The sequence below is a fragment of the Neophocaena asiaeorientalis genome, unplaced genomic scaffold (assembly GCF_003031525.2).
Source record: "Neophocaena asiaeorientalis asiaeorientalis breed wild unplaced genomic scaffold, Neophocaena_asiaeorientalis_V1.1 scaffold70, whole genome shotgun sequence".
In the NCBI taxonomy this organism is placed as follows: Eukaryota; Metazoa; Chordata; class Mammalia; order Artiodactyla; family Phocoenidae; genus Neophocaena; species Neophocaena asiaeorientalis.
Genome location: NW_020175410.1, coordinates 13,160,528 through 13,232,616, shown reverse-complemented (window position 1 = coordinate 13,232,616; position 72,089 = coordinate 13,160,528). Strand labels below are relative to the sequence as shown.

The following is a 72,089-nucleotide window of genomic DNA, read 5'->3' as shown; positions in this document are numbered from 1 at the left end:
GAAAACTACTAGGGCTAATCAATGAATTTGGTCAGGTTGGAGGATACAAAATTAATGCACAGATATCTCTGGCATTCCTATGCACCAACAATGAAAAATCAGAAAGAGGAATTAAGGAAACACTCCCATTTAACATTGCAACAAAAAGAATAAAATACCTAGGAATAAACCTGCCTAAGGAGGCAAAAGACTTGTACTCAGAACACTGATGAAAGAAATCAAAGATGACATAAACAGCAGAGAAATATACCACGTTCTTGGATTGGAAGAATCAATATTGTGAAAATGACTATACTTCCCAAAGCAATCAACAGATTCAATGCAATCCCTATCAAACTACCAGTGGCATTCTTCACAGAATTAGAACAAAAAAATCTTACAATTTGTATGGAAACACAAAAGATCCTAAATAGTCAAAGCAATCTTGAGAAAGGAAAACGGAGTTGGAGGAATCATGTTCCCTGTCTTCAAACTATACCACAAAGCTACAGTAGTCAAGACAGTATGGCACAAAAACAGAAATATAGATAAATGGTACAGGATAGAATGCCCAGAGATAAACCCATGCACATATGGGCACCTAATTTATGACAAAGGAGGCAGAACATACAACGGAGAAAAGACAGCCTCTTCAATAAGTGGTGCTGGGAAAACTGGACAGCTACATGTAAAAAAATGAAACTAGAACACTACCTAACACCATACACAAAAACAAACTCCAAATGGATTAAAGACTTAAATGTAAGACAAGACACTATAAAACTTTTAGAGGAAAACATAGGAAAAACACTCTTTGCCATAAACCATAGCAAGATTTTTTTTTGACCCACCTCCTAGAGTAACAGAAATAAAAACAAAAATAAACAAATGGGACTTAATTAAACTTAAAAGCTTTTGCACAGCAAAGGACACCTTAAAAAAGACAAAAAGACAACACTCAGAATGGGAGAAAATATTTGCAATTGAAACAACAGATAAAGGATTAATCTCCAAAATGTACAAACAGCTCATGGAGCTCAATATCAAAAAACAAACAATCCAGTTAAAAAATGGGCAGAAGACCTAAATAGACATTTCACCAAGGAAGACATATAGATGGCCAAGAGGCCCATGAAAAGATGCTCTACGTCACTAATTATTAGAGAAATGCACATCAAAACTACAATGAGTATCATCTCATGCCAGTCAGAATGGCCATTTTCAATAAAGCTAGAAACAATAAAGGCTGGAAAGGGTGTGGTGAAAAGGGAACCCTCCTACACTGTTGGTGGGAATGTAAATTGATACAACCACTATGGAGAACGGTATGGAGGTTCCTTAAAAAACTAAAAATAGAACTACCATACGAGCCAGCAATCCCACTACTGGGCACATACCCTGAGAAAACCATAATTCAAAAAGAGACATGAACCACAATGTTCACTGCAGCACTATTTACAATAGCCAGGACATGGAAGCAACCTAAATGTCCATTGACAGATGAATGGATAAAGAAGATGTGGCACATATATACAATGGAATATTACTCAGCCATAAAAAGAAACGAAATTGAGTTATTTGTAGTGAGGTGGATGGACCTAGAGTCTGTCATACAGAGTGAAGTAAGTCAGAAAGAGAAAAACAAATACCATATGGTAACACATATATATGGAATGTGTATTAAAAAAATGGTACTGATGAACCTAGTTGCAGGGCAGGAATAAAGAGGCAGGCATAGAGAATGGACTTGATGACATGGATGGGAGGGCAAAGTGAGAATAGCATTGACATATACACACTACCGGATGTAAAATAGTTGGCTGGTGGGAAGCAGCAGCATAGCACAGGGAGGTCAGCTCGACGCTTTGTGATGACCTAGAGGGATGGGATTAGGAGGATGGGAGGGAGGCTCAGGAGGGAGGGAATACGGGGACACATGTATGCATATGGCTGATTCACTTTGTTGTGCAACAGAAACTAACACGGTCTTGTGAAGCAATTATACTCCAATAAAGATCTATTAAAAAAACAAAAAACAAAAAAACAAAACAAACCCAAAAACCCATCTGGATTCTCATAAAACTAACATCAAAGAGATTTGCAAAAATGTAAAATAATACCATGCTTCTCCCTACTTTATTTTGGAAAATATAATTTTTTCATAAAAACGTGTTAATATGCAATGGGTTTACTTTATTAGTTTTAAATAAATAAATATTTTTAAATTAAAAAAAAGAAAGAAACTGCCAAACCATCTTCCAGATTGGCTATATCATTTTATAACCCATCTACAATACATGTGTTTCTCTGCTTCCTTCCAAAATATAGTGTTGGCACTACTTTTTTATGTTAGCCATTCTGATAAGCATTTAAGTGATAACACATTTTGATTTTTTAGAAATATCTTTACTGGAGAATAATTGCTTTACAATGTTGTGTTAATTTCTGCTGTACAACAAAGTGAATCAGCTATATGTATACATATATCCCCATATTCCCTCTCTCTTGAGCCTGCATTTCCCTAATGGCTAATGACGTTGAGCATCTTTTCATGTGCTTATTTGCCATCTATATATCCTCTTTAATTAAATGTCTCAATGTTTTTTCATGTCCCTTGTCCATTTCTGATTGGATTGGGTGTTTTTGTTTTTAACAGGTGATATTTTAGGGTTCTTTATATATTCAGGATAATAATCCTTTGTTAAATATGTGGTTTGAAAATATTTTCTTCCATTCTGTATCTGTCTTTTCATCCTCATAATAGGATCTTCACAGAACAAAATTTTTGATTTTGATTAAGTCCAATTTATTAACTTTTCTTTTATGGTGCTTTTGGTGTCAAGTCTAAGAATCCTTTGCCTAGCCTTAGATAGCAAATACTTTCTCCTGTGGCTTTCTTAAAAGTCTTATAATTTTATAAAATTTTAAAAACTTATAATTAAATCTAAACCTGTGATCCATTTGGAGTTAATTTTTGCATTAAGTGTGAGGTTTAGGTTTAAGTTCATTTTAAAACCTGTGGATGATCAATTTCTTCAGCACCATTTGTTGAAAAGACTATCCTTCCTCCATTGAACTACTTTTACAGCTTTGTCAAAAATCAGTTGAGCATTTATAAGCCTTCTATTCTGTCCCATTGACCTATGTGTCTCTTTCTCTGTCACACAGCCTTGACCATTTTATAAGACGTGAAATCAGGTAAGTCGACTCCTCTCAATTCTTTAAAAATTTCTTTTAGCTATTCTACTTTTTTTGCCTTTCCATATAAATTTTACAACAATTTTGTCTATACAAAGAACCTTGCTGGAATTTTAATAGAAATTTCACTAAAAATGTAAAATTTGGGGAGAATGGATACATTTATTATGTTGAGTCTTTTAATCCTTTAACATAGTATGTCTCTCCATTTAGTCAATCTTTGATTTCTTTCATCAGCATGTTGTAGTTTTCAATATAAGAGTGATAGGGAGGGTGGGAGGGAGATGCAAGAGGGAGGAGATATGGGGATATATGTATATGTATAGCTGATTCACTTTTTTATAAAGCAGAAACTAACACACCATTGTAAAGCAATTATACTCCAATAAGGATGTTAAAAAAAGAAAAAAAAAGTTTTGCACATGTTTTTTTAGACTTAAATTGAACTATTTCACTTTTTTGATTATCAAAGATATTGATATTTTATTTTAGTGTCCATGTGTTTATTGCTCATATACAGAAAGACTATTTATTTTTGTATGTTAATTTTGTATACTGTGACCTTGCTGAACTCGATTATAAGTTCTAGGTTAGTTGTTTTGGTAGATTCCATAGGATTTTGTATGTAGAAAATCACATAATTTTCAGTTTTTATTTCTTCCTTTCTGATCTGTTTTTATTTCCTTTCTTGCTTTATTGCATTAACTTGAACTTCCAGTACAATGTTGAATAAAAGTGGTAAGAGGACACATTTTAGCCTTGTTCTCATTCTTGGGGTATAAACAATTAGTCTTTTACCATTAAGTATGATGTTAACTGTATGGTTTTTTGTAGATGCTCTTTATTAAGTTGAGGAGGTCCTCCTCTATTCCTAGTTTTCAATGAGATTTTATCACAAATGGATGCTGAATACTGTCACATGATTTTTCTCTATAAGCTGGCATGTTATGTAACTTTCTACTTTAGCCTGTTAACATGGTAGTTGATTAATTTTTGAATATTGAATCACCCTTGTATTTTGGTATATACTCCACTTGCCATGGTATATAATTCTTTTATATATTGATGAATTCTGTTTGCTTATGTTTTGTTAAGGATCTTTTGTGTTTATGTTCATGAGGGATATTGTTCTTTTCTTTGGGTGAGGCACTCTCTTTGTCTGGTTTTGGCATCAAGGTAATTCTAGATTTATAAAATCAATTAGGAATGGTTCTTCTATTTTCTGGAAGAGATTGTATATCATTGGCATTAATTTTTCTTTACTTGTTTGGTAGAGTTCTCCAGTGAAAGTATCTGGGTCTGGGGACTTCATTTTTGGGAATTTAAAAATTATATATTCAATTTTCTTAGGGGTTATAAGGTTATTCAAATTATCTAATTTACACTGGATAAGATATAGTAGTTTGTACTTCTCTGAGAATTGGTCAACTTTATCTAAGTTGTAAAATTTATCTGTGTAGAGATGTTCATAGTATTCCCTTATTATCCTTTTAATGTTTTCAGAGTCTATAATGATATCCCTGTTTCATTCTTGATATTGGTAATTTTCTTTTTTTTCTTTGTTAGTCTTGCTAGAGGTTTGTCAATTTTATTGACCTTTTCTAATTACTAGCTTTTTAAAAGGTGATTGATTTCAATTTCACTGAATTCTGCTCTTATCTTTGACTCTAGTGTGTGTTGGTGTGGCTTTCTTTGGGTTTATTCAAGTGAGATTTCCTTTGCTCAGCTTTTTGAGTCTGTACATTTTGCCAACTTTGGGAAGTTTGTAGCCATTATTTCTTCCAGTAATTTTTCAGTCCCACCCTCTTTCTCCACTCTTACGATTACTGTTAAATGAATAACAGATTTTTTTTTATGGTCTCACAGTTCCTGAATCTCTCTGCATTTTTTCAGACTGGTGATTTCTTATTTTTTAAATTTATTTATTTATATTTATTTTTGGCTGTCTTGGGTCTTTGTTGCTGTGCAGGGGCTTTTCTCTAGTTGCAGCAAGCGAGGGCTACTCTTCGTTGTGGTGCGCAGGCTTCTCATTGGGTGGCTTCTCTTGTTGCAGAGCATGGGCTCTAGGCGCGTGGGCTTCAGTAGTTGTGGCACTCGGGCTCAGTAGTTGTGGCACACGGGCTTAGTTGCTCTGCGGCATGTGGGATCTTCCCGGGCCGGGGCTTGAACCTGTGTCCTCTGCATTGGCAGGCAGATTCTTAACCACTGTGCCACCAGGGAAGCCCCAGACTGGTGATTTCTATTATTCTATCTTCAAGTTCACTAATTCTTTCCTCTGTCCCCTGAATTCTGTTGAGTCAATCCTTTGTGTTGCCTATTTTAATTATTGTGCTTTTAGTTCTAAAATTTCCATATAGTTCTTCTTTACATCTTCTATTTGTTTGCTGAAACTATTTGTTTGCTGAAACTCTTTTTTCATTTGTTTCAAGTGCCTTCACAGTTCCTCACTGAAGCACTTTTACTATGTTCTAAAGTCTTTGTTAGAGAATTCGAATCTCTCTGGCATCTTGGTGTTGGCATCAATCAATTGTATTTTTTCATTCATTCTGAGGTTTTTAAAATTTTGGTTCTTGGTATGATGAGTGACTTTTTTTTTTTATTGAAACCTGTACGTTTTGGGTACTCTGTTATGAGGATCTAAATCTTATTTAAAGCTTCTGTTTTAATTGGCTTTTGTGACATCACTCTGTCAGGGAAAATGGCGGTGCCCTTTGCCTTGGTCCTCCCAGTTGGGGATAAAAATCCAGCTTTCCCACTTGATTTCCATTAACACCTGAGTGGGGCATTACTACTGAACAAGGATGAGAGTTCTGGTTTCCCATTTGGTGCTGATAACACCCTGCATCATGTTGTTTCTTTTGATCTCTAGGTCCCTAGCTACTTTACCTTCCATTCTCTATCTTTAAAAGCCATCTTTTGTACTTAGTGAAAAGAATAGGGGAAAATGTACCTACCCATCTTCATAAAAGCTGAAATCTGTATTTTTAGCTTTATCTGTAATTACGTTTCTTTTTCTTTAATTATTTTATGATCAATCATACCAGAAGTTTGTGTATTTTGTTAATTTGTTTCAAAAAGCCAGTTTTTGGTTTATTGAGCTCTTCTGTTTTCTTTTTTTTTTTTTTTTTTTTTGCGGTACGCGGGCCTCTCACTGTTGTGGCCTCTACCGTTGCGGAGCACAGGCTCCGGATGCGCAGGCTCAGTGGCCATGGCTCACGGGCCCAGCTGCTCCGCGGCATGTGGGATCTTCCCAGACTGGGGCACGAACCCATGTCCCCTGCATCGGCAGGCGGACTCTCAACCACTGCGCTACCAGGGAAGCCCTCTTCTTTTTTATATCATGAATTTCTGCTTTTATCTTTATTGTAATATATTTCAAATTTTTCTTTGAGATATTCTATTTTTTTAATTTCCTGAGTTTATACCTAATTGATTTTGTTTTATTGTCTGGAATAAGCAATTAAGGCCATACATTTCTCTCCATGCAACACTTTTGCCTCATCTCACAAGTTTTGAAATGTAATGTTTTAATTTTTATTCAGTTATAAGTGCTTTAAAATTTCCTCTTTTTTTAGCGTATAAGTTTTTTGGTTTGATTTTAAATTTCCAAATATATAAGGGTGTTTCTATTTAGTTTTTTTTATTATCCACTTCAGACTTCCTTGCATTATAGTCCAAGAATGTGCATCGCTTATGCTTATTGTTTGAAGTTGATAAGACCTCCTCTCTAGACAATAAATTACCAGAAACTCAACCAACTAGTAGCCGTAATTGCAATTTCATTGACAGCTGTGGTATCTTTCCTAGAGAAGATTAGAATGATCTCAGGCACATGGTATGAGGGCACTGTTTTAACCAATGCCTTATATTCTAACCCTATCAGAAAAAAGGATCAGAAATGGACAGGAGTATACAGTCAATAGTTTTGCCCAAGGACTACATAAATTCTTGGTCCCTCTGTCATGATACCAGTTGCACATATCTGGACATCCTGCTGAACATCACTGTGATCCCTTATGTTGACAACATCATGCTAATCAAGTCAGATGAGCACAAGCTGGCCAGCACATTGGAAGGTTTGGTAAGAAACAAGTGCCCCAGAGGATGGGAGATAAACACTCTGAAGACTCGGGGACTGGTCACATCAGTAAAACGTGTCTGAGTCCGCTTTCAGAAGAACGTGAACTGCAACAGATTTTCTCACTAACTCTAAAGATACCTGAACTATTGATGCCATATTTAATGTAGGCTAAAATAAATTAAAAGAACATTATTTCTACCTTTTTATCATTTTTCTTTTGCTGATCCTGTGTTTGGATTTGTTCAAAGAACCAATGAAATCCTAAAGCCCTACTTCAGATCGCAGAATATAATGCTGAATGAAACACACTAACAGAATGAAGTAAACAGCCCATTTCTGTGAATGGCTAATTTTCCTTTTTTTATATGATCACTCTTATCCTATATCTAGTCATTACCATGGGCCAGTGAATCTGAACTATGTGCAGATCAACTTCTTTCTTATCCAATAAACTAGCTATAATGCTTTTATTTTCTGTATCATGATTTTGAATTAATGCTAAATTATTTTTAAACACTTAGCTCACTTGGAGCTTTCTCTACAGATATTTATATTTGGAAACATCTCTTTTTGTAGACATTCAGAAATCAGATTGTCTTAGTTTAGTAAATGGGATCTGTTTTTATCTAGGACTTGGAACTGCTTTAATTTTGTTTTATTTGAGTTTGGTGTTTGTGATAGCCATGGGAATGCACTTTGCAGATCTCTAACCGTAGGGAGCTTAACTGACCAAGGGCCTTTGCTGCTGGGCTTTGAAATCCATTCCTACATTTGAACCAAGGCAAATTCCATGGGCTTCTTGCAGCCAATGATTTATCGAAGCAAGAATACTAAGGAAGGCTGGTTTCTGGGATATCTGAGACTCCTGATGGCTGATTTTTGGTTTAAGGACTGTGATAGTCAGTTCTCCAGAGAAACAGAACCAATAGGATGTATATATACATATATATATAGAGAGATGTATACACACACACTCCACACTCACATATTGTGTGTGTGTGTGTGTGTGTGTGTGTGTGTGTGTATGTTGCAGCTGGAGTCTGAAGGCAGCCTCTCTAGAAGTTCTTCTTCCTTGGAAGACTTCAGTCTTTTCTCTCTTAAGACCTTCAACTGATTGGATGAGGCTCACCCACATCATGGAGGGCAAGCTGCTTTACTCAAAAGTCTACTGATTTAAATGTTAACATTATCTTTAAAAAAAAAAACTTTGGACTTCCCTGATTGCGCAGTGGTTAAGAATCTGCCTGCCAATGCAGGGGACACGGGTTCAATCCCTGATCTGGGGGAGATCCCACATGCTGCAGAGCAACTAAGCCCGTGTGCCACAACTACTGAGCCCATGTGCCACAGCTACTGAGGCCTGCATGCCTAGAGCCCGTGCTCCGCAACGAGAAGCCACCGCAGTGAGAAGCCCACACACCGCAATGAAGAGTGGCCCCTGCTCGCCGCAACTAGAGAAAGCCTGCGTGCAGCAACAAAGACCCAACGCAGCCAAAAATAAATAAGTAAATAAATAAACTTATTTAAAAAAATTACCTTCACAGCAACATCTAGATGGCTGTTTGATATAATATGTGGGTGACCAAATATCTGGGTACCTTGCCCTAGCCAACTGACACACATCTTAAGTAAATCACTAAAATACAGGCTTAAACTATATTTTCGGCAACAAGGATGAGATGATGATATCATTTCCCTAAACGGTAAATTTCTAGATTTTAAACTGAACAATTGTCTCCTTCAACTAATCAAAGAAGATGCAAGTTTTTACTTACTTGGAATGTATTCAGTGGTGACATAGGACTCTCAGGCTGTAAAGCCTGCCTTGGAATTGGAAACTCGTATACAACGTTATGATGATGGTATACATACATATTTAAGTTTTAAAAATACAGAAAAGAACAGAGAATTATAGTACACATACTTTAATTAGAGCTGGGCTTCTTGACAGTAGAGAAGGTGAAAAATCTATAAATATTTCAGGGCATATGAACTCTTTTCTAGTATGTTTTAAGTTGTGCAGCAGGAAGACCTTTGAAGGAGCAAGAAATATAAAAATAAGTGAGGTGCTTCCCTGGTGATGCAGTGGTTGAGAGTCCGCCTGCAGATGCAGGGGACACGGGTTCGTGCCCCGGTCCAGGAAGATCCCACTCCGCGTACCAAAAAAAAAAAAAAAAAAAAGAGAGAAAATAAAAATTTTTAAGAGAAATAACTTAGTCTATACAATAAGTGAACTTCCCTTTGGGATTACTTTCTGAGAGTTTTCTTTGCTAATCCACATTCCAAATAGCCAGAAGCAGAATCCCATGCAGTTTCCAAAGCTCATTTGTTCTGGTCACCATTTGTTTTGAGAGTGTTAACATTTCCTTTTGAACACTGAGTTGTGAAACTTTTGTATTACAATGACCTGATCAATGATTCTCAAGTTAAAAAAATATCTGATGCCTTCTCACTCTAGGTAGGCTCTATCTGAATTGGGAGACAGAATAGGTAATTTGGAAAGACCTCTCGGGGAATTCTGTTCAGCTGAGAACTGCTGGCTTATGAATAGTAAATTATTAATATTTAAATCTTACATTCCAAATTTCTATTTTTCAAGACCACATTCCACGGACCTAAGGAAAATATAAAGCTAAATAAAGAGAATTATGATAAATCAATATGCTTGTCAAATTTATCCAGCATAGTTCAGCTATGCTTTATTTGCAAAAGAAAAACTGACACACTTATTACTCTGCTGTTCCTTGGTAAAGTGGGCTTGGATGATGATGATGATTATCATCATTATCATTTTGAGCAAGATAAAAAAGTGATCGTGATCTTCTTGAGTTATACAATCATCTAACTTCCAAAGCACTCACAAAACTGAGCAAATAAAGCCAGTATCTGCATATTAGGGGAAGGAAACATATTGCTAATGGAAGCCACAGGCCTAGTCAAAAATAAATGTTTTATATCAAGTGGTAAAATAAAAGAGGGATTCTACCCCAAGACCACCACCTCGATAAGGACCATGAGTTACTGCAGCTGCAAGGGAGGGTCCATCAAAGTCACCTCAGTAAACAGCAGCCTAAAAAGCAGATGTGTTGGCACATCATTACAAGCCCCCACCTCACCCCACCCCATCATAGCCATTTGCTCTCCAGAGATGATCTAGAGTTTCTTGCAAGGGAGAGATGCACTGGCAGGGCCACCTCCCAATTCCAAAACAGGGAGAGGCAGTAGCATGGGGCTGGCCTGGGGCTCTGACTTTCTGAGGGTGGACAAGTAAGGCATACAGACAGAGCCCCTGCCTGAAGAATAATCAGATTTATCTGTGAAAAACAGATTCAGTGAGACAAAATGTTGTTAAATTTTAACTTTGGCCCTAAAATGATAGAAATACCAAAGTTAGGTGATACACCAAAATGTGTACTTTCAAAGTAAATGTCCAAGAAACAATTGACCTACAATAAAGACATAAAAGCATTGATAGCATAAAGGAGGGGTTGGCAACCTTTTTCTGTAAAGAGCCAGATGGTAAATATTTTAGGTTTGTGGCTGTATGGTCTCTGTTGCAACTACTCAACTCTGTTGCAATGCAAAAGCAGCCAAAGCCAATACTTACAAAAATGAGTGTGGCTGTGTTCCAATAAAACTGTATTTAAAAGTAAAAGACAGGCTGCATTTGGTCTACGAGCTGTAGTTTGCCCACTGCTGGCACTGAGGAAGAGAGGTTTATGAAGAGGTTCTTTTGGTGAAAGTTCTCCCAACCACCACGAGAACCTCATCCTGAGCCTAGAGAGGGGTCTTCAAGAGGACCACGTGGAGTGCTTGATGCATCCTCTTGACTTTATGGGGCATGTTGTTCCCAAGACTCGACGTTAGCTGCACTCCCTACCAATGGTAGAACAAACATCCATGAGTGTTTCTCACGTACCCCAGGTAGATCATGGGGGAGAGAGCATCTGCCTAAGCTGGTTTAATTTGAGTTCAAAAGGATCACCTGGGAAGGTAAGAGGACTCCAACAGAAACCATTCTCTTTAGAGTAGAACGAAACCTGGAGCAGAGTGGGAAGTGGCCCCAGAGAAAAAAATGTGACTGGACATTCTCATCTCTAAATTGAGACTGTGTTTGAGCAGAGGATTTTTTTATGCCAGGAGTGAATTGGTAAGTTATGAAGCTGAAATTTCATGCAGGAGCAAAGGAAAAACCTCCTCCAGTGAAAAAATTTGAATGGGATTGTAAAGACAAAACAAATAGCATTTCTTGTTTGTTTTGTTTTATAAATATTTTATAACAGAAAACTTCAAAAGCACAGTCCAAAGAAGAGAGAAGAGTCTGATGAACTCCCATGTCCTCATAATGCAGCAATTATTAACTCCTGTCGAATCTTGTTGCAACTATACTGCCCATCTACTCTCCTTTCACCATCCCCATACCCCATACACAGAATTACTTTGAAGTATATCCAATGTCTGTATTTCCTTTAACTTGGAAGTAGGATCCAGAGGCTTGATCAGATTCAGTTTCAATTATTTGGTGAGACTGTCTCACAGGTGTTGTGTGCACTCCTACAGGACTTCCAGGCCCATGATGTCTGGTTCTCTCTCAGCAATGTTAATATTGATCAGGATTTAGGACAGTTTGATTCATCTGTTATAGTTCTTTATCAGCTTTTTATCAGTTTTAGCAACCACTGATGATTTCCCATATCCATAATTTTATTAGGAAAAATTACATTTTGATTACCTCTCACTGGTTGTGCATAGGCTATATGTATACATGCTAGAACACTGGGATCCCCTGGATTGGAGACTCATTAGTCTTTTCACAAGAGTCCTCTTTATTCATTAGCTTTGGAATTCTGGTGTATTTTTGTTTGTTTGGAGGTCTATGAGTTTGTCAGCTGTAGAAACAAAATTCATTTTTGCTCAACTGCCTGCTACTGCATGAAAAGGGAGCCTAATTCTCCAGCCTACTTACTTTGGTAAGATCTGCAGACCTCTATGGGTATGACCTTCAGAGAACTGGTTGGTCCTCTCCTTTGAAAGACCCTTCAGTGCCAAGTACATGGTACCTTTCTGGTCTGCCTAGTAGGAATAAATGTTTATGTTGAGAGTTTTCATCTGTTTTTGTGAAACGGTTTCCCAGATATTGTAACGTCTTGGTACCATAACTATTGTTTTTCAATTCTGAAAAATTTTCACATTTAAGAAGAAAGTAGACAGTTTTCCTCAATCCATGCCTTGGTTGGTTAATTGAGGGAAGTGGTGGGATTCTGTGTGGCTGAATGATTACATTCACCGCTCCTAATTCCATCCATAGCTCCTTATTTTGCCCTTGATGGTGTTGTCCAAGCCAAGGTAGATATTTCATAGTTTCCACATCTCTCATTCCTTCCTTTTCCAACACAGTCTATTTGAGACTCACAACATGCTTAAGAGGAAATATAAATATTGTATGTACAGGGCTGAAAAGTCAGAGGCTGCATCTATAAATTTGCGAATTTAAAGTATAAATCTTGGGTCTAAAAAAATTAAGTGCTTTTGCGTCCACATTCCTGGAGGGAGAAGATCAAACTCTTTTTTTTTTTTTTTAACATCTTTATTGGGGTATAATTGCTTACAATGGTGTGTTAGTTTCTGCTTTATAAGAGAGTGAATCAGTTATACATATACATATGTTCCCATATGTCTTCCCTCTTGTGTCTCCCTCCCTCCCACTCTCCCTATCCCACCCCTCCAGGCTGTCACAAAGCACCGAGCTAATATCCCTGTGCCATGCGGCTGCTTCCCACTAGCCATCTACCTTACTACGTTTGTTAGTGTGTATATGTCCATGACTCTCTCTCGCCCTGTCAAAGCTCACCCTTCCCCCTCCCCATATCCTCAAGTCCGTTCTCCAGTGGGTCTGCATCTTTATTCCTGTCTTACCCCTAGGTTCTTCATGACATTTTTTTTTTCTTAAATTCCATATATATGTGTTAGCATACGGTATTTGTCTTTTTCTTTCTGACTTACTTCACTCTGTATGACAGACTCTAGGTCTATCCATCTCATTACAAATAGCTCAATTTTGTTTCTTTTTAAGGCTGAGTAATATTCCATTGTATATATGTGCCACATCTTCTTTATCCATTCATCTGATGATGGGCACTTAGGGATCAAACTCTTAAATAACCTCAATGTCATAAGCAAGTGGGCCTCCAAGGGAAAACCCCAGGTAAAAAGATACTTTTTCTATGCTTCTACCACTTCTAAGTTGACCAAGAAAAGCAGGTGTGACGGGTATTGTCACTTTTTCATTTATTCCATATTCTATGTATAAACAATTATTTTCAGCTCTTCCCTTTAACCGAAGCAAAAGTTCTCGGACTTTTTCCTCCTTCCATACATCTCCACTCTGCCACAAGGAATTAATATCAGCTGTCTTTCTAAAACATTGATCGATTTTTCCTTTGTGAACAAGTCTGTTCATATTGTTACCTTTCCCAAGAAAGAAATATGCAATTGGTTGCTTTGTACGATACATATGCTTATATTGCCCCCTGAAAGAATTTTCCAGTGACCGAGCATACTTTTCCATTTGTTTAGAATCTTGATCTAGTTGTTGGTTTCCTGGCCAGAATAACAGGGAGGCTAGGAAATAAGGTTCTGGAAATCGATAATTCATTCCTACTTGTTGCAAGACTTCTCGAAGCTGATCTTTCAGTTTTTTAATTGGCTTCACTATTTTGGAGGTAGGTTTAATACAGTGGAGAATGATGTTGGCCAAGATGAAATTTTGCTTTTCCCTTGGCAGGATTCTGACAGTGCACTGCTCAAAGAGAAAAGTATATTTGTTAATTATATCTTCCATGGTGCGTATAGCATCTTCTTGAGTTTTGATAAGATATTCCAAGAGCCCAGAAAACTTGTCTGCTTTTAGAACTTCTAGGCTTCTCCGATACAGCTCTTCTTGAAGTAGCAAACTAAGCTTTGGTCCAAGATCATTGTTCTGTGATTCCTCTGAGGGACCGAATATATCTGCATACTTCTTAAAACATCCAGCCACCCTTTTCCGAGTTTTGGCCTCTTCATTTTGCTTAATATTGTTCCTGGGTTTTAGAAGGACAAAGTAATCATCAAAAAAATCAAAGGACTTTTTCAAAGAAAATTTCAAATTGGTTAGATAAGGAATAAAGTTCTTGAGGACTACTTTAAATTCATTGCTCGGATCTCCAGGAATATCATTATTTCCTGATATAAAATTGATCATATCTCTTTTAGATAGTTCACTTTTATTGTCAAAAAAAGGAATGAGCTGGAGAATCTGGATTGTGTAGAGCCCAACTTCTATCTCCCCTTGATACCCAGCTATATTGTAAGTATCATACCGCCTTTTCGACTTCTGATAAAATCTTTCCTTTGCTTCATACTCTCTATCCTCACTTTGCTGTTGAGATTCTTTGAATGCATTTGAGGCATGCACTGCTAAATCCAAAAGATCAGATAGCTCATCAACTGAAATGTTCCTGTTTCTTCCATTATCCTCTAACCACCATCTAATTTTACTTTTGTACACTTGACCCAGTGTGTCTGAGATATAAGAATTGTCAGGTTCTATCATTTTTGCTTTATTTGCCCAACGTAGAGCATTGTTAAAGTCCCTCTCTTTAATGTAGAAATGTCTTGTCAAGGCTTGGCAAATGAATGCATTTGAGTTGAACTGACGAATACCTTCAAGTAATACCTTTTTAACTGCCTCATTCCCTTCATCTTTATGTAATGCTTCAATGAATGGGGAAAACCAAGTTCCTGCTTCACCTTCATGTTCGTTGCGCTGTCTTGTGAGCAGCAGTGTTTGCATATCTTCTGAAAATTTGCTTTTTCCTATACCAGTATCATAGAACACATTTTCTGTTAGCATAGCCAGCATAATTTGACTTTTATCTAAGTCATAGCTTATCTTCAATTCTTCCAATGAGCGAATGGCAATCAAAGGGTGAATAATGCGTACTCCACAGTAGTTCCCACATTCTATCACCTCTGTTTTTATTAGAATTGTAGAGTAGGTGCCCATCTTGTCTTCAAGCTTTTCTATTCCCCAGAAAGCTTTCTTGTTTGTGATTCCTAAGAACTTTTCACACTGTGATAGTGAAATGGTGGTATCAGGCACATATGAATTAAGAAGAGCCAGAAAAGAAAAGAGCTTTGCTTCCTTGGTGGAAGTATTTTGTCCTTTCAGAATATTCCTGACCACATTTTCTACGTATGTTTTATTAAAGTTGGTTTTCATAATCATGAAGGAATAAAAATCTTTAAAGTTTTTATGTTGCTCTTCAATTTCTTTCAGTTTAAGCTCAAAAGCTCTCTGTTCTTTGGGAGATAGTTTTTGTATTAGGGCAATACTGTCTGAGATCTTTGCACTTTTTTCAGGATTCTGTGATCTCCTGCAATTTAGGATGATCACTAGAGGTCTCTCATATCGAATATACCTATTAGCTACAGCTGTCTGAATAGAGGCCCGCAGAAGATAGACATTATCTTGTTCTTCAAAATCATCAACAAGCAGTAGTACAGGTAAGTATTCCTGATTATTTGTTGTCCCATAGGTTACTAAATTAGTCACTTGTTCTCCAATTTCAGAAAAATCCACTGTCTTGTTTTTCAGCACAGCACATCTGAATTTCTTCCTTAGTTCCCAGAGAATATGCATGGCCAAGGTAGTCCCACCACAGCCTGGATGATGAAACAGATGAATAATTTTGACACATGTTGGCTTAGAAGAATCTGCCCAGTTTTGAATAATTTCTTCAAGTATTTCATATTTATCCCTTTTGACAAAAGGGGAAGAATAGTTTTCAGAAGAAAAGTAGAAGTTCCACCATGATACTTTGCCACCTCGATAGAAGTCTTCCTCTTTTGATGCTTTGAATTCAAGTAATTTTTTTTTGTCCTTCTCTAAGAGTGTACCTTCACATTCATTTTCACAGAGAATTTCCAGAGCAGTCATGATATCTTCTTCTTTTTTCAGAAGGACAGTAGATGAACCAATAGATGGTAAAAATCTCTTTGAAGACTGAGTCACAGATTTTAGCTTAAGAATAGTTCCATTTATCTCTTCAAGACTTAAAGCAGAAACACATTGTCTTGATAATTCATCTTGCTGTTTTGTTAATCTTGCTTCAAGTAGATCTTTCCATCCCTGACATATGCGTGAATGTGTGCAAATACACAATATATTTTCCATTCCTTTGAGATCTTGGTAGAAAGCACAGAAGGTCTCAATGAGGGGGTCTCTTGGGTCATCCACAGAGGAGAGTAATAGAAATACCACCAAAAACTTCCCTCTTGGCATTATGTCTTCATGTGTAAGAAATGAAATCAGTTTCCTGACTTCAGACGCTTTTTCTCTTTGCCAGAAACTTGGATCTAAGGGTTTATATTTTTCACTGTCAAGGTCTAACCTGCCATTGCAGAAAATCCAGCTGAGTTGTTGATAAAGATTCAGACTAGTAATCTTCTCATTTGTAGTTTTCCCTTCCACATATAAACTTGGGAAGTGAAGGTTTGCTACTCGGGTTTCTTTGTAAGCTTTGACCACACCCTTGCTCACAGATTCAGGATCAAACTCCAACACAGCAAACCATTTAATTTCCTTTAGGAAATCTAAGTGTTTTATTTGAGTTGGATGGCATTTATTTATTACAAGAATGTACCATTCATAGTAGGAATTATCTAACAAATCCTGATTTCCTGTCAAAAGTTTAACAAGCTTTGGTCCCTCACTCTCTTTTTTATTTGTTTTTACTCTGCATTTTTCTTCTGCTTCTTTCCTAGATTCTGCCAGTCTTTTTAAATCTAATTTAAATGATGTGAAATATGTATTATTTTTCATGATGTCCTTAGAACTGGTCCCATCGCGCACAAAGACTGAGAATTTTGGACTTTGTGTCCATGTCTTGTTGCTGCAATTTTGCATTTTAATCTGGAAATAATCATGTTCACATTCAGAATATTTTGGAACAACATCCACTTCAATAACAAATCTGTCAGATGGAATACTATTTGGCATTAAAACTTCTACAAATCTTGGCTCTCGAATGCAATTCTTTGCTTTTTGGACCTGATGGTCTTCAAAATATTTGTGGATCATCAGATTGAAGTGCTCAATGAGGGCTTCCTTGGTGACAGTGGTGACTTCCACGCCAACAATTTTTCCATGGGGTTTGTCCTTGACTCCAAAATGAATAGTGCCATTGGTACGTGAATTCATACAAGCTGAAGCAAACCGGAAAACCTCATTGCTAAATTTCATCTTAACATCCTCTTCTGTGGCTGTTCTTGTATTTGTGAAGCATTTGAATTCATGTATTGGATCAATGAGATTGAGTGGTCCTGTTTCAGGCTGTAGATTAAAATTTAATTTGTAACGATATGGATCACTGAATTCATCAAAAGGGTACGATACACATGTTGGTTCTATGGATGGCTGCTCTTCCTTTGTGTCATCTATTTCATCGTTCATGAACTCATGTTTTAGTGACTTAGAACCTTTAGTAACTGTACTCATTGTAGAGTCATTAACCATGTCTGATTTCTCTTTCTCCTTTTGTTTTTGCTTTGAAGTTTCTCCATTTTTCTCCTGGTTTTTAGGAACATTTTTACTGCCTTTCCCCCTCTTACTTGTCTGAAAAGGATCTCCAGAGGATGTTTCCAGCAACTCTTTGAAGAGATGTTCTATTTGGATAGCTGGTCCAAATGTTATGCCCATAGCAACAAGGTGATCTGTAGTTAAGTACTTCAAGTTTGTGCCATCCACATCTTGTGCAATCAAAATTTTCCTGTGTTTTTGGTCAATTTTTTGACTTTCTAACCACCGATTTACATCCTCTTTTGTCCATTCATCTGTATTATCTGGTAAGTTAAGTTGTGCTGCCATTCTGATACCTATGTATAGAAAAAGAAAAATTATTTAGTATTTTTATAAGTAAATTTTAAAAATAATCAGTTAATTTTTCAATAGACAATATGTACATGTCTTATAAAACTGAAAAAGCTCAAAAGGATATACATTCCATCTAATTACCCTCCTGAGAGGAAATTACCATTATCAGTTTCTTCTATATCCTTTCAGAGAAATACTACCAAATACAAAAGCATAAACACTTTTTTCCATTCAAATGGCAACATACTATACTCAATTCTCTTTGCTTGCTTTATTCACTAACTGTATCTTGGGGATGCTTCCAGTCAATATATATATATAGAGATGTTTCATCCTTCTTAATGGTTGTTTTCTATAATGTGTGTTAGCTCTATTGTTTATAAATATTCAATTCTGCTATAGAAAATAAGAAAACCAAAGGAGGCTATATGAAACTAAAGAGAGAAGGATTATGATATGAGGAGGATACATGAAACAAGGTATAGAAGCAAGTAGTTTGTGAAACATGTTATGATAGACATAGATCAAGTAAATAGAGCATATGAGCATTAAACATAGTTAGGAAGAGAAAGAAGGGCCAAATAGATATTAAATATTCATGCGGCGCACTTAAAGCACTTTATATTTTTGACATCTTAATTGGGCCACCTACTGTTGACACCCATTCTGATCCTTTGTATACTCTAATTAAAAGACATAAATAAAATCCAGAGTAGCTTATCAGGCTAACTGATGAGTTAGAGCTGTGGTCAGGCATATATGCCCCTCTGCATCTCTCTGATTGGAGCAAGTGTATGCCACTGACACAGGTGTCTTGTATCTGTTGATTCCTCTTGGACAGACCTTAACTCTGGTTCTCAAAATCACACAATCAGTGGAGAATGCTGATACTGCAGAGAGGGAGAGAGAGGATATATGAACTTGTATAACTCAGGTAATGAGATCCTTCCACCCCTCTTGTACCTTATCCAAAGTGTGTTACCCATCTCTTTCCCCCTGCTTTTTGTTGTGTATTTTAATTGATTTAATAAAGATGTGCCTCAAATACCTTAAATTGATCTGTGAGCCATTCTGTTCCATGACTTCTGGGATAGCTTGCTGGGTAGTGAACTTGGGGGCTACTATTATATCCATGTAACTTTTCACATAATATTTGGTAATAGCTAATTCCTGGGCAGTAACAAATGGCATTACTATTTGGTATTCAGATTGAAAGACTACTATTTGGAAAAATTATTGGCAATCTGGGTTGCAGAAATATAGCAACGGTTAGAGAAAAACACAATAGAATCCAGATAATAATAGTCAGCTTTAAGTACAATCCAAAAATGGCTCAAATAATGTGAGCCATTCCTATAAAATCACCATGGGAGAAATCAAATCAACAGAGAAGATAAGCCTGGAGAATAGTGGAAAATAGACTATATAGGCACACTTCCATGAAATAATACACAGGAATATTACCTACCAGTGGTACATAAAAGAGCAAGGTTAGGATTTACCTTCCCGTCCAGACATAAAGCTGCCAGAGCAATTGTCCAATGTTAAAACTATTATTTTTTGGTTAGTAACTCCTGCATTCATATTAAGTGAATAAAAGATATACCTTACAGCTACATTAAAACAAAAATAGGCAAAGATATGCACAACTGATGGAAATTTTACTCTATTACAATACTATGACAATCAGAAACCATGGAGATTTAATGCCTTCTAAAAAAAGTGAACTAGGTGAAATTTCTTTCAGTTATTTGGCCTGTAGAGATTAAGAAGCTCAAATTTAAAATAAGCTGGGAAGAGAGAAAAGAGTGGAGGTGGGAAATTGCTTTAAGTGTACTACTTTTTAAAGTAAGCCCCTTTTGTGGGACTATATCAAACTTAGAAACTATGCATTGAAGGACACAATGAACAGAATGAAAAGGCAACTTATAGAATGGGAGAAAATATTTGCAATATTTTCAAATCATAGATCTGATAAGGGGTTAATATCTAAAATATATTTTAGAAAACTCCTGCAACTCAATGACAAGACAGATAACCTGATTAAAAGTGAGCAAAGGATTTAGACATTTCTCCAAAGATGATATACAAATGACCAAAAAACATATAAAAAGATGTTCAATATCACTAATCATTAGAGAAATACAAACCTAAAACACAGTGATATATCATTTCACATCTACTGTGATGACTACTATTTTAAGAACCCCAGAAAATAACAAGTATTAGCGAAGATGATGTGGAGAAATTGGAGGAACCCTTGTGCACTACTGGTGGGAATGTAAAATGATGCAACCTACACAACCTACCTTAAGAGAATGGTTAAAGGAAGTTTTCTAAACAGAAAGAAAATAATAAAAGAAGGAATCCTGGTACATTAGGAAGAAAAAAGAACACAGTAAGCAAAAATATTGGTAAATATAATAGACTTCTCCTCTTTGGTTTTCAAAATTACGTTTGATTTTTGAAGAACTGGCTGATATGGTTCTAAATGTATGTAGTGAAAATATTTAAGACCATTATATGTGGATAGGGTAAAGGGATATGATGGGAAGTAAGATTTCTATGCTTCACTCAAACTGGTAAAAAAAACACTATTGGACTGTCATAAGTTATGTATGTATAATGAAACATCTAGAGCAATCAATAAAAAAGCCATATGAAGTGATACACTCAAAGTGATATACTCAAAAGTGATATACTCAATTCCACTAGATAAAAGTGGAATTGTAAAAAACCTTTCAAGTAACCCTCAGGACATCAGGAAAATAAGAAAGAAAATTGAAAAACATAAGTCCTAACATATAAATAATTAATTACATTAAATATAAATGGCCTAAATACAGAAGTTAAAAGACAGAATTGGTAAAGTGGATCAAGAACATGACCCAACTATATCCTGCCTGTAAGATGCTCACTTGAAATAAAATTATATAAATAGGTTGAAAAGAAAAGTATGGATAAATATATATAATACAAATATCAATAAAGACAGGAATGGTTATGTTAATGTCAGATAAAGTAGACTTCAGAGAAAAGAAAATTACCAGAGACAAAGGCATATTACATAATGATAAAATGTTCAATTCAACAAGATGACATAACAATCCTAAAAGTGTATGTGCCAAACAAGAAAGTTTCAAAATGTTTGAAACAAATACTGACAGAACTTTTCAGTTTTAGACAAATCCACATTTATAGCTGGATATTTTGACACCTTTCTCTCTATAATTGAAAGAAAAATTAGACAGAATGTTAGTGAGGTTACAGAAGAACTCAACACCATCAACCAACAGGTACCAAACCACATTTATAGAACACTCCATTCAACAACAGCAGAAAATCTTTCTTTTTAAGTGCCAAAAATAGACCATAACCTAAATGATAAAACAAGCTTCAACAAATTTAAAATAATTGAAATCATACAGAATATGTTTGCCAACCACAATGGAATCTTATTAGGAACTGATAACAGAAAGATAAGAGGAAACTCACTAAACACTAAAACTACACTCCTAAATAATTCATGGGCCAAAGAAAAGTCTCAAGTGAAATTAAAAAAATACATTGCAGTGAATGAAAATGAAAATACAACATACCAAAATTTGTGGTACATGGTTAAAGCAGTATTGAAAAAATTGTTGCAATAAATGCATACGTTAGAGAAGAAACGTCTCAAATTAATAATCTAAGATCTTACTTCAAAAACTTAGAAAATCTTGAAAAAGAAAAGTAAAATAACCCAAAGCAGAAGGAAAGAAATAATAAAGATAAGAGCAGAAATCAATTAAACTGAAAACAGAAAACAATGGAGAAAATCAATGAAACAAAATCTGCTTCCTTGAAAGATCAGTAAAATTGACAAAACTCTAGCAAAACTGGCAAAGAATAAAAAAGAGAAGACACAACTTACCAATATTAGAAGTGAAACAGTGGATATAATTTTGAACTGCATAGACATCAAAAGGGAACAAGGGAGTAGTATGAATAACTTCACGCACACAAATTTGACAACTCAAATGAAATAGAACAATTCCTCAAAAAACAAACTTCCACAGTCCATTCAGTATGAAACAGATGATTTGAATAGTCCCATACTTTAAAGAAAACTGGATTTTTAATTTTAAAGATCTCCCTACAAGGAAAATTTTCCAGGCCCAGACAGATTCACTGAAGAATTCTACCAAACATTTAAAGAATTAATGCTGATTTTATATAATCTCTTCTAGAACACAGTAAAAGACGGAATACTTCCCAATTCATTTTATGAAGCTCATATTACCCTACTAGCAAAGCATCTGCAAACCCAGCCTTCAGGTGAGCTCCCATGGACCAAGACTCCTGCCTTGCCCCAGTGCCAAGCCAGTCCCTGAGGCCCCAGGCTCAAAGCAGTCTCCTGCAGATCCAGGCTCCTGCCTCACTCCAGTGCAAGGCCAGCTCCCATAGACCCAGGCTCTTTGCCTGCCCTGGTGCTGGGTTGGGTTCCAAGGACACAGACTCCAGATTGGTTCCTATAAACTCAGGCTCCTGGCTTGCCCCAGCCTCCAGGTTGGCTCCCGAGGACCCAGGTACATGGCCAGCCCCACTGTCAGGCTACACCTCATGGACCCAACCTTCAGGACAGCACCTGTACCCCAAGGCTATAGGCCAACTCCTGTGGGCATCAGAATCCAGGCCCACCACCAGCACTTCAGGGGCCAGGTCCACCCCATGGACCCAAATGCCAGCCTACCTCTGTAGACCCAAGTACTAGTCCAGCCCAGACACTGACCCAGGCAGCAGACCTTCCCACCTGAGGATCAAGCTCATCCTCAGAATCTACCAGACAATTCACCCACAATCTCTGGACAAGCTGACTGGTGAAGGGCTTTTCTGGCCTAAGCCCAGTCTGTAAAGACTGAAAGAGGTGCCTACTTCTTCAAATGTGCAGACAATAATGCAAGGCCAGAAGAATTATGAATAATCAATGAAACATGCAAGGCCAGAAGAATTACCAATAATCAATGAAACATGACACCATCAAAGGAAACTAATAAAGCTCCAATAAATGACCCTAAAGAAATGAAGATCTATGAACTACCTGACAAATTATTCAGAATAATCTTCATAAAGAAAGTCTGTGAACTACAAGAAAACACAGATATACAATTAAACAAAATTAGTAAAACAATGCATGAACAAAATGAGAGGTTCAGCAAAGAAACAAAACATTAAAAACATATAAATGAACAAACAGAAATCCTAGCATTGCAGAACACAGTGAATGAATTGATGAATTCAACAGAAAGCTTCAAAAGCAGATTCATCCAAGCAAAAGAATCAGTGAACTTGATGACAGTACATTTGAAATTCTCCATTCAGAGGAGCAAAAAAAGAAAAAAGAATGAAAAAGAGTGAAGAAAGCCTATGTGAATTATGGGATACCATTGACAGTAAAATCTACTATTGTTGGAGTTCAAGGAGAATAGAGGAAGAAAAGGGCAGAAGGCTTATTTATAGATATCATGGCTGTCAATTTCCCAAATGTGGGGAGAGATTTGGACATCCAAGTTCCTGAAGCTCATAGGTGCCCCAAAAGTTTCGACACAAAAAGATCTTCTCTAAGACACATAATAATAAAACTACCTAAAATCAAAGACAAAGATTTTAAATGCAGCAAGAGAAAAACATTCCCACATACAAAGGAACCTTCATAAGACTATCAACAGATTCCTCAGCAGAAACCTTATAGGCCAGTAGAGAGTGGGATGATATATTCAAAGTTCTGAAACTGTCAACCGTGAATACTTAAGAACCTTACAAGTTGTCCTTCAGAAATGAAGGAGAGATAAGGACTTTCCAAGACCAAAACAAACAAACAAACAAACAAAAATGTTGTAGAGTTCTTCACCACTAGACCTGTCTTACAAGAAATGCTAAAGGGATGTCTTTGAGTTGTAACAAAAGTATGCTGACAACATGAAAAGAATATGAAAGTATGAAACATAGTGAAGGTGAGAATATAGTCAAACTCAGAACACTCTAATACTGTAATGGTGGTAGATAAATCACTCTTAACTCTGGTATAAAAGTAAAAGATAGGGACTTCCCTGGCGGTCCAGTGGTTAAAGACTTCACCTTCCAATGCAGAGGGTGTGGGTTCAATCTCTGGTTGGGGAGCTAAGATTCCACATGCCTTGTGACCAAAAAACCAAAACATAAAACGGAAGCAATATTGTAACAAATTCAATAAAGACTTTAAAAATGGTCCACATTAAAAAAAATCTTTTTTAAAAAAAGTAAAAGACAAAAGTATTAAAAATAACTATAGGTAAAATAAAATAATGTGGGCTTCCCTGGTGGCGCAGTGGTTGAGAGTCTGCCTGCCGATGCAGGGGACGTGGGTTCGTGCCCCAGTCTGGGAAGATCCCACATGCCACAGAGCGGCCGGGCCCGTGAGCCATGGCCGCTGAGCCTGCGCGTCCGGAGCCTGTGCTCCGCAACAGGAGGGGCCACAGCAGTGAGAGGCCTGCGTACTGCAAAAAACAAAAAACAAAAACAAAAAAAAACAAAAACAAAAAAAAATAAAATAATGTGTTAAAGGATACAACGTATATAAAAGATGTAAAGTGTGACATTAATAACATAAAATGTGAAAGAAGTTAAGTTAAAGTGTGGAGGTTTTGTATGTGGTTGAATTTAAGTTGTTATAAATGTAAAACAGACTGTTATATCTATAAGATGAATAATGTAAACTTCATGGTAACCACAAATAAAAAACCTGTAGCAGATATACAAACAATAAAGAGAAAGGAATCAAAGCATATCACTACAAAAGGTCATCAAATCACAAAGGAAGACAGCAAGAAAGGAAGAAAGGAAAATGAAGGAATTATAAAGCAGCCAGAAAACAATGAACAATATGGCAATATTAAATCCTTACCTATCAATAATTACTTTAAATGTAAAAGGATTAAATTATCCAATCAAAAGATACAATGTGGCTGAATGGATTAAAAAAGTCAGATCCAACAGTAATATGCTGCCTACAAGAGACTCATTTTAGATTTAAGGACACACATGCACTGAAAGTGAAGGGATGGAAAAACATATTCCATGCAAATGGTAACTAAAAGACAGTAGGAGTGATTATAATTAGACAAGATAGACTTTGAGTCAAAAATTGTCAAAAGTGACAAAGAAGGTTACTACATAATGATAAAGGGGTCAATTCATCAAGATGATATACAATTGTAAATATATAATGCACCCAAACTTAGATACTTCAGTATACCTAAAAATATAGCAGATATTAGCAGAACTAATGGGAGAAATAGACATATACAATAAGAGTAGGTGACTTCAATATCCCAGTTTTAACAATGGATAGGTCATTCAGACAGAAATTCAATAAGGAAACAGCAGACCTAAACAACACCATAGATCAAATAGACCTAGCAGACACATTCAGTACAGTCCATCCAATAGCAACAGAGTACACATTCTTTCAAAGTGCACATGGAACATTGTCCAGGATAGATCATATATTAGCCCACAAAAGAACTCTTAACAAATTTAAGAAGCTTGAAATCATATCAAATGTCTTTTCTGACCACAATGATATAAAATGAGAAATCAATAATAAAAGGAAAATTGGAAAATTCATAAATATGTGGAAGTTAAATGACATACTTCTGACAAACCAACAGGTCAAAGAAAAAATCAAAAGGGGTATCAAAAAGTATCTTGAGACTTTTAAAAATGGAAACACAACATACCATAATTTAAGAAATGCAGAACAGTTCTAAGACAGAAGTTAATAGTGATAAATGTTTACTTTAAGAAAAAAGAAAGATCTCAGATAAGCAACCTAATGTTACACCTCAAGAACAAACTCAACCTAAAGTTCACAGAAGGAATGAAATAATAAAATCAGAGCAGAAATAAATTAAATAGAAACTAGAAAACAATAGAAAAGGTCACCTCTTCCTGGTGCCAGACCCCCCAGGCTGCGGGGCCTGACATGGGGCTCAGAATTCTTACTCCTGTGGGAGAACCTCTGTAATATAATTATTCTCCAGTCTGTGGGTCTCCTACCTGGGGGGGATGGGGTTTGATTATATCACTAGTCCTCCCCTCCTACCAGTCTCACTGTGGTTCTTTATGTCTTTAGTCGTAGAGGATCTTTTCTGGTAGGTTTCGATCTTTTTCAATGATGGTTGTTCTGCGGATTGTTGTGATTTGGGTGTCCTCTTGAGACGAGATGAGCTTAGGGTCCTTCTACTCCACCTTCTTCAAGAGAAGACCTTCCCATTGATACCAAGTTTCTTAAAAATAGTTGTATCTCAGAGCAGTTGGGCATGAAGGAAATAACACTGCAGAAAGAAAAGGAGACCAGCCAAATTAATGACCAAGGCATCCATCTTCTCTTACCACTAAGAGCTGTTTTTTGTAAAGTAAACAAAATTAATGAACCTTTAGCTAGATTAAGAAACAAAGAGCAGAGACTCAAATAAATAAAATTATAAATGAAAGAGAGATGTTACAACTGATACCACAGAAATGCAAAGGATCATAAGATAGTACTATGAATATTTATATGCCCCCAAACTGGACAGTCTAGAAGAAATAAATAAATTCCTAGAAATATACAAACTACCAAGACTGAATCATGAATAAAGAATCTGAACAGACCAATAATGAGTAAGGAGGCTGAATCAGTAACTGAAACCTCCCAAGATGGAAAAGCCTCGGACCTCATGACTTCACCAGTGAATTCTGCCAAATATTTAAAGAAGAATTATTGTGAATCCTTCTCAAACTCTTCCAAAAAATAGAAGAGGAGGGAACACTTATAAGCACATTTTATGAGGCCAGCATAACCTTGATACCAAGGCCAGATAAGGACAGTACAACAAAAAGAAAGTTACAGACCAATATCACTGATGAACATAAATGCAAGAATCCTCAACAAAATACTAGCAAACCAAGTTCAAAAGAACATTATAAGGATTATAAAGATCTTATACCATAATTAAATGTGATTTATCTCTGGGATGCAATATAGTAAGGTAGATAGCTAGTGGGAAGCAGCCGCATGGCACAGGGATATTAGCTCGGTGCTTTGTGACAGCCTGGAGGGGTGGGATAGGGAGAGTGGGAGGGAGGGAGACACAAGAGGGAAGACATATGGGAACATATGTATATGTATAACTGATTCACTCTCTTATAAAGCAGAAACTAACACACCATTGTAAAGCAATTATACCCCAATAAAGATGTTAAAGATAAATAAATAAATAAATGTCATATACCACATTAAAAGAATGAAGGATAAAAATCATATGATCATCCCAATAGATCCAGAAAAATATTTGACAAAATTCAACACTATTACATGACAAAAACCCTGAACAAATTAGGTACAGAAGTAATGTACCTAAACATAATAAAGGCCATATATGAAAAGCTCACAGCTAGCATCATACTCAGCAGTGAAAAGCTGAATGCTTTTCCTCTCAGAACAAGAACAAGACAAGGATTCCCACTCCCACAACTTTTATTCTATATAAAACTAAGAGTTCTAGCCAGATCAATTAGCAGAAAAAGAAATAAAAGCCCTCCAAAAAGGAAAAAGAGGAAGTAAAATTGTCTGTTTGCAATGATATTATACACATAAAACCTTAGACACCACCACCAAAAACCCCCCCAAAAAACTGTTAGAACTAATAAACAAATTAGGTAAAGGTTCAGGATACAAAAAAATCAATATTAAAGGGCTTTCCTGGTGGCGCAGTGGTTGAGAGTCCGCCTGCCGATGCAGGGGACACGGGTTCGTGCCCTGGTCCGGGAAGATCCCACGTGCCGCGGAGCGGCTGGGCCCGTGAGCCACGGCTGCTGAGCCTGCGTGTTCGGAGCCTGTGCTCTGCAACAGGAGAGGCCACAACAGTGAGAGGCCCATGTACCGCAAAAAAAAAAAAAAAAAAAAAAAAAAAAAAAAATCAATATTAAAAAGTTGCATTTCTATACACTAACAGTAAACTATCTGAAAAAAAATTTAAGAAAACAGTCTCACTTAACAATAGCATAAAAACTGCTCAGGAATACATTTAATCAAGTAGGAGAAAGGTCTGTACACTGAAAACTATAAAACATTGATGAAAGAAATTGAAGAAGATACAAATAAATGGAAAGGTATCCTGTGTTCATGCATTGGAAGAATATTATTAAAATGTCCATACTACCCAAATAAATCTAGAGATTCAATGCAATATCTATCAAAATTCCAATGACATTTTTCACAGAAATAGAAACAATAGGCATAAAATTCACATGGAACTACAAAAGACCATGAATAACCAAAGCAATCGAGTAGAAAAACAAAGTTGGAGGCCTCACACTACCTTATTTCAACATATACTATAAAGCTATAGTTCAAACAGCATAGTACTGGTATAAAAACAGACATACAGACCAATGGAACAGAACAGAGAGTCCAGAAATAAATCCACAGGTTAATGATCAATTGATCTTCAACAAAGGTGTTAAGGACACACAATGGGAAAAGGACAGTCTCTTCTTTAGATAATTTGGGGAAAACTGATTTTCCATAAACAGAAGAATGAAATTGGACCCTTATTTCACTCCATATACAAAAATCCACTCAAAATTGATTAAAGACTTAAATCTAAGACCTGAAACCAAAAAACTATAGATGAAAACATAGAGAAAAAGCTTCTTGACATTGGTCTGAGCAATGATTTTTGGATATGACCCCCAAAGCACATGCAGTAAAAGAAAACATAGATAAATGGGATTGCATCAAACTAAATAGCTTCTGCACAACAGAGAACAATCCACAAAATGAAAAAGCAACCTATGGAATGAAAGAAAATATTGGCAAACCATATCTAATAAGGAGTTAACATCTAAAACACATGCGGAACTCAAACTACTCAATAGCAAGAAAACAAATAAACTTATTTGAAAAATAAGCGAAGGACCTGGATAGACATTTCTCAAAAGAAGACACACAAATGGCCAACAGATATAGGAAAAAGTGTTTAATATCACTGATCATCAGGGAAATACAAATTAAAACCAAAATGAGATTATCACCTCACACTTGTTAGAAGGTGAGCATCCAAAATAAAACGGATAACAAGAGTTGGTGAGGATGTGGAGAAAACGGAACCCTTGTAGACTGTTACTGGCGATGTAAATTGGTACAGCCATTATGGAAAACTGTATGGAGATTCCTCAAAAACTTAACAGAACTACTACATGATTCAGCCATCTCACTTCTGACTATATGTCAGAAGGAAATGAAATAGGTATCTTGATGAGATAGCTGCACTCCCATGTTTATTGTAGCATGATTTACAATAGCCAAGATAAAGAAACAACCTAAGTGTCTGTCAATGGATGAATGGATAAGGAGGTGTGATACACACACACACACACACACACATTATTCAGCCATGAGAAAGAAGGAAATCCTTCCATTTGTGACAACATAGATCAAACTGAAGGGCATTATGCTAAGTGAAATAAGCCAGAAAGAGAAAGACAAATACCATATGATCTCATTTATATGTGGAATCTAAATAACAACTCCCCCCCGCCACCCCCCACCAAACCCAAAGTTGAAATCAGAGAACAGTGGTTACCAGGTGCTGCAGTGGGGAAGGGGGATGGGCAGACTGAAAGTGATGGGGAGGAAAATGGTATTCCATGGAAATAGAAACAAAAAAAAGCTAGAGTAGCAATACTTATATCAGACAAAATAGACATTAAAAGAAAGACTGTAAGAAAAGGCAAAAAAAGAACATTATATAAAGATAAAGGGGGGCTTCCCTGGTGGCGCAGTGGTTGAGAGTCCGCCTGCCGATGCAGGGGACACTGGTTCGTGCCTCAGTCCGGGAAGATCCCACATGCTGCGAAGTGGCTGGGCCTGTGAGCCATGGCCGCTGGGCCTGTGCATCCGGAGCCTGTGCTCCGCAGCGGGAGAGGCCACAGCGGTGAGGGGCCCATGTACCGCAAAAAAAAAAAAAAAAAAAAAAAAGATAAAGGGATCAATCCAACAAAAAGATATAACAGTTGCAAATATATATGCACCCAACATAGGAGCACGTAAATACATACAGCAAATATTAACAAACATAAAGAAAGAAATTGATACTAACATAATAATAGTATGGGACTTTTAACATCCCACTTATATCAATGGACACATTATCCAGACAGACTATCAATAAAGAAACACTGGTCTTAACACTCTAGGAGAGATGGACTTTATATATACATATATATAACATTTCATCTTATAGCAGCAGAATACACATTCCTTTCAAGTGCACATAAAACATTATCAAGGACAGATCACATGCCATGCCACAAAACAAGTCTCCATAAATTTAAGAAGACTGAAATCATGTCAATCATCTTGTTGACTACAACATTCTGAAACTAGAAATCAACTACAAGACAAAAACTGCAGAAACACAAACAGGTGGTAGGTAAAGAATATGCTCCTAAACATCCAATGGATCACTGAAGAAATCAAAGAGGAAATAAAAAATACCTGGAGACAAATTAAAATGGAAACTCAACAATCCAAAATCTATGAGATGCAGCAAATGCAGTTCTAAGAGGGAAGTTTATAGAATACAAGCCTACATCAGGAAACAAGGAAAGTCTCAAATGAACAACATGACCTTAGACCTAAAGGAACTAGAAAAAGAACAAACAAAACCCAAAGTTAATAGAAGGAAAAAATCATTAAGATCAGAGCAGAAATAAATGAAATAGAGACTAAAAAAGCAATAGAAAAGATCAATAAAGCTAGGAGCTGGTTCTTTGAAAAGATAAACAAAATAGATAAACCTTTAGCCAGACTCATCAAGAATAAAAGATAAGTCAAATATATAAAATCAGAATGAAAAAGGAGAAGTTACAACCAACAGCACAGAAATATAAAAGATCATAAGAGATTACTACATTTATATGCCAATAAAATGAACAACCTAGAAGAAATGTATAAAGTCCTAGAAACATACCACATAAGAGATTACTACAATTATATGCCAATAAAACGAAGAACCTAGAAGAAATATATAAATTCCTAGAAACATACCATCTCCCAAGACTGAATCAGGAAGAAATGAAAAAATATGGACAGATTGATTACCAGTAATAAAATTGAATCAGTAATAAAAAAACCCTCACAACAAAAGCCCAGGACCAGATGGCTTCACAGGTGACTTCTATCAAACATTTAGAGAAGAGTTAATGCCTATCTTTCTCAAACTCTTCCAAAAACTTGATGAGGAAGGAGTGCTTCTGAATTATGAGGCTAGCATCACCCTGATAACAAATCAGGCAGATACCACAACAAAAGAAAAACTACAGGCCCATATTACCAAGGAACATAGATGCAAAAATCCTCAACAAAATATTAGCAAAGCAAATCCACTAATATATTGAAAGGACCATACACCACGATCAAGTGGGATTTATCCCAGTGATGAAAGAATGGTTCAATATCTGTAAATCAATCAATGTGATAGACCACATTAACAAATTTAAGAATAAAAATGATATGATCAACTCAATACATTCAGAAAAAGCTTTAGACAATTGATTTATGATAAAAACTCTCAACATAGTGGGTATAGAGGGAACATACCTCAACATAATAAAAGCCATATATGACAAACCTACAGTCAACATCATACTCAGTAATGAAAAGCTGAAAACATTTCCTCTAAGATCAGGAACAAGACAAGGATGCCCACTCTTGCTACTTTTATTCAACATAGTATTGGAAGTCCTAGTGACAGCAGTTAGACAAGAAAAAGAAATAAAATGCATCCAAATTGGATAGGAAGAAGTAAAACTGTCCTTGTTTGCAGATAACATAATACTACATATAGAAGATCCTAAAATGCCACCAAAAAACTGTTAGAACTAATAAATGAATTCAGTAAAGTTGCAGGATATAAAATTAATATACAGAAATCTGTTGTGTTTCTATACACTAACAATGAACTATCAGAAAGAGAAATTAGGAAAACAATCCCATTTACAATTGCATCAAAAATAATAAATACCTAGGAATAAATCTGAGGTAAAAGACCTGTACACTGGAAACTATATGACACTGATAAAACAAAAACAGATGGAAAGATATATTGTGGTCATATATTGAAAGAATTAATATTTTTAAAATAACCATACTACCCAAGGCAATATACAGATTCAATGCGATCCCTATCAAAATACCAATGGCATTTTCCACAAAACTAGAACAAATAATTCTAAAATTTGTGTGGAACCATGAAAGACCCTGAATAGCCAAAACAATCTTGAGAAAGAAGAACAAACCTGGAGGTATCATGCTCCCTGATTTCAAACTATACTACAAAGCTACAGTAATCAAAACAGTATGGTACTGGCAAAGAAATAGACATATAGATGAATGGAACAGAGAGAACCCATGCTTATATGGCAAATTAATCTACAACAAAGGAAACAAGAATATACAATGGGGAAAAGATAGCCTCTTCAATAAATGGTGTTGGGAAAACTAGACAGCTCCATGCAAAAGAATAAAATTGGACTACTTTCTCACACCATATATAAAAATAAATTTGAAATGTTTTAAAGACTTATATGAAAGACCTGAAACCATAAAACTCCTAGAAGAAAGCATAGGCAATACTCTGTTTGACCTCAGTCTTAGTAATATTTTTTTGGATATGCCTCCTCAGGCAAGTGCAACAAAAGCAAAAATAAACAAATGAGAATCAAATTAAAACACTTTTGTACAGTGAAGGAAATCATCAATAAAACAAAAAGTCTGCCTACTAAATACGAGAAGATATTTGCAAATGACATATATGATAAGGGGTTAATATCCAAAATATACAAAGAACTCATACAACTCAATATCAAAAAACAAGCAACCCAAATAAAAAATAGCAGAGGACCTTAAAAGACATTTTCCCAAAGACATACAGATGGCTAACAGACATATGAAAAGATGCTCAACATCACTAATCATCAGGCAAATGCAAATCAAAGCCACAATGAGATAACACCTCACACCAATTAGGACAGTTATTATGAAGAAGAAATAACAAGTGTTGAAGAGGATGTGGAGAAAAGGGAACCCTTGTACACTACTGGTGGGAATGTAAATTGGTACACACACTGTGGAAAACAGTATGGAGGTTCCTTAAAAAATTAAAAATAGAATTACCATATTATCTAGCAATTCCACTTCTGGGTATTTTCCCAAAGAAAAAAAAAACACTAATTTGAAAAGATAATCACCCCTATGTTCATTGCAGCATTATATTCAATAGCCAAGACATGGAAGCAACCTAAGTGTCCATCAATAGATAAATGTATAAAGATGATATGGTATGTACATACATACACCTACGCACAATGGACTATTACTCAGCCACAAAAATGAATGAAAGCTTGCCATTTGGGACAACATGGATAGACCTAGAGGGTACTATGCTAAGTGAAATAAGTCAGAGAAGGACAAATGCCATAATATTTCACTTACATGTGGAATCTATAAAACAAAACAAATGAACAAAAATAAGAAAACAGAAACAGAGTCATATATGCAGAGAACAAATGGGTGTTGCCATATGGGAGAGGGGTGGGAGGATGAGTGAAATAGGTTAGGAAGATTAAGAGGTACAAACTTCCAGTTACAAAATAAATGTGTTGGGCATGAAATGCGTAGTGTGGGGAATATAGTCAATAATATCAATGGTAATATCTTTGCTGACTAGATTTACAGTGGTGATCATTTCGTAATGTATAGAAATATTGAATCACTATGTTGTGTACCAGGAACTAATTATACTTCAAAAACAAACTAATAGAAAAAGAGATAAGATTTCTGGTTACCAGAGGAGATGGGTAAAGTGGCTTGAAGGTGGTCAAAAGGTACAAACTTCCAGTTATAAGATAAATAAGTACTAGGGATGTGATGTACAACATGATTAATATAATTAACATTGTTGTATGTTATATATGAAAGATGTTTAGAGAGTAAATCCTGAGAGTTTTCATCACAAGGAAAAAATATTGTTTTCTTTTTCTTTTATTTTGTATCTACATGAGATGATGGATGTCACTAAACTCATTGTGCTCATCATTTCATGACGCATGTAAGTCAAATCATTACGCTGTATACCTTAAACTTATATGACATATAAGATATGTCAGTTATATCTTAATAAGCTGGAAGAAAGAAATTAAAAAGTCAGAAAAATAATCAGGGAGAAGGCTAAATATGGGTAGAAGAGGAAAGAAGGTGAAGCCATGGAGTAAAGTTAGTGCCTAAAATAACTTTTCAATTCTATATACTTGACTAGAATTGGCCTGAAAATTTCGTTCTGAGCTTCTTAGCAACCCCATAAAAAATGGAAACATAATTTGTTACATGATTGGTCAAACCCACATATATTTATGAACTGTAGGGTTAACTGTAGGGCTTGTTAGCTTTACTAAAGGAAGTTGAGGAGCAGGCCTTTAATCTAAACTGTATTTCCCCCAACTCTTTGTATTACCTTGTTCCTTACTTTGGGGGAAATCAGACGTAAACCCAGGATTTTTAGGAAGAAATAAGAAAGCTGTCATAATTTCAAGTACTTCCTGTAGTAGTCTGTCTTCATCTCTGTCACTGTCTCTGTCTGTCTGTCTGTCTCTTATACATATAATTTGACATTAATATCTGAGAAGTTATCAGGGAATTTTATTTTCTGGCAACTCCTTAGAGTAGATGGTGGAAGGGATCTTTGATTAATGTAAAGTACATCTTTAAATTTTCATTATATGTTCTTTCTGAAGATGCTCCTAACGCCTTGGGGGATTTCATCAATAAAAGTGCCTCTAGTTTTCCACTGCATGCATCTTTTATGGAATGTTATGACTCCTTCCTCAACTAATATAAAGCAGACTCTGTCACAGCAATGAACAGTCTAGGCTTAAAATATTTTTAGGTTTAAAATACTATTTTTGGAGTATATTTCAATTTTCTAATTGAGAAGTAGATTCTTTCCTAGTCAATAAAATGCTGCTATAGAGAGTAATAATACTATAAATAACAGATATTGTACTTACCCAGATTTTTCTTGCCAAGTTCTTCTACAGAAACGAGGGAAAAACCATGTATTTCGGTGCAGGAAACAAACATCTGTGTTCTTCTTCCTACTATGTTAGAGAAAAATACTTTTTTCACTCCAGTTTTTATGACAGTTTCTCCTCTGCTTCCACTTCAATCTGAACTCTAATCAGCTCAGAAAGGACAGTGTTTCTCAGTAATGGGTGTGCCGAAACTGGAAGGTGGGGGAGGAGGAAGCCTGCAGAATTGATTTCAGTTTCGCTTTCCTAGATATGACTTTTCTCTCTGAAATGATTTTTTTTTTTTTTTTGGTAAGCCATTATTCTTCCACCGTCTGGTGTGATTGGTTAGAAGCCAAAGGTTTAAAATCTGTTTTTGCCTGAGAGTTTTGAGGGCTGCAGAGAGCCCAGAACTTGGGTAGGGAAGAGCTTATGTTGGCATTTCACTGGCTTTCCTGGGTGGACTGTCCATCCATCTCTGTTTTCCTAAAGATAATGTAAAGGAATGGCTTTCGGGGACTTTTTGGAGCTCCCTATAAATGCTAAATTCCTCTGGGTTAGTTCTGCAGGGCAGACCAGGGTGGGACCCCTAGTGGCCACATTGCAGGGATTTTCTTTTCTAATGTCAGCCTCAGGGACAGGCACAGAACAGCCTGAGTGAGAGTGAAGAAAATAGTGAGCATTTAAAAAATTGATATCAAGTATTAAAATTTATTGTGTGTGCTCAGTTAGCATTTGGTTTCCACATTCCACTGTTGATTCACACTGGCTTCATATGTTTTATAAACATTTATTGGGCACATACTATGTACCAGGCACTATTCCAAGTGCTTTACATTAATTTATTTACTCTTCACAACAATCCTCTGAGGTAGATGCTATTATTATTTCCATTTTACAGCTAAAGAAACTGAGATGCAGAGATGTTAAATAATCTCTCTCTCTCCCCCCACCTCCCTCCTTCTCTTTCTCCAATATGTACTACTGGTTCTGTTTCTCTGGAGAACCCTAATACAAACAGGTTATAAAAATTAACTTCTCTGCTGTCTCAGAGCAGTCTTATTCCCCTAGCTTATCTCATTGCTCACATTCCCTGTGTGAGGCCAGGTTCCAGATCTTCAGCATGAGCAACCTTTCTCTTCTATCCTGTGTCGCCCTCCTCACGCTGCCTCTCTGACCACCCAGACAGTGCTTTTCCATTTCTTTATTAGACTATTTCCCCCTTAAGGAGGGGAATTTTAACCTAGTTGTCCCCTCCCTTGAAACTGTAATACTACAGATATGCTGTATATCTGTTTATGTATATCTGTGCTTTATACATAAAAAAGAGCATTATATGCCTGCCATTAGGGAATTGCAACTTAAAACAATGAGATACCGGGCTTCCCTGGTGGCGCAGTGGCTGAGAGTCCGCCTGCCGATTCAGGGAACACGGGTTCGTGCCCCGGTCCGGGAAGATCCCACATGCTGCGGAGCGGCTGGGCCCGTGAGCCATGGCCGCTGAGCCTGTGCGTCCGGAGCCTGTGCTCCGCAACGGGAGAGGTCACAGCAGCGAGAGGCCCGCGTACCGCAAAAAAACAATGAGATACCAATACACACCCATCAGAATGGCCAAAATCCAGAACACTGACTCCATCAAGGGCTGGTGAGGATATGGAGCAACAGAAACTCTCATTTATTGCTGGGGGGGGAAATGCAAAATGGTACAGCCACTTTCGAAGACAGTTTGGTGGTTTCTTATAAAACTAAACCTACTCTTACCGTATGATCTGGCAATCACACTCCTTGATATTTACCCAAAGGAGTTGAAAATTAATGTCCACACCAAAAACCTGCACACAGAAGCTTATAGCAGCTTTATTCATAAATGCCAAAGCTTGGAAGCAACTAAGATGTTCTTCAGTAGGTGAATGGATAAATAAACTGGTATATCCAGACAATGGAATCTTTATTCAGTGCCGAAAAGAATTGAGCTGTCAAGCCATAAAAAGATGTGGAGGAATATTAAATGCATATTGCTTAGTGAAAGAAGTCAATCTGAAAAGGCTACATACTATATGATTCCAACTATATGATATTCTGGGAAAGGCAAAACTTTGGAGATAGCAAAAGGATCAGTGGTTGCCAGGAGTTAGGGAGGAGGTAAGAATGAACTGGTGGGGCATAGAGGATTTTTAAGACAATGAAATTATTCTGTATGACACTATAATGGTGGATGCCATTATATATGTATTTGCCAAAACCCATAGAAGATACAACACCAAGGGTGAACTATAATGTGAACTATGGAGTTTGGGTGATGATGTGTTAGTGTAGGTTCATCAATTGTAACAAATGTGCTACTCTGGTGAGGGATGTTGATAGTGAGGGAGATTAACTTTGAACACTCTGAAAATATATACCCTCTCCCCCAGAGGGTATATGGGAAATCTCTGTACCTTCCTCTCAATTTTGCTATGAACTTAAAACTGCTCTAAAAAAATAAAGTCTATTTTAAAGAAAGGTTTTTTGTTTTTTTGCTTCTAAGAACAAATTTTTACTCCCTTGGAGGTGATAGTGTCCCAGTTGAGAATGCATGATCTAGACTTGCATATATTGTTTGCCTGGATTCCTCATTACTTCACCCACCATGTTGGTTCAGTCCTGCTATTGCATACGAACTTCTTGGGCCAACTGTTTCCTGAAACGGTCCTATGGAAAGGGGAAACCAGTCATGCCTTTCCACCTGAGGGGATGGATTCTGCTGGTGAATTCTGATGTTGCCTAGCTCCCCCTCTCCTCCTGTGCTCTAGGATCTCAGTCTGGTTCTTCACCCATCAGCCCTCTCCTTCAAGTAAGCCTCTGAATAATCCTGGGATGTGGGCTGTCTCACTAGAGGACACATCCTATATTTGAGAGGAATTCTCTGGTGAAGATCAGGGGAAGTTCCTTCTCTTTTCCAGGCCTTCTTTTAAACTCTCTTGTTTAAATTATTTCAATAATCCAAAGAGTGAGGATCCCTTTCTTAAGAGAAGAGTGTTCAAAGTTAAGCTCCCTGGATACTATCTGATCAATGTTTCTCTTTCAACTCATTTGGGGGTCCTTATGCTCTAATAAAATTATTATAATGTAGCAAGCACAGAAAAATGTGTCATGATCTAGAAATACTCTGTAGAATATCTCATGCTTTCATTCCATTCTCCTTTTTTATAAAATTTCTCCTAGGAACAGAACCAGCAAAAGTTTTACATTTGATCATGTTCCCCTTTCTCTCAGATGAAGGAAGTATTGCAACATTATAATACCAAGAAGCCTCTTAGTCCATGAGACAGGATTTTTGCAAGTGTCCGGAGCACATTTCCCTTGTTGTTATTGATTCAGAGTAATTAGGACTGAGTCTTTTTTTTTTTTTTGGTTGTTATTATTGTTCATTTTTAAGAAAGTAATATTTACAGTATATTTTTCTAGTTAAAAAGCTAATATGTGTTCAATTAAAAACATCAGAAACAACTAGAAAAAAGAAGAAAAACAAGCTCTACCTGAATCCCATCCCCCATTCATTGTTATGAACATTTTTGGTATACAATCTCTCGGTCCTTTATAGATAATCTCTCAGATAAATATTTGCCCAATAGTAGAAGCATATGCCTTATAATGTTTTGTTCTTCTACTTAGCAAAATATAGCTTCTGTTTCCCCACATCATGAAATAGACTTTTATGGCATAATTTTTTTGGAAAATTTTAAATACAAAGTAAACAGGACAGCATAATGAATCCTCATGTAGTCATCACTCAGCTTCAAAGCTATTAGCTTTCTGCTATTCTCTCTTTTTTACATTCTGCTACTCTTGAGGTAAAACTGGAGTGCACATACATTAAATGTAAAATTTTGAAAAACCACCCCAATCTAGATATAGGACATTTCTGTTACCCCATGTCCCTTCTCAGTTACTCCTAACCTCCTCCAGAGGAAACCACTCTGCTGATTTTTTTTTTCACTATAGATTAGCTTTACCTGATCCAAGTGTTGATATACTGGAATCATATAGAATATACTCTTCTGTGACTGGCTTCTTTTATTCAACATAATGTCATTGAGATTGGTCTAAATGTTGCATGTATCCATAGTTTGTTTCTTTTTATTGCTGAATAGTATTCTGTTTTATTAACATACCACACTTATCTAATGTCCTTAAATAGACATTTGAGTTATTTCCATTTTTGGCAATCACACAGAAAGCTGTTATGACTATTTCTGTACAAGTCTTGTACAGACATATATCTTCATTTCTCTTAGGTAAATAACCTTGGCAAGGAATTGCTGGATCAAATAGGTGCGTGTTTAACTTTATGAAAAACTGTTAAGCCTTTGTCCAAACTGGTACCAGAAGCAATACTCTTTAAGGCATGGTGAGTCTTTGTATCAGGCGACTCTATCAGTCAAACTGAAATAAGGAACTGGTGTAATCTCACCTGGCAAATTTAGGAATAAAGAAATAATGATACTTGGCACAACCATATCAAAAGTCTAAGGCTGCCAGACATCACAATTTTACCCCACGACACCTGTGAGTACAAGGGCTTTAGTTTAATTGGTACCCATAATATCTGGCCTGATGTTAGAACTGTCTAATATGTTCTCACCATCTTAGGAGTGGTCAGATGTGGCACTCATTAGTCAATGTTTATATGTTTACAATAGCTGTAATGAACATCATTTCAGGACTTCCAAGATGAGCCAGCAAAGCGAATCTGCTTTACACATATTGAGCAGGCAGATGGAAATTTAACACAATTGGTTGAAAGAACAAAGTAAAGTGACGTTATAAGGGTCACATATGGATATTGTATCCTACTAGGCAGTTCTTGCTCCTTTGCACACAATGGATATCTTTTAAATAACCGCAGACCACATGGATATTTCCTATTAACTCTCTAACTATTACTAATTTTTTCTTTCTGGATGGACTTATAAATTGTATGCCATGACTCATTTGAATGCTACTTTCCACTTTTCTAAGACTGTAAGAACAAATTGAATCTTCCTGTGGCTATTTATACCCAATACACATCTTCAGTCTTTTGGACACATGAAGCTCCTTGAAGAGCTGACTCCATTCAGAAACTGGCTTATATTCTATGAGCAATAGATAACGCATTGCCACCTGTCCACCTGGAAGGCCCAATTTTCCCACAGGGACTAGGCATGTTTGGACAACAGAGTCTCCATAAATGTTAAAATGTTAAAAAAAAAATTGGTTAAACTCAGAGCATATAGGTATGCTTTATTTACCGAAGGGTTACTCAGCTTTAAGCAGAGACCTTTGATCTTTGATGTCTGTTAAAAAATTTCTTCCTGGGAATTCCCTGGAGGTCCAGTGGTTAGGACTCGGTGCTTTCACTGCCAGGACCTGGGTTCCATCTCTGGTCAGGGAACTAAGATCCCGCAAGCCATGTGGTGCAGCCAAAAAAAATTTTTTTCTTGCCTCTTGTTACATATCTCTTTGCTAAGAGTCTTTTTGGTAACTTAAAATACTATTTACATGATTTAAAATTCCACATTGGGCGTGCATTTCTTATTATAGGTATTTCCAAACTAATATACCAGTTATCCCTTCAGAGTGATACCAAGCTTACTGTAAGTTTTTCTCTAATCCAGTCTCTTTGTTTATCTAGTCATGTGTTTTGCAGAAACATTGGAAGTATTGTTAATATTGGAAAATAGAATGATTGTTCCCTAAAGGATTTGCTGATCCGAAGGGCCTGTATTTATCCATCCTTCAGGAAGTGTTGTAACATGGCTTCACAGTGCTCAGTAGAAGCCAACCATGTTTAAAGATATTCTGGCTCTTAGATAACTCATGCATATTTGATATTCAGGAATGATATTTATTTTCTCAAATAAAAATGAAAAATTTAAATGGTTTGAAGAAACATTCTGGGGTATATTTGTTTTTTCATTTTATACTTAATTTAGGTATGAGTAATGAACTAAAAAAACCCTATGGGTTTGTTTTATGTTTTTTCATCCAGTTGTTCATTTCCCTGTTTCCAATGTGATAATTAGTTTTCCAACTACTTGGAAAATATTGTTTTTATTTAAAATCATATAAACTGATGTACTGCAACATATCTACATGTGAAGATGAGTATTGGAAAAGGGGTAAACAATACAGTTTGAGAAAACAAATGTTGTATGTTTAGGGGAAAGGGCTTGAACTAGAGTGTCAGTGAATAACTTTCTTTAACCAAAGACTGAAATGGAGTGACAAGGACAGCTATTATTTAAATTCAAGAAGGCCTCAGCAAACTTGGTAAAACACACCCATCTTAGATCAATAAAGCAATATTCATTTAGTGCTTCATAAAAATAAATTGCCTTTCATGACTGAATAAACAAAATGTGGTATATCCATATAATGGAATTTGTTTGACAGTAAAAAGAAATGAAATCATCATAATACAACATGGGTGAACCTTGAAAACATTATGCAAAGTGAAAGAAGCCATTTACAAATAAACACATATTGTGTGATTCCATTTATATGAAGTGTCCAAAATAAGCAACTCCATAGAGAAAGAGAGTAGATTAGTGGTTGCCAGGGGCTGGAGGATGGGGTAAATGGTGATTGACTGCTAATGGGTACAGGAATTCTTCTGGGGTGATGAGAGTGTTCTAAGATTGATTGTGCACAACTCTGTGGATACACCAAAAACCACTGAATTGTATAACTTTATGGTATGTGAATTATCTCAATAAATTTGCCTCCTAATAAGAACTTACCAAGTGCCAGATATGTAACTTATGCTACCCAATTTAATCCTCATCAGACACCTGCAAACAAAGTTTATTATCATTTGACAAATGAGAAAACAGGGTTCTAACTTACCTGTGTACGCTCACTTTATGGATGACTGGCACAGGTGGGCTTGCATTGTAAGCCTATTTTCTAAGTATAAGCTTCTTCCACTGGCTGTCTTGGTTCACCCTGTTTCAGAGTTCTATACTCCAGGTCCTCAGTGAGCTCGACTCACAGGGTCTCTGCGTTATCCTCTGCCGTTTGAACTGCTCTGGTTGTCCTAGGCAAACGGACTTTCCTCTGGAGATGCTCTTATCGTTCTCCACAGACTTGCTCTGCCCAGGTCCGAGGCACTATCTTCTCTTAGCCAGAGTCTTCTCTCAGTAAGCTACCCACCGGCTCCAATGGGCGCCCCAAAGACTGTAAAGAGAAGCTCTAGGTTTTCTCTCCTGTTTGAGCCAGTGATTGCAGCAATTGCCCCCGAGCTCAGCATTCTACAAAAAACAGCATATGAAGGACTTCCGGCTTACCGGCTATTATTATGCTTGCCCAGAGACATTGTACGTGCGTACGCGCACGTGCCCACGGGCACGCGCATGTGCCCGTGTGTAACATGGAGATGGTGGGAGGGCTTGTCTTTGCGCCATCTCACAGGGGAACAGGTTCCTTCTTGCTTTCTCCTTTATTGTTTCAATTCTCCGAGGAATTCTATCCAGGGAGATGAAATAGGGTGACTGACATCTGTTCTCGGCAAGGCTTTTTTTTTTTTTGCGGTATGCAGGCCTCTCACTGTTGTGGCCTCTCCCGTTGCGGAGCACAGGCTCCGGACGCGCAGGCTCAGCGGCCGTGGCTCACGGGCCCAGCCGCTCCGCAGCATGTGGGATCTTCCCGGGCCGGGGCACGAACCCGTGTCCCCTACATCGGCAGGCGGAGTCTCAACCACTGTGTCACCAGGGAAGCCCAAGCCTGTCTTTTTATCTCTACCTTATCTCAAAGGTTCCCCCATTATTCAAAGATGAAGACCCTTTATAACATTAAAAAATTTCTCAGCTGCCACTCCTATGATGGGAGCTGAGAAGATATATAATGATCTGAAGCTACTATACATTTGGTAACCCCTTCAGATGAATTTTGTACTCTGTCAATTACATGAGCAATTTATGTGGTCTCTGATCTATGTTCGGTTTGGAGCTATGTATTTAATTCAAGGTGAGAATGATTTGAGCAAAAAGGTTATAATGCTTTGACATAACTCCTTGGCCCATCAGTGTCTTCAACCTTTTTTTCAGTGATCGTTTGTTAATATTTATATAGAACTTTAATATAGTTCACTGTTCTGAGGCTTACCAAGTCCTTTCATGAACATTACCTGATCAGATTTATGTTCTGGAGTGTTGGCATATTTTTTAACATGAGGGACCTTTATGTTTGGCAAGAAGCTGCATAGTGTAAGTAAAGGGGGAGGAGTTGTGATCAGGAAAACTATGTCATAATTAAATTATGTGTCCTCTCAGCCAACCTGTTTTCCCATTCATTGTGCGTATAGGGGAATTGGACCAGAACCAGTGCTGTTCGTTGTTTGTTTTGTTTCTTCAAAAGAAATGCACATGAAACTTCTGTGTCTAAATGGGTAAAGGTGGAATTGCTCTGGTTGGAACTGGGGGAAGAACTACACTTTACCTTCTTTATTCTGTTCTGGGAAAATTTTGAACCCTAGAGGTCTCCTTATGAGTACTTACTTTCAGGATCCATTCCCTAAGGACTTTTACTTTCTCCATTTGTGGGGTGAGAAGGAAGGATCAAACTAGCAGCTTTCAGGGTGAGAACCAGTGCCCACCCCCATCTTTAGGAGGCTGGGCCTTGGCAGCATGCAGGTAGTCATACCTCCAGGGAAGGATGCTCGAAGTCCTGGCTGGAGCTCAGCAGGCTTATGCCCTGCTCTAATGTTCTTCGGGACTGAAACTACAAACCTAGCTACTTTCATTTTCTGGAACTATATTTAACTACATTAAAATTATGTAATTCTTCTCATAGTCTCTGTACAAGCTAATTGTGAAGGAAAGCCTTAAATAAAATGTTGATTAAACTTTGGAGGGTTTCATCTTTAACTAGATGTAAACTTTTGATATCATCTTGAGTTACATAGGACAGAATTTTGCATAGCTGCATGTGGTCACAATTTTCTACACAGTTTCATATGCTTGAATTCCTGATCTTCTGAACTACATTTTACTTAGGTCTTCTAGCTTCATCTCCAGAGCCTTCCACCATCAGAAACATTCTGCACCTTGCTTGCTGGAAGATTTCTTTTTTTGAAGAACTCTGCAGTCAGCACAAGTGGCATCTGGCGATATGTATATGAAAGCACTGAGATTTCTCATTCCTTTTAGAACCATTTTGCTAGAAATGGCTTATGTACACTTGGAAGTATATTCATTTCCAAAGTTCTGCTTTAGTTTTTAGAATTAGATTTTAAAGATAGCTTTCAAAGAAAGTTGATGAAACAGATATATTTAATGATTAGAAACTTACCAGAGCTTTTCTGAAAACTTCTACTTTTCATATCAGCAACTTGAAATAGTTCTTCAAGAGGTTCTTTAATCTCCAGCAGTTAGATGAGTTGCATTTTCTTGTGAATTTTCAGGAGTCACATCCCGGAAAGCATCTATGAGGAAGTAGATATGTGAGAAGAATAGACCTGGTCATTTCCTAGTTTTACCTGAGGGTATATTTGTTGAGAATCTACTACATTAAAAAAAAAAAGATATCACAGCAAAATTAAAATGTAGTTGATTGGACTGTTGCTTAGAAATTGTTTACAGGACAGATTTTCCCCTTAACTTTCTACTATAAAATTTTCGAACATAGAAGATTTAAAAGAACATCCTTCAGCTAGATGGCACCTCTTCCTATATTCCTAAATACTGATACTTTTTTTTTTTTTTTTTGCGGTACGCTGAACCCGTGTCCCCTGCATCGGCAGGCGGACTCTCAACCACTGCGCCACCAGGGAAGCCAATACTGATACTTTTAATAAAAAAAATAAACATTCAAAATATGTTGCAGGCATACTTTCTCTTTCTCTTCTCCCACATTCTACATTCAATGTGGAGAAACTCCTATAGGTTGCTTCAAAACAAGCATCTGATTACCAGCTACCACTTCCCACCAGCTGGTCCAAGTCCCCATGTCTCTCTCCTGAATTATAGGAGTGGCTGTCTCACAAGTTTCCCTCTTGCTGTTATTGATCCCTTCGGGAGCTTCTCAAAATAGCAGCTAGAGTGATCCTTTCAAATGTAAATAACATACCAATATTCGGTTCACTCCTTCCAGTGGCTTTCCGTTTGACTTGGAGTGAAAGCTGAGCTCCTTATTAGGAACTACAAGGCCTCATATGACCTGGCACCCTGTTACCCCTCTGATATAACATCTTAGTTTTATTTTTCCTCTCTCTAAATCTGGTACAGCTCCCTGGCTGCCTTGTTGCTCCTCACATGTGGCACCTGCTCCTGCTTCCAGCACTATACTTGTTTCCTCTCCCTGGAATGTCCTTAGACACCTGCAGGGTTCACTCCTTCATTTCCTTCAGGTCTTTTATCAAGTGCCACCTTCTCACGGAGGCACTGCTCTGCCAGCCTACTGAAAACTATCCCATCTCCCAAGGTCTCCTATCCCTCACCTGGCTTTTAAAAAAATCTAGTTAAGACTTACCACAATCAACTATTCCATTCCATATATTTTAACGTGTTTGCCTTGTTTATTTTCTGCCCCACCCATTATTCTGTGTGATTCATGAGGACAAACATTTTTGTGTGTTTTGTTCACTTATTTTACAGTGCTTAACACATAGTAGCTTCTTAACAAAAATTTGTCGAATAAATAACATATTTTCTTAGAGTAGTAAAAGATAATGAATTTTTGAAAACCCTTGAGTTAGCAGTGTCTGTGGGTCAAGGGATTTTGCTCATTTCACTAGGTCAATTATTTTATGTGGCTTGAATCCCAGACTGAAATCTGGGGAACTTTCTTTTCTGTGCTGCCTGTTAGGCCAGAACTAACTCTAGCTTCAATCATCTAGTCACAAAAGATTGAAACAAAGCTACAGTAATCAAGACTGTATGGTACTGGCCCCAAAACACAAATATAGATCAATGGAACAGGATAGAAAGCCCAGAGATAAACCCACACACATATGGTCACCTTATCTTTGATAAAGGAGGTAAGAATATACAATGGAGAAAAGACAGCCTCTTCAATAAGTGGAGCTGGGAAAACTGGACAGCTACATATAAAAGAATGAAATTAGAACACTTCCTAATACCATACACAAAAATACTCAAAATTGATTAAAGACTTAAATGTAAGTCTAGACACTATAAAACTCTTAGAGGAAAACATAGGCAGAACACTCTGTGACATAAATCACAGCAAGATCTTTCTTGACCCACCTCCTAGAGTAATGGAAATAAAAATCAAAAATAACAAATGGAACCTAATGAAACTTAAAAGCTTTTGCACAGCAAAGGAAATCATAAAAAAAGACAAAAAGACAGCCCTCAGAATGGCAGAAAATATTTGCAAATGAAGCAACTGACAAAGGATTAATCTCCAAAATATACAAGCAGCACATGCAGCTCAGTATGAAAAAAACAAACAACCCAATCCAAAAATAGATGGAAGACCTAAATACACATTTCTCCAAAGAAGACATACAGATGGCCAACAAAGACATGAAAAGATGCTGAACATCGCTGATCATTAGAGAAATGCAAATCAAAACCACAGTGAGGTATCACCTCATACTGGTCAGAATGGCCATCATCAAGAAACATACAAACAATAAATGCTGGAGAGGGTGAGGAGATAAGGGAACCCTCCTGCACTGTTGGTAGGAATGTAAATTGATACAGCCACTATGGAGAACAGTATGGAGGTTCCTTAAAAAACTAAAAATAAAACCATTGTATGACCCAGCAATCCCACTCCTGGGCATATACCCTGAGAAAACCATAATTCAAAAAGAGACATGTACCACAATGTTCATTGCAGCACTATTTACGATAGCCAGGATGTGGAAGCAACCTAAGTGTCCATCAACAGATGAATGGATAAAGAACATGTGGCACATATATACAAAGGAATATTACTCAGCCATAAAAAGGAACGAAATTGAGTTATTTTTAATGAGGTGGTTGGACCTAGAGTTTGTCATACAGAGTGAAGTAAGTCAGAAAGAGAAAAACAAATACCGTATGCTAACGCACATATATGGAATCTATAAAAACGGTACGGATGAACCCAGTGGCAGGGCAGGAATAAAGATGCAGGCTTATTGAATGGACTTGAGGACACGGGGGGAAGGGGAAGCTGGGATGAAACGAGAGGGTGGCATTGACATATATACACTACCAAATGTAAAATGGATTGCTAGTGGGAAGCAGCCGCATAGCACAGGGAGATCAGCTCCATGCTTTGTGACGACCTACAGGGGTGGATTAGGGAGGATGGGAGGAAGGCTCAAGAGGGTGGGGATATGGGGATATATGTATACTTATAGCTGATTCACTTTGTTGTACAACAAAAACTAACACAACATTGTAAAGCAAATATACTCCAATAAAGATATAAAAAAAAAAAGGAAAAATAAGTTTTTATCAAAAGGAAAAGAAAATGAATACATTTCCTCCCCCAGTCCTTCTAGGTACCCCAGTTCCATAATAGCCCATATCAGTTTTCTGCTCTGTCATTCTCAGTCCCCAAATGAAGCCATTTGTCATACCAGGTTTTCCCCGGCATGGGTTCCTTTTTCCTCTAGGTCCTCAGCACCTCTGCTCTTTTAATCTCCTGCCTCTGCTCTGGGAAGCTGATCTCCAGGTGAGGGGCCTGCCCCTTTCCACTGACACACTCTGTTTAGGTCTGATGCAATACCTTCTCTTAGCCAGAGTCTTCTTTCAGTAATTTAACCATCCCCCTCTCTCTGCATATCCTAAAGACTGAGAGGACAGACTCCAGATATTCTCTTTTGGTTTAACCAGTGACTACAAAATTCCAATAGGGCCCAACCTTCTGGAAATGAAGCAGCGCATCAAGAATTTCCCTCTGCAGTCTGCCCCTTATTCTTACAGCTCTTTGGCCTCATACCACCAGTGACTGTGTGCTGTGTCTAACGTAGGGGATGTTGCAAAGGGAACTTTGTGCCATCTGACAGGTGACAGTTTTCTGTTACTTCGTTTTGTTCTGATTCTGCCAATAGATACCAGGGAAATAGAAATATTCTTCTCAAATAAGGTCACTGACATTTATTCCTCAAGTATGGAGTCTTTTCTTCTGTTAAATGGAAACATCAGGAATACCTGGTCTCAATATTATATACTAAACTTCAATAATATCCTTGGACTGATTATAATGTCAAGAGTTGCTCAACTCCCCTCTCCCCACATGATAGCTGTTGTGAACATATAAAGATTTGAACATATTCTATCAGTAATGCTTTTTAAAATATATTTATTTATCTATTTATTTATTTTGGACTGTGTTGGGTCTTTGCTGCTGTGCGTGGGCTTCTCATTGCAGTGGCTTCTCTTGTTGTGGAGCACGGGCTCTTGGTGCACGGGCTTCAGTAGGTGTGGCACGTGGGCTCAGTAGTTGTGGCTCGCGGGCTCTAGAGCACAGGCTCAGTAGTTGTGGCACATGGGTTTAGTTGCTCCACGGCATGTGGGATCTTCCCGGACCAGGAATCGAACTCATGTCCCTTGAATTGGCAGGAGATTCTTAACCACTGCACTGCCAGGGAAGTCCTATCAGGAATGCTTTTAAACTAGTTTATACTTTATTAATTTTAAGAGCATATGTATATATATTATTGGAGATAAATAAAGATTAAAATGACTGGGTTGGACAAATTTTGAGAATGCCTTGATATAACTCTTGGCTTCCTAAGGGCCCTCATCTTCCTGTTTTGAAATAATCACGAACACAAATCTTCTTATTAGTAGTAACTAATTATTGGCAAAGGAGCTATAGGATGCCATTCTCAAGTGACTCCTCCAGTTTTCTCTCTTGAGGTATTAAACAAGAAGTAACAAATCAGCAGAGCTCTTAGGGACAAGTACTCTTAGGGGTAAGTCCACCCACCCTCATCTCAGGGGCATCCTCAGTAGCACCCCAGATATCCATGCCCTGAGGAGTTGTTCTGCTCCACAGGACTTAGAGCTGATAGTGGGGAGAGACAATTCAGAATCCTGGCTCTTGCCCAGGAAGGCTACACACACACTCCTCTGATGGTCTGATGAACTGAAACCACACATAAGCCAAGTTAGGTTTTATTTTCCTGAGGATAAGTTTTTATTTTAATTTTTAAACCAGATTGCTGTATGACATGGATGTTAAGGAAGCACTTACATTGAAAAATAGCCTCTGGAGGACATTATCTTTGATTACATGTAAAACTTCTAGTAACATCTCAAGTTCTGGAAGACAGAATTTTGCATAATTGCACACAACCACAGGTTCCTTTACAATCTTTTATGCTTAACTTCCTGAACTTCTTTGCATTGTTTCTGTATCGTTTTTCCCACTGCCCTACATGACCAGAAACACTCTCGCCACCTTATGTATATACTTAATGATCCATTTCTTTGCAGAAGAGCATTTACAAAGTTAGCTTCAGTTAGATATACTGATGTGTATTTAACCCATTGAAATTTCTAATTACTTTCATTAGTTTTACAAGTAATTGGCTTATGCACAAACACATGATTTATTATAAAAAGAAGTACAGCTGGAGTTTATGAAAATAGCTGTCTCCTCATAAGCATAAAAAATAAAAGCGTAATGATTCAGAAACTTACCCGGATTTTTCTGAAAACTTCCTCTTCTTATGTCGGAAACTTGAAATAGTTGGTTTTTAATCTTTGCTTTCTTATTCCTCTTCTAATGGGTAGGAGATGTATGATTGTAAGGATCCTTTTTAAAAAATAAGCCTTTAAGTTGTGAAGTTTTCTGGTCTCCTGATGCCCTGCCCCTGTGCTGATGCAGAATGAGGAAGTAGAAATGCGAACAGTTTCAGTTTTGCTTCAGAATGTATTTATCTAGGTTTATAAAATATTAAATATATTTATAATATATGTAAATATATTTTAATGGTTATAAAATATTAACAGATTAACATCACAAAAAATTACCAATAAAGTTGAACCATTGCTGAGAAACTATTCACCAGAGTTTCAAGTTATAAGAGTTAAGAAATCAAGGTGAAAAAACACCTATAGAAAAAAACACTGGGAAAATATTAAAAACTCAGTGTGATCCAAGTGCCTGTTATGGACTGAATTGCACCCTGCCCCCAAATTCACATGTTGAAGCCCTAACCCTTGGTATCTCAGAATGTGGCTGTATTTGGAGATAATGTCTTTAAAGAGTTAATTAAGTTAAAATGAGGTCACTAGGGTGGACCCTAATCCAGATATGACTAGTTTCCTCGTAAGAAGAGATTGGTGCTTGCATGCTCTCTCTCTCTCTCTCTTTCACACACACACACACACACACACACACACACACAAGACTGGGTGAAGACACAGGGAGAAGACAGCCATCTATAAATCAAGAAGAAGGCCTCAAAAGAAACCAACTCTGCCAAATCCTTGATCTTGGACTTCTAGCCTCTGTAAGCAAATAAATTTCTGATTTTTCAGCCACCTAGTCTGTGGTACTTTATTATGGCAGCTCCAGCAAACTAATACTTCTGTGTGCTGGGTCGTCATTAATTTCATTATTTTTTGAAAATTAAAACATTAGTTTTTTCATTATGAACATGACTAAAATTCATTTTCAAACTTAAGAAATACAGAATATGGAAAGAAGTGGGGAGAACTATATTATCCAAATGCAATCTCTATCTTCCACTGTAGTTTCTTCTATTCATACATTAAAAAATATATAAATTTAATATTTGGGAAATTTTACCAAACCTTGAAACACATAACTTCAAATAGGTAGTGAACAGTGCCTGGTAAAAGCTGAATTACGTTTTATTTCTTGAATTAATATGATATGAACATCAAAATTCAGGACCACTGGAATATGCCAACTTTTGTTTTGGGGTTGTGTGTACAGTTTTTGTTAATTTTTTTTTTTAAAGAATCTGCTGGTGGAAGAAAATGCTTTGTTCTGCTTTGAAGTTCTGAAATTGTTCAGGTGTATCGTGGTGCATAGATTACAAAGAATAATGCTAGTTAAATGCCAAAGAATTATTTTTACTCATTTATATGAAATGCACAAATTTTGGGGGAGTGATAGTGACAGTGGTGCCTCCTACTACCTTATGTAAAACACTTGAACATTCTCATCAATATTGCCATCAGCTGTTTAATACTCCCAGTTTATTTTCTCAGTCTGTTTACTTAAAATTGTATGGAATGATATAATTAATAAGCAATAAAATCTGAATCACACACACACACACAATCTTGGTTAGCTCGTTAAGAAACAAAATTCTCTAAGAATGTTTTGAACACTTTTTCATTATTAAATGAAGATAATTTTTATAGCTGTTAGAGGTGCTGTAATGTCTACTGATACTCCCAGTTGTTTTACCAAACTGGCTGGCTGTTCTAAAAGCCAAGTGAGGCGTGGGTCTTCAGAATGTGCACGCTCCTGTGTACTACAACATTCTAAAGATGAACAATTCACGCCAGTAAGACTCTTGCTACAGTTTTTGTCAAATTCATCATTTTTCAGAGTCTTTCGTTCTTATTTCAGTTTGTCTCCCTCTCTCAATAAGCAGTTTCCTAGATTCTCCACTTCCCACCCCCCGAAAATTTTGACCTCCATCACTCTCACCTGATGACAACTCTTCCTACCTAATGAACAAAATTGAAGGTATCAGGTGGGCTTTCTCACATGCTCCATTCTCCGGATCCCTAAACCCACGTGCACCCCTACATTCCTCTCCTCTCTGTACCTAATAGAGCAGTTCTCAACTCAGACTCCACAATAACACCATCTGGGGAGTTTTCAGAAAAAGCAGATGATGGGACTTCCCTGGTGGCACAGTGGTTAAAACTCTGCGCTCCCAATGCAGGGGGCCTGGGTTCCATCCCCGGTCAGGGAACTAAATCCCACATGCATGCCGAAACTAAGAGTTCACATGCCATAACTAAGGAGCCTTCCTGCCGCAACTAAGGAGCCCGCCAGCTGCAACTAAGACCTGGCGCAACCAAAAAAAAAAAAAAAAAAGAAACACTTAAATAAAAAGGCAGATGATGCCCAGGACTGCTATTGGGCAATCATATATCTCTAGGGATAGGGCCAAATATCAATAAATTTTTAAAAGCTTCCTAAGCAGTTCTAATATGTAGACAGGGCAAGAATGTCTGGAATAAAATGAACTCTTCCTCTTCCCCTTACCTTTTTATTTCTCTTCCATTTTCAAACAATTACGTCCTAAAATCATTACATATGCAGAGAAAGGTAGGTGTCTGTGGTGGGAGAGTGGGGAAGTCAGGGCCCAGGAAGGTGGCCCTTCAGAGAGGTGACCTGGGGTGAGGAGTCAGAACCTGGACAGTGTGAAGGGAGTATCCATCTGCAAGAGTGAGCCAGTGCTGGGAATAAGAGCCTGAAGGAGGCGTGGAGGGTGTACAGGGGCAGCCTGATGTGGGTGTCAGAGCCCAAGCACAGGGAGCAAAGTGTCTAAATGGAGAGTTGGCCTGGTGTGGGATATCAGAGGTCAAGCAGAAAAGACAATGTTCTTCTGGGAGAAGATCCTAAAATGAAGAATGTCAAAAATTGCACTGAGCAAAGTTAAACAGGCAAGGAAAACTTTATTCAAGACTATGGTAATAGAGGGGAGATAGACTGAACTCAACTCAGCTGAAGTAAAACATGGGAATGTTTGTTTGTTTTTTTTTTGGGTACGCGGGCCTCTCACTGTTGTGACCTCTCCCGTTGCGGAGCACAGGCTCCGGACGCGCAGGCTCAGCGGCCATGGCTCACGGGCCCAGCCGCTCCGCGGCATATGGGATCTTCCCAGACCGGGGCATGAACCCGTGTCCCCTGCATCGGCAGGCGGACTCTCAACTACTGCACCACCAGGAAAGCCCGGGAAGGTTTTTAAGCCCTGGAATGAACTAGTGGAAAAGAACTGGAGTACTATCAGGTCAGTGGGGTGTGTCAAGCGCATGGATTGCTCCTCAGTTTGCAAACGTTTTTCTCTGTGATTAGGCCACCTGGGTTTGCTAGTTGATGTGCATCCAAGTCAGGTTTCCACCCTCCTACTGATACTGGGAGACAGGGGTGCTATCTTCTTTGGTGTTTACATTTCAAATACCCGGTTCCCTGGTGCTTGAGAAAGACAATCCTGGGTTATAAAACTGGCAACAGGGTGGGAGAAGATTTACATACATTTTAACATTAAAAAAAAATTATATTTATTTAGCTGCACCGGGTTTTAGTTGTGGCACACGGGATATTCTTTAGTTGCAGCATGTGGGATCTTTAGTTGTGGCATGTGGGATCTGGTTCACTGACCAGGGATCGAATTGGGCCCTCTGCATTGGGAGTGTGGAGTCTTAGCCACTGGACCACAAGGGAAGTCCCGAGATTTACGTACATTTTAAAGGGACAGAGAAAAAATTTGTAATTACAAATTTTCTAAAGTAAATGCTCTAAGGAAAGGGAGGCCTTTAGTCAGGGACCTATAATCTAGAAGATGCCTGTCCAAAGTTTAGTAAAGCTTAGGGGATCGTTAAAGGCCACTTTGGTCAAGAGTCAGATCTGAGTTAAGAGAGGAACACACCTGTGATGGGCAGGGGACTGCTGGGCATTGAGATAGAAGATTACACAGAGGGACTGCTCAAATAAGGAAATATATAAGGAAATGAAAGCCATATTTCTCACTGTTGGAGAAGTGGCTTACAAATATGAGAAGAGAGTAACTCATGGTTACATGTGTGAACTCATGGTTTTTTAATATATTTAGGTACAGAAATAAATATAGCTGTGAATATATTGTCTAGGCTTGCTGATTGAGAGGGAGTAGAGACACCACAATAGCAATGAACAAAACTAGAATTCAGATGGTGTCTTCTAAATGCCATTTTTCTCTTTGAAGAACCAGGGCCCCTTGGAAAGACAGCTGATTCCAGAGATGGGACAGAGAAAGTATTAGATAAGCTTGGAACATCTTTTGTTCAGAAAGCAAGGAAGAAGTCAAAGAAAGATATGGACAACATTAAAAGGTCTAGTCAACTTGTATAAGCTCCTACTAGTCAAATCTAGGACAATTGGAGCATCAAAATAAATAGTGTAGTAACAGATTATCCACTGAATAATCAGATAATTCACTGAATGAAATGGAAAACCACGAGTCCATACAGATAAATAAATGAATAGATGGAAAATTGGCAAGAAATAGTGTATTTACAAAGTTTCAAATTACCTCTTCACCAATGACAAATGGGGAAAGACAACTTTACAGTGGAGAAGTCTGGCCTGTATGCTCTTTTTTCAGTGGTATTTTCAAGTCACTGAGGTGAACAACATCAATATGGGACAAATGAGAATAATGTACCACCTAATGGGATGGAATGAGTACATAGCATCACTCCTGTGATATTCCTGCCAAGATGCATAGCTTAAATCTAAGAATCTTGGAACATCATACAAACCTAAATTGAGGGATATTCTGCAAAATAACTGGCCTGTCATCTTAAAAAGTGTCAAGGTCATAAATATCATGGAAAGGTTAAGGAAATGTTCCAGACTGGAGGAGATTAAGTGCAACATGTGCTTCCAAACTGGGTCTTTTTGTTATAAAAGACATTGTTGAGACAATTGGTGAAACCTGAATGAAGTGTGAGGATTAGATGAACGCAAGCAACATTAATATCTAAGTTATTATACAATGGAATATTACTCAGCCACTAAAAAGGAACAAAATTGGGTCATTTGTAGAGTCGTGGATCGATCCAGAGACTGTCATACAGAGTGAAGTAAGTCAGAAAGAGAAAAAAAAATATCATGTATTAACGCATATATGTGGAATCTAGAAAAATGGTACAGATGAACCAGTTTGCAAGGCAGAAATAGAGACACAGATGTAGAGGACAAATGTATGGACACCAAGGTGGGAAAGTGGGGAGGGCGGCAGTGGTGGTGGTGGTGGGATGAATTGGGAGATTGGGATTGACATGTATACACTGATGTGTATAAAATGGATGACTAATAAGAACCTGCTGTATTGGGCTTCCCTGGTGGTGCAGTGGTTGAGAGTCCGCCTGCCGATGCAGTCAACAGGAGAGGCCACAGTGGTGAGAGGCCCGGGTACCAAAAAAAAAAAAAAAAAAAGAACCTGCTGTATAAAAATAAATAAAATAAAATAAAATGAAAAAAAATAAAAGGAATGCATTCAAAAGAAAATAAATGTGTCAAGTGTTCAGAAATTATATAACCAACAGCGAATACAATCCAGCTTTGTTAAATCTGCACATTTTGCATTATTTGCTTCAGATTTTTCTTTTAAGAAATAAAATATAACCAAACCAAAAAAAATAAAAGTGTCCATCTTAAGTTAACCATCTTGATTTGGATGGTTGTGTTGTGATTAGCTTTCCTTATACTGTGGCTAGAATTTCCTTGTTTGTTGAAATATACACTGAAATACTGGAGGGTGATTCAATATCTTACCCAACTGTTCATTAAAGTGTTGTCCTTGCATTTCCTATCAATCTATAAGTTTTTGATTGGTGGGTTACAAGTTGGTGATTATTAAAAATAAAAAAGGAATCATACAATTATCACCTGTATAATAACACTCATAATCCCCAATAAAAGAAAGAAGTAAACTGAAGTGCATTCTCTCCTTCACTCTCAGGGACTTAACTCCAAATTAAAATTTCTCACTTTAAATGGCATCTTTCGCATCAGTATGCAAATAGGTTGAGGTTTAGAATTCCTGGATTTTCTTTGGAGATTTTACCACCCATAAAAATATCCACATACAATATACTGCTTAGTTTTGTCTACTGGAACTGGATTGTATGTATTCATGCACTCAGCATTTCTTCTGAGATTCATCCACATTGATGTAACTGTAGTTAATTTTTTTCATTGCTATTTAATATTCTATTGTTTGACTTTGTCATATTGACATATCCATGCTTCTGTTGATGAATATTAAGGTAGAATAATGTAGTTTTGAACATTCTTGTGCATGTCTTCTGATAAACATGAACAAGAGCTATTCTAGAAAATATTGCCTGGAGGGGAATCCTGGTTGATGCACGCGATCAACATTCCTAAATAATACTCAAGTGTTTCTCAAAGTTGTACCAGTTTACATTCCTATTAGTAGTGGATTAAGAGTTCTCCTTACTCTACGTCCTTGATAATTCTTGGTATTATGAGACTTTCTAACTTTTGTCATTCAAGTGGGTGTGAAACTGCATTTTGCTGTGATTTTAATTTCCATTTCCCTCATTACTAATAGGCTGAAAATCTTTTCATATGTTTGGGGCTATTTATGCTTCCTCTTAATTCCTGTTCTTTGCACATTTTAAAATCAGTTTGGTCATATTTTGTTTTGTTTTTTTTGTTTTCAGATGTTTTAAATCCTAATCCTTTATTCACTATATGTGTTGAAATTTTAATTCTAGCTTTTAGTTTCTCTTTTCACTTACTTTGTGATGATAAACAGAAGTTCTTAATTGCAATGTGGTTAAATTTATGAGTCTTTTACTGTGGCTTATGCTTTTTGTGTCTTATTTAGAACATCTTCCTTACTTTGAGGTCATAAAATATTTTCCCATGTTATTTTGTAAATGCTTTCTAGTTTTGCCTTCTACTGGGCATGAAGTAAGGGGTTCACTTCCACGTGGCTAACAAAATTTCCCAGCACCGTATCTTTAAAAATCCATCCCTTTCCTACTGACCTGCAAAATCATACCATATTTCAAGTATCAAAATATTTGTAGGCCTATCTCCGGGCTTCATAGTTTGTTCAATTGTATATTGACTACCCCTGCATGAAAATCATACTGACTTTATTATGACAACTTTATGTGTTGATGGCAGGTAAGGAAAGTCCTGTTAGCTTGTGTATGTTTTTTTAATTGTCTTGGCTATTTTGGACTTTTAAAATTTTGTGTATAGAAGTTTTAAACCAAATTAAAGAATTTTCCTTTTTCAAAGCTTAATAAAATGAGTAAGAGAAAATAAAAATCAGAGGAAAAATCTCTAACCACATACAGACAAAGGAAATGGTACAAGCTTATTCCATAAACTTAAAGTGTTAATCATGAAGAGAAAGAGACAATAATAAAAGAATTTACATGTGGCATCTACTTTTAAAATTCAAAATGAGGGAAGAATGAGTAAAATAAATCTGGAAAATTTCATTAGCCTATGGAGAACCAAATAGGTCAGCAGGCAACCAAGAGGAATGATGCAGAAAAAGCCCTTTCCTATCATCTCAATGTCTTCATCCTTACCCTAACCAGAGAGTAAAGAGATGGCAGAAAAATCAGATTTTTACTTCAGTGAAATATCTCTAGCAATGAAAGCCGAAAAAGGAAAGTAATAGGTAAGATCCATGGAAGGCATTACACACTGGAAAGTATGGTACACAGAGAGCTTCTGTTAAGTCTATCTTTTACACACAGTTCAGATCAGTAATTATAATCTATAGGTTTCACCTCTTTTTCTCTCTTTGTCTACGAAGAGAATGAGAACAGTTGATGAAGAGTCAAGTGAAAAAAAAGGCACTTAAAAGGTGACCTAATACTCTGAAAAAAAATATGTATATATACTTGAAATACAATAACTATGGAATCTATCTCAGGGTAGATGGGGATGGTCTCTCTTGGAATTAATGTTTCTGGGCTTAACTTGATTAAGAGAATTATGCTAATAGTACCCCTTCCATATGGTGTCCATTACATAACATGCTTCCTGATATAGGACCAAATAAAATTAGATCACTTAAATCTCCTTACATTAAGTTAAATTGCAGATGACTCAACGATTTAAATGTAATAAATAAATGTATTAATACCCTCTCAGAAAACATGACAGTTTTAAACATGGCATGTATCAAACTTTTCATGTGAGTTTCTGTGCATGTTTTATTTAAATGGCAAGCTAAGCTATGTAGAAACAAATAACTGGAAAAATAAAATGATCTACTGTACTTTTCTTCCTTACCAAGGATGTTTCCCCGCCAAATCATGATTTTTGGAGGAAAGGGGATCCATTATCACTATTTTCCCTGGAGCATATGTTGAGGGCGGTGACTATTAGAACCCAGCAACCAAAAGGTACTACTCATTTTAGCTTCAATGTTCAAAAAAGTTCAATTTTCCTGTGTCAGGCTTCAAAGGACAGTGCAGACTATTGAGAATTTAAAATTAGATGGCATCAGGTCAAATCATTTTTTAAAAATTACCCTTCTCTGGAATCAAGGATATCTAGGAGTTGGATGGGAGAAGGTAGAGAAGGGTTTGGAGGAAAGTATCTCCTGAGACAATCTCAGGAGAGAGAGTGAAGGGCAGGGAGAAGCTCCCTCCTACTCCCTGGGATAGTAGGAGTAGAGCCCAGGGCATGAGGGCTGATAGCCAGGAAGGAATAGGCTCTGGCCCCCAAGGGATTGTAATTTCAAGCGTTGTGAAGTGAGCTGGCAAAGGGTTCCACTGTGCCAGCACCAAGAGGTGACCTGATAAATAAGAGGTGATGTTGGGGGATCAGTTTATATTGCCCACTCTTCAAGATCACTCCCACCAGGGAGCTATGAGGAAATCCCATGGGCCACTCTCTAGCTAACACTGAGAATCACCCACACAGAAAGAAAAGGCCACAAGGTAATTGCACAGCCACAGCACATAAGGCAGGGATGGGATCAGACTCTATGTGAAGCTGAGCCTACTCAGGGAACTGGGAGAACACAGATATCGCCTCATAACCAGAAACCAACCAGGAACTGAGCCAACACAACTGGCCCAGGACTCCATCAGTGACAACTTTATCACCACAGTGGGATTCTGGATGCCAGGTGGAAGCAACTGCAAGTTTGCCAAAGTGGTAATGATAAGCTGGAGAAGAAAGAGATAGAGGGAGACAGAGAGAGAGAGAGGGAACGAGTTCACTTAAAATGAATTCACAAACCAAGATTCCAAAACACAGAAAGCAGCTAATGTCAAAGAGACGGACAACAAAATTAACTATACATACATTCCAAACAAAAATAATTAGAATTTTGATAAGCCTGTTTAGGATTATCAAAGAGAAATGAAGAGATAATATCCACAAATACAAGAAATTATGAAAAATGTAGAAGTTAAATAAGAAAAGATAGGGAGATTGGTTCAAGATGGCAGAGTAGAAGGACGTGTGCTCACTTCCTCTTGCGAGAGCTAACTGTTGAACTAACATCACAACTAACTGTTGAACAATCATCGACAGGAAGACACTGGAACTCACCAAAAAAAATACCCCATATCCAAAGAAAAAGGAGAAGCCATAATGAGATGGCAAGAGGGGTGCAATCACAATAAAATCAAATCCCATAACTGCTGGGTGGGCGACTCACAGACTGGAGAACAATTATACCAGAGAAGTCCACCCACTGGAGTGAAGGTTCTGAGCCCCATGTCAGGCTTCCCAACCTGGGGGTCCGGCAACAGGAGGAGGAATTCCCAGAGAATCAGACTTTGAAGGCTAGTGGGATTTGATTGCAGGACTTTGACAGAGCTGGGGGAAACAGAGACTACACTCTTGGAGGGCATACACAAAGCAGTGTGCTCATCAGGACCCAGAGGAAGGAGCAGTGACCCCATAGGTGACTGAACCAGACCTACCTGCTAGTGTTGGAGGGTCTCCTGCAGAGGTGGGGGCTGGCTGTGGCTCACCACGGGGACAAGGACACTGGCAGTAGAAGTTCTAGGAAGTACTCCTTGGCATGAGCCCTCCTGGAGTCCACCATTAGCTCCACCAAAGAGCCTGTAGCCTCCAGTGCTGGGTCACCTCAGGCCAAAAAACCAACAGAGGGAACCCAGCCCCACCCATCAGCAGACAAGCAGATTAAAGTTTTACTGAGCTCTGCCCACCAGAGTAACACCCAGCTCTACTCACCACCAGTCTCTCCCATCAGGAACCTTGCACAAGCCTCTTAGATAGCGTCATCCACCAGAGGGCAGATAGCAGAAGCAATAATAACTACAATCCTGTAGCCTGTGGAACAAAAACCACAATCACAGAAAGATAGACAAAATGAAAAGCAGAGGACTATGTACTAGAAGAAGGAACAAGATAAAACACCAGAAAAACAATTAAATGAAGTGGAGATAGGCAACCTTCCAGAAAAAGAATTCAGAATAATGATAGTGAAGATGATCCAGGACCTTGGAAAAAGAATGGAGGCAAAGATCGAGAAGATGCAAGAAATGTTTAGCAAATACCTAGAAGAATTAAAGAACAAATAAACAGAGATGAACAATACAATAACTGAAATGAAAAATGAACTAGAAGGAATCAATAGCAGAATAACTGAGGCAGAAGAACAGATAAGCGACCTGGAAGACAGAATAGTGGAATTCACTGCCATGGAACAGAATAAAGAAAAAAGAATGAAAAGAAATGAAGACAGCCTAAGAGACCTCTGAAACAATATTAAATGAACCAACATTCGCATTACAGGGGTCCCAGAAGGAGAAGAGAGAAAGGACCCGAGAAAACATTTGAAGAGATTATAGTCAAAAACTTCCCTAACATGGGAAAGGAAATAGCAACCCAAGTCCAGGAAGTGCAGAGTCCCAGGCAGGATAAACCCAAGGAGAAATATGCCAAGACACATAGTAATCAAATTGACAAAAATTAAAGACAAAGAAAAATCATTAAATGCAACAAGGGAAGCACACGCAAGATGGCGGTATGGGAAGATGTGGAGTTAGCATCTCCCCACAACTGGGGCACCTGCCAGCTGCTGGTGGGGGACTCTGACACTGAAGATGGGAGGAACCCCAAAGTGAACTGGTAGGACATGGGGGGCTGAGGGGGGAGGGGAAGTGGAAGCCAGAGAGGATCGGTGCCCCTGAGGCCAGGGAGATCAGGAGAGGCAGGCAGGAGGGACTCTCTGGGAAGAGTGGGAGAGGAGAGGAGGGTGATCTCCTGGCCCACTCGGTCCAGGGAGTCTGCTGAACTCCCAAGCCAGTACCCCCACTCCAAAGCCCCGTGCAGGCTGCATGGGACCTGGGGGGCATATGAGGGAGGCTGGGGAGATCAGGAGAGACAGGTGGGAGGAGCCATCCAGAGGAGCAGGAGAGGAGGAGAGGGTGACTGCCCCACCCACTCTGACCCACAGAGCCTGCTGAGCTCCCAGGCTGGTCCCCTGCCCTCCAAAGCCCTCTCCAGGTTGCATGGATCCTTGGAGGCATGGGAGGGAGGCTGGGGAGATCAGGAAAGGCAGGTGGGAGGGGTCCTCCCAGACCGGAGGAGCAAGAGAGGAGAGGAAGGCATTTGCCTCACCCACTCTAGCCCAGGAAGCCTGCTGGGCTCCCAGGTGATGTCATCTGCACTCTGAGACCAGGGGTGGGGGCACACATGGGCCCCTTCTGTTCCTTGAGCCTAAGCCCCAGCTCCCACATCTCCCAGGGCCTTTTCCAGCCCTGTGGGTCCTAAGCATTGGATCGCACCCCCCCGCCCCACTGTCCAAACCTCGCCCTGGCTTAGGCCTGCCCACCATGGCCAAGGCCTCTCCCTCCCCCCACCCTTTTTTTTTCTTTTCCCTCCTCCTCTTTTTTACTATTGTGGTACTGATGTACTTTCTGGTTGTTGATTCATCTCTATTTTTATTTTTATGTTCTTTCTAACACATCTGTTAGTTTGCTAGTCTAATTTTATTTTTTACTTTGTTATTGTTCTTTTTTTTTTTTTTGGCCACCCCACTCGGCCTGCAGGATCTTGATTTGAGAGCCCGGGGTTGGGCGGAAACTCCTGTGGTGGGAGCCCCAAGTCTGAACCACTGGACTATCAGAGAACCTCAGACCCCAGAGAATATTCATCGGAGTGAGGTCTCACAGAGGTCCTCATCTCAGCACCAAGACCCAGCTCTAGCCAATAGCCTACAAACTCCAGTGTTGGAAGCCTCAGGCCAAACAACCAGTAAGACAGGAACACAATCCCACTAAGTGGGATTTTCTCTTTCACAATTCAAAATAAGTGAACCGGAAGACAGAATGGAGGAAATAACTGCCGAGGAGCAGAACAAAGAAAAAAGAATGAAATGAATTGAAGACAATATCAGAGACCTCTGGGACAACACTAAATGCACCAACATTCAAATTATAGGGGTCCTAGAAGAAGAAGAGAAAAAGAAAGGGTCTGAGAAAATATTTGAAGAGATTATAGTGGAAAACTTCCCTAACATGGGGAAGGAAATATTCACCCAAATCCAGGAAGTAAAGGGTCCCATACAGGATAAACCCTAGGAAAAATACACCAGGACACATATTAATCAAACTAACAAGAACTAAATTCAAAGAAAACATATTAAAAGCAACAAGGGAAAAACAAAAAATAACATACAAAGGAATCCCCATAAGGTTATTAGCGAAGTTTTCAGTGGAAACTCTGCAGGCCAGAAGGGACTGGCAGGGTATACTTAAAGTGATGAAAGAGAAAAACCTACAACCAAGATTACTGTTCCCAGCAAGGACCTCACGCAGATTCCTTGGAGAAGTCAAAAGCTTTTCAGACAAGCAAAAGCTAAGAGAATTCAACACAACAAAACCAGCTTTACAACAAATGCTAAAGGGACTTCTCTAGGCAGGAAACACAAGAGAAGAAAAACGCCCACAAAAACAAACCCAAAACAATTAAGAAAATGGTAATAGGAACATACATATCGATAATAACCTTGAATGTAAGTGGATTAAATGCCCCAATCAAAAGACACAGGCTGGCTGAATGGATACAAAAAAAGACCCATATATATGCTGTCTACAAGAGACCCAGCTCAGACCTAGAGACACATACAGACTGAAAGTGAAGAGATGGAAAAAGATATTACGTGCAAATGGAAATCAACAGAGAGCTGGAGTAGCAATACTCATATCAGATAAAATAGACTTTATTTTATTTTATTTTACGTTTTTATTGGAGTATGATTGCTTTACAATGGTGTGTTAGTTTCTGCTTTATAACAAAGTGAATCAGTTATACATATACATATGTCCCCATATCTCTTCCCTCTTGCGTCGCCCTCCCTCACACCCTCCTTATCCCACCCTTCTAGCTGGTCACAAAGCACCAAGCTGATCACCTGTGCCAGGCGACTACTTCGCACTAGCTATCTATTTTACATTTGGTAGTGTATATATGTCCATATATAAACTACCACCCTCTCACTTTGTCCCAGCTTACCCTTCCCCCTTCCCATGTTCTCAAGTCCATTCTGTAGTAGGTCTGCATCTTTATTCCTGTCTTGCCCCTAGGTTCTTCATGACCATATATATATTTTTTTCATTCCATATATATGTGTTAGCACACGGTATTTGTTTTTCTCTTTCTGACTTACTTCACTCTGTATGACAGACTCTAGGTCCATCTACCACACTACAAATAACTCAATTTTGCTTCTTGTTATGGCTGAGTAATATTCCATTGTACATATGTGCCACATCTTCTTTATCCATTCATCTGTTGATGGACACTTAGGTTGCATCCATGTCCTGGCTATTGTAAATATTGCCACAATGAACATTGTGGTACATGACGCTTTTTGTGTTATGGTTTTCTCAGGGTATATGCCCAGTAGTGGGATTGCTGGGTTATATGGTAGTTCTATTTTTAGTTTTTTTGTTTGTTTGTTTGTTTTTTTGCGGTATGCAGGCCTCTCACTGCCGTGGCCTCTCCCGTTGCGGAGCACAGGCTCTGGACGCACAGGCCCCGGATGCGCAGGCTCCGGATGCGCTGGCTCAGCAGCCATGTCCCATGGGCCCAGCCACCCCACAGCATGTGGGATCCTCCCGTACTGGGGCACGAATCCACGTCCCCTGCATCGGTAGGCAGACCCTCAACCACTGCGCCACCAGGGAAGCCCCCTATTTTTAGTTTTTTAAGGAACCTCCATACTGTTCTCCATAGTGGCTGTATCAATTTACATTCCCACCAACAGTGGAAGAGGATTCCCTTTTCTCCACACCCTCTCCATCATTTATTGTTTGTAGATTTTTTGATGATGGCCATTCTGACTGGTGTGAGATGATATCGCATTGTAGTTTTGATTTGCATTTCTCTAATGATTAATGATGTTGAGCATTCTTTCATGTGTTTGTTGGCAATATGTATATCTTTGGAGAAATGTTTATTTAGGTCTTCTGCCCATTTTTGGATTGGGTTGTTTGTTTTTCTGATATTGAGCTGCATGAGCTGCTTGTAAATTTTGGAGATTAATTCTTTGTCAGTTGCTTCGTTTGCAAATATTTTCTCCCATTCTGAGGGCTGTCTTTTTGTCTTGTTTTGGTTTCCTTTGTTGTGCAAAAGCTTTGAAGTTTCATTAGGTCCCATTTGTTTAGTTTTGTTTTTATTTCCATTCCTCTAGGAGGTGGGTCAAAAAGGATCTTGCTGTGATTTATGTCATAGAGTGTTCTGCCTATGTTTTCCTCTAAGAGTTTTATAGTGTCTGGCCTTACATTTAGGTCTTTAATCCATTTTGAGTTTATTTTTGTGTATGGTGTTAGGGAGTGTTCTAATTTCATTCTTTTACACGTAGCTGTCCAGTTTTCCCAGCACTACTTATTGAAGAGGCTGTCTTTTTGCCACTGTATATTCTTGCCTCCTTTATCAAAGATAAGGTGATCATATGTGCATGGGTTTATCTCTGGGCTTTCTATCCTGTTCCATTGATCTATATTTCTGTTTTTGTGCCAGTACCATACTGTCTTGATTACTGTAGCTTTGCAGTATTGTCTGAAGTCTGGGAGCCTAATTCCTCCAGCTCCGCTTTTCGTTCTCAAGATTGCTTTGGCTATTCAGGTTCTTTATGTTACCATACAAATTGTCAAATTTTGGGTTTCTCACATATGGCCTTTATTATGTTGAGGTAAGTTCTCTCTTTGCCTACTTTCTGGTGGGTTTTTATCATAAATGGGTTTTGAATTTTGTCAAAAGCTTTTTCTGCATTTATTGAGATATATTGAGATGGTTTTTCTCCTTCAATTTGTTAATACAGTTCATCACATTGATTGACTTGCATATACTGAAGAATCCTTGCATTCCTGGGATAAATCCCATTTGATTGGGTCTCTTGTAGACAGCATATATACGGGTTTTGTTTTTGTATCTATTCAGCCAGTCTATGTCTTTTGGTTGGAGCATTTAATCCATTTATATTTAAGGTAATTATTGATATGTATGTTCCTATTACCATTTTCTTAATTGTTTTGGTTTTGTTATTGTAGGTCTTTTCCTTCTCTTGTGCTTCTTGCCTAGAAAAGTTACTTTAGCATTTGTTGTAAAGGTGGTTTGGTTGTGCTGAATTCTCTTAGCTTCTGCTTCTCTGTAAAGTTTTAAATTTCTCTGTCAAATCTGAATGAGATCCTTGCTGGATAGACTAATCTTGGTTGTAGGTTTTTCCCTTTCATTACTTTAAATATGTCCTGCCACTCCCTTTTGGCTTGCAGAGTTTCTGCTGAACGATCAGCTGTTAACCTTATGGGGATTCCCTTGTGTGTTATTTGTTGTTTTTCCCTTGCTGCTTTTAATATTTTTTCTTTGTATTTAATTTTTGATAGTTTGATTAATATGTGTCTTGGCATGTTTCTCCTTGGATTTATCCTGTATGAGAGTCTCTGTGTTTCCTGGACTTGATTAACTATTTCCTTACCCATATTAGGGAAGTTTTCAACTATAATCTCTTCAAACATTTTCTCAGTCCCTTTCTTTTCCTTTTCTTCTTCTGGGACCCCTATAATTTGAATATTGGCTCGTTTAATATTGTCCCAGAGGCCTCTGAGACTGTCCTCAATTCTTTTCATTCTTTTATCTTTAATATGCTCTGCAGTAGTTATGTCCACTATTTCATCTTCCAGGTCACTTATCCATTCTTCTGCCTCAGTTATTCTGCTATTGATCCCTTCTAGAGAATTTTTAATTTCATTTATTGTATTGTTCATGATTGTTTGTTTGCTCTTTATTTCTTCTAGGTTCTTGTTAATCATGTCTTGTGTTTTCTACATTCTATTTCCAAGATTTTGGATCATCTTTACTATCATTACTCTGAATTCTTTTTCAGTTAGACTGCCTATTTCCTCTTCATTTATTAGGTCTGGTGGGGTTTTGCCTTGCTCCTTCATCTGCTGTGTGTTTCCGTGTCTTCTCATTTTGCTTAACTTACTGTGTTTGGGGTCTCCTTTTCACAGGCTGCAGGTGTGTAGTTCCCATTGTTTTTGGTGTCTGCCCCCCTTGGCTAAGGTTGGTTCAGTAGGTTGTGTAGGCTTTCTAGTGGAGGGGACTAGTGCCTGTGTTCTGGTGGATGAGGCTGGATCTTGTCTTTCTGGTGGGCAGGTCCACATCTGGTGGTGTGTTTTGGGGTGCCTGTGACCTTATTATGATTTTAGGCAGCCTCTCTGCTAATGGGTGGGGTTGTGTTCCTGTCTTGCTAGTTGTTTGGCATAGGGTGTCCAGCACTGTAGGTTGCTGGTCGTTGAGTGGAGCTGGGTCTTGGCTTTGAGATGGAGATCTCTGGGAGATTTTTGGTGTTTAATATTACATGGAGCTGTGAGGTCTCTTGTGGACCAGTGTCCTGAACTTGGCTCTCCACCTCAGAGGCACAGCCCTGACGCCTGGCTGGAGCACCAAGAGCCTGTTATCCACATGGCTCAGAATAAAAGGGAGAAAAAAAGAAAGAAAAAGATAAAATAAAATAAGTTATTAAAATAAAAAGTAAAAAATAATTATTAAAAAAATTTTTAAGTAATTAAAATAAGGAAAGAAAGAAGAGAACAACCAAACCAAAAAAGATATACACCAATGATAACAAGCACTGAAAACTATACTAAAAAAAAACAAAAAAACCACAAAGAAACGGACAGACAGAACCCTAGGACAAATGGTAAAAGCAAAGCTATACAGACAAAATCACGCACAGCAGCATACGCATGCACACTCACAAAAAGAAAAAAAGGGAAAAAAAAATGTATCATTGCTCCCAAAGTCCACCTCCTCAATTTGGTATGATTCGTTGTCTATTCAGGTATTCCACAGATGTAGTGTATATCAAGTTGACTGTGGAGATTTAATCTGCTGCTCCTAAAGATGCTGGGAGAGATTTCCCTTTCTCTTCTTTGTTCGTACAGCTCCTGGGATTCAGCTTTGGATTTGGCCCTGCCTCTGCGTGTAGGTCACCTGAGGGTGTCCGTTCTTTGCTCAGACAGGATGGGGTTAAAGGAGCAGCTGCTTTGGGGGCTCTGGCTCACTCAGGCTTGGGGAGGGAGGGGTATGGAGTGCAGGGCAAGCCTGCAGCGGCAGAGACCAGTGTGGTGTTGCACCAGCCTGAGGCGCCATGTGTTCTCCTGGGGAAGTTGTCCCTGGATCCCGGGACCCTGGCAGTGGTGGGCTGCACAGGCTCCCGGGAGGGGAGGTGTGGGTAGTGCTCTGTGCTTGTACACAGGCTTCTTAGTGGCTGCAGCAGCAGACTTAGCGTCTCATGCCCGTCTCTGGGGTCCGCGCTGATAGCCATGGCTCGCACCCATCTCTGGAGCTCCTTTAAGCAGCGCTCTTAATCCCCTCTCCTCGTGCACCAGAAAACAAAGAGGCAAGCAAAAGTCTCTTGCCTCTTTGGCAGTTCCAGACCTTTTCCCAGACTCCTTCCCAGCTAGCTGTGGCGCACTAGCCCCCTTCAGGCTGTGTTCATGCAGCTAACCCCCATCCTCTCCCTGGGATACGACTGAAGCTGGAGCCTCAGCTCCCAGCCCCCACACATCCCGGTGGGTGAGCAGACAAGCCTCTTGGGCTGGTGAGTGCTGGTCGGCACCGATCCTCTGTGTGGGAATCTCTCCGCTTTGCCCTCTGCACCCCTGTTGCTGCGCTCTCCTCCGTGGCTCCAAAGCTTCCCCCCTCCGCCACTCGCAGTCTCCGCCCACGAAGGGGCTTTCTAGTGTGTGGAAACCTTTCCTCCTTCACAGCTCCCTCCCACTGGTGCAGGTCCCATCCCTATTCTTTTGTCTCTGTTTTTAATTTTTTCTTTTGCCCTACCCAGGTATGTGGGGAGTTTCCTGCCGTTTGGGAGGTCTGAGGTCTTCTGCCAGCGTTCAGTAGGTGTTCTGTAGGAGTTGTTCCACAAGTAGATGTATTTCTGAAGTATGTATGGGGAGGAAGGTGATCTCCGTGTCTTACACTTGTGCCATCTTGAAGCTCCTCCCTAGAATAGACTTTAAAATAAAGACTGCAACAGGGACACTACATAATGATCAAAGGATCAATCCAAGAAGAAGATATAACAATTTTAAATGTTTATGCACCCAACATAGGAGTACTTCAATACATAAGGCAAATGCTAACAACCATGAAAGGAGAAATCAACAGTAACACAATAATAGTAGGGAGCTTTAACACCCCATTTACACCAATGGGCAGATCATCCAAACAGAAAATAAATAAGGACACACAAGCTTTAAATGACACAATAGACCTGATAGATCTAATTGATATTTATAGAACATTCCATGCAAAAGTGGCAGAATACACTTTCTTCTCAAGTGCACATGGAACATTCTCCAGGATAGATCACATCTTGGGTCACAAATCAAGCCTCGGAAAATTTAAGAAAATTGAAATCGTATCAAGCATCTTTTCTGACAACAGTGTAATGAGATTGGAAATCAATAACAGGAAAAAAATGTAAAAAACACAAATACATGGAGGCTAAACAGTGCACCACTAAATAACCAAGAGATCACTGAAGAAATCAAAGAAGAAATTTAAAAAACATAGAAATAAATGACAACAAAAACACTATGACCCAAAACCTATGGGATGCAGCAAAAGCAGTTCTAAGAGGGAAGTTTATAGCAATACAATCTCACCTCAAGAAACAAGAAAAATATCAAATAAACAATCTAACCCTACACTTAAAACAACTAGAGAAAGAGGAGCAAAGAAAGCCCAAAGTCAGTAGAAGGTAAGAAATCATAAAGATCAGAGAAGAAATAAATGAAATAGAAATGAAGAAAACAATAGCAAAGATCAATAAAAATAAAAGCTGGGGGCTTCCCTCGTGGTGCAGTGGTTGAGGGTCCGCCTGCCAATGCAGGGGACACGGGCTTGTGCCCTGGTCTGGAGGATCCCACATGCCGCAGAGCAGCTGGGCCCGTGGGCCATGGCCGCTGAGCCTGCGCATCCGGGGCCTGTGTTCCATGGTGGTAGGGGCTGCAGTAGTGAGAGGCCCGTGTATCGCAAAATAAATAAATAAATAAATAAATAAAAGCTGCTTCTTTGAAAAGATAAACAAAATTGATAAATACTTATCCAGAGTCATCAAGAAAAAAAAGGGAGAAGACGCAAATCAATAAAATTAGAAATTAAAAAGGAGAAATCACAACTGACACTGCAGAAACACAAAGGATTAGAGTCTATTACAAACAACTATAAGCCAATAAAATGGACAACCATGAAGAAATGGACACATTCTTGGAAAGGTACAATTTTCCAAGACTGAACCAGGAAGAATTAGAAAATATAAGCAGAACTATCACAAGTAATGAAATCGAAACCATAATTAAAAATCTTCCAACAAACAAAAGTTCAGAACCAGAAGGCTTCACAGGCAAATTCTCTCAAACATTTAGAGAATAGCTAACACCGTTCCTTCACAAACTCTTCCAAAATATTGCAGAGGAAGAAACACTCCCAAATTCATTCTACAAAGCCACCATCACCCTGATTCCAAAACCAGAAAAAGAGATCACAGAAAAAGAAAATTATAGACCAATATCACTGATGAACATAGATGAAAAAATCGTGAACAAAATACTAGCAAACAGAATCCAACAGCACATTAAAAAGAGCATACACCATGATCAAGTGTGATATATCCACGGAGTGCAAGGATTCTTCAATATACACAAATCAATCAATGTGATACACCACATTAACAAATTAAGGAATAAAAACCGTATGATCATCTCAGTGGATGCAGTAAAAGCTTTTGACAAAATTCAACACCATTTATGATAATAACTCTCCAGAAATTGGGCATAGAGGGAACCTACCTCAACATAATAAAGGCCATATACGACAAACACACAGCAAGCATCATACTCAATGGTGAAAAACTGAAAGCATTTCCACTAGGATCAGGAACAAGACAAGGATGTCCACTCTTGCCACTGATATTCAACATAGTTTTGGAAGTCCCAGCTACAGCAATCAGAGAAGAAAAAGAACTAAAAGGAATCCAAATTGGAAAAGAAGAAATAAAACTGTCACTGTTTGCCAAACACATGAGACCATACATAGAAAATCCTAAGATGCCACCAGAAAACTACTAGAACTAATCAGTGAATTTGGTAAGGTTGCAGGATACAAAATTAATGCACAGAAATCTCTGGCATTTCTATACACCAACAATGAAAATTCAGAAATAGAAATTAAGGAAACACTCCCATTTACCATTGCAACAAAAAGAATTAAATACGTAGGAATAAACCTGCCTAAGGAGGCAAAAGACTTGTACTCAGAAAACTGTAAAACACTGATGAAAGAAATCAAAGATGACATAAACAGATGGAGAAATATACCATGTTCTTGGATTAGAAGAATCAATATTGTGAAAATGAATATACAACCCAAAGCAATCTACAGATTCAGCGCAATCCCTATCAAACTACTAATGGCATTCTTCACAGAATTAGAACAAAAAATCTTACAATTCGTATGGAAACACAAAAGACCCCAACTTGAGAAAGAAAAACGGAGTTGCAGGAATCAGTCTCCCTAACTTCAAAGTATACCACAAAGTTACAGTAATCAAGACAGTATGGTAGTGGCACAAAAACAGAAATATAGATCAATGGTACGGGATAGAATGCCCAGAGATAAACCCATGCACATATGGGCACCTAATTTACGACAAAGGAGGCAAGAACATACAATGGAGAAAGGCAGCCTCTTCAATAAGTGGTGCTGGGAAAACTGGACAGCTATATGTAACAGAATGAAATTAGAACACTACCTAACACCATACACAAAAATAAACTCCCAATGGATTAATGACCTAATTGTAAGACCTGACAGTATAAAACTCTTAGAGGAAAACATAGGAAAAACACTCTTTGACATAAGCCACAGCAAGATCTTTTTTTGACTCACCTCCTAGAGTAACGGAAATAAAAACAAAAATAAACAAATGGGACTTAATTACACTTAAAAGCTTTTGCACAGCAAGGAAACCATAAAAAAGAGAAAAAGACAACCCTCAGAATGGGAGAATATATTTGCAAATGAAACAACAGACAGAGGAGTAATCTCCAAAATATACAAACAGCTCATGGAGCTCAATATCAAAAAAACAAACAATCCAGTTAAAAAATGGGCAGGAGGGGCTTCCCTGGTGGTGGCAGTGGTTGAGAGTCCACCTGCCGATGCAGGGGACATGGGCTCGTGCCCCGGTCTGGGAAGATCCCACATGCCGCGGAGCGGCTGGGACCGTGAGCCATGGCCGCTGAGCCTGCGTGTCCAGAGCCTGTGCTCTGCAATGGGAGAGGCCACAACAGTGAGAGGCCCACATACCGCAAAAAAAAAAAAAAAAAAAAGGAATGATAAAATCTGATTATAGTAAAATAGAAAATTTGTCTGTTGAAAGATACTTCTGAGGAATATACCCAAATTAAGCCCAAAGAAAAAAAAAATATATATGAAAGAACCATTAAAATATATGGTGAAGATTTTGAGAGACTTCACCAAATGTCTGATGGTTGTTTCAGAAAAAGTGAAGAGAGCCAATAATATTTATTGCAATAATGG

At 38.1% G+C, this 72,089-nt stretch overlaps 1 protein-coding gene across 7 annotated transcripts; it reads right to left on the bottom strand.

The window, feature by feature from the left end:
* Positions 1 to 13,277: 13,277 nt before the first annotated feature.
* Positions 13,278 to 50,102, bottom strand: LOC112414529 (sterile alpha motif domain-containing protein 9-like). Of its 7 annotated transcripts, XM_024767033.1 has the most exons (7): positions 49,931 to 50,102; positions 49,482 to 49,549; positions 44,613 to 44,745; positions 42,171 to 42,500; positions 35,301 to 35,390; positions 26,293 to 26,524; positions 13,278 to 18,172 (listed from the first exon to the last, which is right to left on the bottom strand). In XM_024767033.1, the coding sequence occupies exon 7, from the start codon at positions 18,162 to 18,164 to the stop codon at positions 13,413 to 13,415; it is 4,752 nt and encodes a 1,583-aa protein (XP_024622801.1). In that variant the 5' UTR covers positions 18,165 to 18,172; positions 26,293 to 26,524; positions 35,301 to 35,390; positions 42,171 to 42,500; positions 44,613 to 44,745; positions 49,482 to 49,549; positions 49,931 to 50,102; the 3' UTR covers positions 13,278 to 13,412. The 7 variants fall into 7 exon arrangements, with proteins under 7 accessions (XP_024622801.1, XP_024622798.1, XP_024622797.1 ...); XM_024767030.1 differs by lacking the exon at positions 26,293 to 26,524; XM_024767029.1 differs by lacking the exons at positions 26,293 to 26,524; positions 42,171 to 42,500.
* Positions 50,103 to 72,089: the final 21,987 nt, after the last annotated feature.

Bases quoted from the DNA above. Each gene is read 5' to 3' on its own strand.
- LOC112414529 (XM_024767029.1), bottom strand. From the start codon at position 44,643: ATGAAAAGTAGAAGTTTTCAGAAAAGCTCTG. The intron at 35,391-44,612 runs GTAAGTTTCTAA...TCTCTAACATAG, and splicing joins AAGTTTTCAGAAAAGCTCTG to TAGGAAGAAGAACACAGATG. The intron at 18,173-35,300 runs GTAAGTACAATA...TTCTATACATAG, and splicing joins ACTTGGCAAGAAAAATCTGG to GTATCAGAATGGCAGCACAA.